Source organism: Sabethes cyaneus, chromosome 2, assembly GCF_943734655.1.
Source record: "Sabethes cyaneus chromosome 2, idSabCyanKW18_F2, whole genome shotgun sequence".
NCBI lineage: Eukaryota > Metazoa > Arthropoda > Insecta > Diptera > Culicidae > Sabethes > Sabethes cyaneus.
This window is the reverse complement of record NC_071354.1, coordinates 163,694,803-163,766,891: the sequence shown is the minus strand read 5'-3', so window position 1 is coordinate 163,766,891 and position 72,089 is coordinate 163,694,803. Positions and strand designations below refer to the sequence as shown.

Genomic DNA, 72,089 nt, shown 5'->3' with positions numbered 1-72,089 from the left:
GGCACCATATCAAACATCCATTAGCTACAGCACTACCAGCTTTAGCTTCAGTTACCGGTCTGCAATTGCCGGACTAGGTATATGGTTTGCCGCGTTTTCTGTCACATGTTTGCTTTTGCTGCCCCACAAGTCACACACCTCTTAACAAAAGTATGATCCGCTGCACGCAACTTCCCACTAAACGCCAGTTCTATTGTAATCAGTCGCTTGCTAGTAAAGCTCTAATCACTCCATTATATATGCCCAATTGTCCATGCCACTGCTGGTCGAAGGCTCCGTCCAGGCGGGAGCCACTCTCTGTCACTCCAAAAAATCGTGTTAACTCGCGTAATTGCCTGTGAAAATGGCTAGCTCCAAGTGTGAGAGAATCGTACAGCATTGAATGCATGGACAAATTTATGCCATGAAAATGGCTAAGTGCAACTGACAGCTTGCAGACAAAAGATGGCAACATTGTTGACGCTCATAATTGAAAAACAAACTTAAGCAAGCTTTATGATACACCAACGATGGCTTTTATTCCCAGTAATCATTTTGGTACTTTTGAATCGTTTAAGGATATCTTGGACTTATACTGTGCCTGCAGCAATATCCGGCCACTTGAGCTGGGCACAGTTTTAATATGCTGTGTGAGAAATGTGTTCGCAATTTAACGATAATTGCTTTGAACTGCAGTCAAATTTAAAGGTTAAACTTGCAGTAGTACATCAATTTTATTATAGAAACTAAAAAAAATTCTTAAAGTTTCTCATATTTTGTCCAATAAATTTATACTTAGAATGAAGTCCCCCAGTACCGGACACCTAAGGATTTTGACACTTCAGTTTTTATTCACTGGAAGAGTAATTTAGAAGACCTCGTTCCAATAAAAATAGGATACTCGTACTTGCGTTACTAATGAACCATTCTAGAAGCCGAATGTGAAATCGATAATAATCGTTACTTAAAAATTGTGTCTCCCAGTACCGGACACTGAACAGAAATCATAAAATAAACCAATTCAGGGCTTATATTTGTGTAAAATACTGGTCAAAATGTTTCAAATCGTTTATTACTTGCATGGTTGTTGATTGAAGATGTTTAAAAAATTGCCTTGAATAAAAATCAACAGCTTTATGTGCATTACATCAAAGCTCTTGTTTTCTTCGAAAAATTGATCATCAACTGGTTTCCTTGTATTTTTCATATTTAAGATAACCGGTTCGGTATAGATGATATTTTCTTTCTTCTATGGTGGAATTTTTTTCGATGGTGAATCAGGACCTTTGCCTTTTTTAAGAAGGGGAGATCCTTTACAAATGAAATACAAATTTCCTTATAACTCGAGAACTAATCAAACAAATGGCACCAAATTTGGCATGTGAGGGTTTTGGAGGCATAAATTTATTTAATGATGGTTTGAGACCCCACACACCTTGTGGTAAGAGGATAAGAACTCTCATACAAATAAAACAGAAATTTTTGCGTATGTGTCATATTTTCTGCTATGTAACAAGTGGTAAGCTGTAAAAGTAAACTAGTAAAACCTTCTCGGAGCAAGAGACAGTGAATGGACGCCGCTAATTTATGTGCCTGTTGACACTCATGTCAAAAGAGAAGGACATTAGAATGGCACGTTATATTTGCGATGAACGTGCATTGATTCTAATATTATTTGTAACCATTGGCCCTTTTAAAGGTCACAACCGAGTTAAAGTAAGATTATTGAAACAGGTCAAGCTACGCATAATCATATTTATTACAATAATGTGCTGAATCCAAAATATTCGAGATTGTCATGAAAGACACGTTATTAGCAGCCAGCCAGAATTATATAAGCACTCTACAACATGGATTCTTTCCCGGGTGATCTGTAGAAATGACTTTGGTGAACTTCACATCTTTCTGCTTAAAAAGTATGAGCGGCAAAGCGCAAGTGGATACAGTTTATACTGATTTGAAAGCCGCTTTTAATAGCGGTAATCATTCTATCCTTTTGAGAAAGTTGGAGAAACTTGGGTGTACCATAAGATTATGCAGATGGTTGGAAACTTACCTTACGGATAGGCAACTATTCGCTCGGTGACTGCCGGTCTGCCGCGTTTACAAATGGTTCTGGTGTGCCACAGGATAGCAATTTGGGACCACTGGTATTCTGTATCTACATAATTGATGCAGCTTTACTACTCAATGAAGGTGGAAGGGTTTTCTTTGCTGATGATCTGAAAACCTAGCTTGAAGCCAGAAGGATCGAGGACTGCAGAGTGTAGCAGAAGCTACTGGACTTGTTTAGTGACTGGTGCGTAACGAATCAAGTGTTACTGAGTGTGGAGAAATGTTCGCCATCAGTTTCCATCGCACTAAAAGCGCAATAGAGTTCGATTACGAAATTTCTGGAGCCAAACTGAATAGGGTAGAACAGGTGAAGGATCTTGAAGTATTACTTGACGAGGAGCTCACCATGAAGTCCCACATTTCTGCCCCATCATGAAGTCCCCATCATTGGCAAGTCCAATCGTAGTCTTGGGTGCCGGGGAATTCAATGACCCGCGTTGCTTCAAAACTCCCTATTGCTCTATTGTACGGTCAACACTGGAATCTGCGAGCATCGTTTGGAACCCTCACGAGTTCTGTGACTGTTGTTGGAATTCACGCCTCTCACACCGAGGACCCGGGTACAAATCCCAACCCCGCAGAAGTCACAAATAACATAAGCTGTTAAAGTGACTATAATCTAACATAAAAAATCATCGGTCCAGACTTTTTACATCATTCTCTACCTAGCATTAATACTACCTCCTTGCCGGATATCTGCACTTGCAATTACGTAATTCAACATGATTTTTCTCCTTATGAATTGAAAGCGCAGACTGAATGCCCTTTCGAGCGCCAGCATGTCTCAATTCCATCTTATCTTCTAGCGTAGTTTTTGGAATTTCAAATTTTTTAGCAGATACCCGAATCGAGGCTCTTTCTTGTACCGCAGCTTTTATGTGACTCAACGAGCTGAGAAAGTCTTTGAACATGTACCATACAACAGTTAAGCTTGTCCGGATTTCAAAACTTCTCAGTATTTTGGTAGGTCCAGATAGAGCAATTATTTATTAAAATACTGTTTATTGCACCAGTCCACAATTAAATAAAACAAAACAAACCTTTCTAAAAGCTTGCTAAGCTTAAGAAATTGATTTCCTAACGTTTGACTCGAACTCGGACTTGGACGTGGACTTCGACTTCGACTTCGACTTGGACTTGGACTTGGACGTGGACGTGGACTTGGACTTGGACTTGGACTTGGACTTGGACTTGGACTTGGACTTGGACTTGGACTTGGACTTGGACTTGGACTTGGACTTGGACTTGGACTTGGACTTGGACTTGGACTTGGACTTGGACTTGGACTTGGACTTGGACTTGGACTTGGACTTGGACTTGGACTTGGACTTGGACTTGGACTTGGACTTGGACTTGGACTTGGACTTGGACTTGGACTTGGACTTGGACTTGGACTTGGACTTGGACTTGGACTTGGACTTGGACTTGGACTTGGACTTGGACTTGGACTTGGACTTGGACTTGGACTTGGACTTGGACTTGGACTTGGACTTGGACTTGGACTTGGACTTGGACTTGGACTTGGACTTGGACTTGGACTTGGACTTGGACTTGGACTTGGACTTGGACTTGGACTTGGACTTGGACTTGGACTTGGACTTGGACTTGGACTTGGACTTGGACTTGGACTTGGACTTGGACTTGGACTTGGACTTGGACTGGGACTGGGACTTGGACTTGGACTTGGACTTGGACTTGGACTTGGTTGGACTTGGACTGGGACTTGGACTTGGACTTGGACTTGGACCTGGACGATTTTGATCAAGAAAATGTATCTGGTTTCAATTATTTAGGTGTCGAACGGGAGATTTTAACGCTCCGGTTATATCATAAGAATTTCATAGAAAAATTTCATAAGAATTCGTATTGTGCTTTACAGCTGAACCTGGATTAATCTAGATGTTTTTCCTTAACACCAATGTATTTGACTAAAGAAAACAGCAACATTGCCGTTGTCGCTCTTTCTCTTTCTTATTCTAGTGATTTCACCATATCGCACTTTTAAACTGCGATGTCCAGTAAGGTGCAAAATGCGGGATATAACTGGTCAAACATTATTTAATATAAACACGTTTGTCTGCAGCTGCACTGGTAATGATCAAACTGATGTCTGTGCTGGTAAAATACCACATTTCCTTGGCAAATGTGCTAATACGTGCTGCAGTACCTACATATCTGAATTCAGTCCATGGTCCAGTATCACGGGCGTAGCAACTTGGAGGTGTATGGGGGTTCAACCCCTCCCCTTTCCAGAAGAAAATTTATTCTGCACTTTTAATCTTGAAATTACACAGCCAGCTGTTTGAAGCACAGGAAAATTTACCGGGGGGTCGTCGTTGTCAGCAGCTTAGAGCCGGGGTGGTTCGTATTGGTTTAAGCTCCATTTAACTCGATCTTTAATTACTCGTTGCCCATTTCTCAGACTACTCTGAGGTCGCAGATTTTCCGCAGCTATCTCCACGTTGAGTTCCTTTGTTCTGGGTACTAACGGGGTTGTTGAATAGAACCGTTTGCCTTACGACGTATTCAGTTTGCCGTAGCTTACCGACCTCCGCCAAATTTACGATGGTAATCTCCTCAAGCTGTGTCTGTTACCCTTGATTCATACACCTCTGCCATACACCAGCGATCCCATAAACTCGTATTCATCTACCACCTCTATATCGTTACCGTCAACGATCACTGTCCGCGAAAGTCGCACGTTAGTCTCGGTTGAGTCTCTACCATTTATGTAATTGGTCTTCGACGCGTTTATTTCAGATCCAATTCTCAAAGCCTGCGCATTCAGTCTAGCGCAAATGGCCTTTACCGTAACAAATTCACCTGCGTAGTCAAGAAGTTTGCTACCTTGCCAAGAAGTTTCAATATCTGCTAGTCGGAAAACCCCCTCGAGAGAGATGTTGAAAAGCATGCAGGATAAGCTGTCAGCTTATCTCAATTGTCCGCCGCGAAGAGACTCGATACTATGGACTCTAATAGCCTCTCCCAGCCGAGACTCGAACATACAACCTACCTCAATGCCAACTGGGAGGCAATATTTTAACATTTACCATCTTTTATTTTAAGTCGATTTTTATGTCAAACGCTCAATTTCAATCAAAATAGCTTTTAGCTGAAAATAATTTCCCATTTTCTGAATAAATTCCTTAGGTTTAGGCTTAATATGATATTTTTGTAAACCATAATTGTATCAGCCTGCAGGCCGTATCTTAATTGCGTCCGTTTTTTGGCTCGTTTTTGTCCATAGTCCATGGAAGAACTTTGTCACTGGTAAGAGAAGCTTAAAAACACGTGCAAAAGTTATGGCCACAAGCCTCCCAAGTGGCCTCGAGGGACGATGCTGACCTACAAGCTAGTCATCGTATGCTCTAATCTCGACTGCAAGAGACAGTTAGAGTCAATAGAATCGCAGCACTAGCCCCGTCGCAAGTGTCCTGTACTTCGAAAACTGGTTGCGAAATCTGTCGAATAAGAGCAGAAGGTCTGGTTCCAAAAACGGAATGTTTTTGCTGCTGGGCTAAGTTTGATTTTTACATATATATTCTTGCGTTGGTTTAACAACACCCAATGCAATACACTAAAATTATTGACGGTAAGTAAAACAAGTATTCAAAGAAAGAGACAAACCAGTCGCAGGCTGGAAGCCTCTGCAATAAAGGAACAGATCAAAAAATTAAGTACACGTATAATAGAACAACCAATATGATACAATAATTGTTTACCTACTTCTTAGCTTAATGTTCTCTCAAAGTTTACTTTCAAAAGAAATAATCGCTGTAATTTTTTTTGTCATCAACGGCCTTATAGCCTTTTGATGCGCTGATGGCCGACCAATATAAATAAATAAATGAAAAATAATCGCTTGACAATATCCATTTATTTTATTACAAGCCCAGGCAGTTTTCATTTCGTGTTAATTTATAGTAGCTGAAATTTGTTATCTAATAGTACTTGTGGATATGGTTCTATTGTGTTGCGAAACAGAATGATGTACAAGTGGTAATAAAGTTAAATTAAATTGAACGGCGAGGTCTGTGCTATTATCGATTTAGTTTGTGTGTATTGTGACCGGAGGCTGTACCGTGTAATTTGTTTGGTTCAATCAAGTGCTATGAATCATATTCAGGTCATACAGATATATTACGCAATATATTCGGTAAGTAGCACATTACTTTTTCTATAGGATCAAGTATCTTATGCCGTGAGTAAGTTACCCTACAATATGACGCGTGTCGCTCGAGTTTTATTACTGATAGGTACATACCTTCGTGTTACATATCAGTGATCTTCAGCTGACTTAGCGACCAACATAACTATCACTGTCGAAGTGTCGAACGAATCGAATCCGAAAGAGAGCATGTTAGGAGGGGTTCAAAATTATTTTTAATAAGTCCAGTTTATAAACCATAATTAATCAAGCTTAGCAATAGCATTACTAGAGAGAAATGTGGTACTGAGAATTTGAAACCAGATTTGTTATACAATAATACAATTAAAATCGTATATTTTTTGCATCAAACTTTACGGTTTCATTTTCGCATTGAAAAGACAAAAAAATAAAAAGATTCCAATCGCTATAATTCAGCATTTTCAAGAGCTGAACTTCTTTCGGTATACAGGATTGTCGATTCCAAACAATGTCTGTCTTTATTGGAAGGTCAAGACAAAGAAACAACGAACAACCTTTGTAAAACAATAAGCAATGCAAACCGTATTAAATTAATTTATTCTTCGAACTGAACAGCTCCGCCTTTTACTGAATTTGTTTAGTGTTAGTAGCAGATCTATTGAGAACGAGCACAAATGGTATTCAGCGTTAAAAAATAATATGATATCTTCGAGGTTCGCCTTTGTTTCTTTGAGTCGATTATGAATAAATTTTACCCTCTTACGGGCAACATCGAAAAAACGATGCGATCAAGCTAATTACTGTTCATAACTATTCATAAAAGTATACTCAAAAGAAGTTAAAGTTTTGATTTTCATGCGAAAATACCTAGTAAGCTGTACGAGCGCCAGGTAAGAAATAATTAAAAAATATTTTGTTTTTAATGTTCAACGCTTAGAGGGGCTCTGTAGCCGCAAGGTTACCGAGTCTGCTTTGGCAAGCGAATGGTCGTGGGTTCGAATCTTAGTAGAATCAAGCCATTCGATGTTCAAAGTGACTTTTAGCATGGGTTTATTCTCAGGCCCCTCATTTACCCTTCCTTAATGCTGCATTCTATGTTATCCCGATAAGGCCTATTGACAGTGCAAAATGAGACCCTTATAGTTAAATGCACTGGTGTGCAGTGCCAGGGATGGCTATAATTGGGGACAGCGCTATCATGTGGAACAAGGTGGGTAAAGTAGAGAAAGCACTGAAAGAAGGGTAAAACCCAATTACACACAAGCACGCATGAAATTCAATAAGCATATCGCTCACTCAATAGCGATTATAGCAAATAAATGCAGTGCAGGTCATACAGCAAACACCCGGGCGATATCACAATAGATCTAACTATACTGGTCGCAGTGATGAGTCCATACAAAAAAAAAAAAAAAAAAAAAAATGTTCAACGCTTTACCCAATTAATTTTTCGAATCAAATTTATTACAAAATTCAAATAGAGCATGCTTTTATGAACAATTTGAAAGTCTATCATTTTGTCATTTTGTTCTAGATGTTTTTTTTTTCACAAAAATTTACAATGGCTGATAACTGCCTCTTGATTTATTTATCAATTAATTAACAATTTACAGTGGCTGATAACATTGTTAGTCAAGTATAAAATACAGACCCGCATTGTAACTAAAGGTGGAACTGTTACAGAAAACTGAAACAAATTTTTCGAAATGACTTAGATTAAACCGTTACAAATCTTTTAATATACTAGCGTACTACTGTTACCCATATAATTTTATGCACCATTAGCTCCTCCCCCCTTATAGTTTCCCAACTAAATTTTACATGTGTTTTGCCACCTTACTGTATTCTGCATTCTTTACTGCACTTGCATTCCAGTAGCTTCCCGCGCTTCAATTAAGATAAAAAGGATAAGTTATCCAGTTTACGACAATTTCAATTATGATATAGTCGACAGAGAACGAAATCTTCATTACCGGTGTTGATCGTGTTCAACATTGGCTACAAATGAGACTGGCATTTTTCCGACCGGCATGAAATTAGTGCTTTTCCCACATCGCTCACAGCACCCACCGCAACGCCGACCGGTGGTAAACACGAGCAATAAACCATTTCTTGCACTACGTGAACTCCGCACTTTGCACACGAAAAGGTCTTGGAGTTGTTCCATTGTTAATCGTCAGCATGAAGTTCAAAAAAGTTGAGAAATTAGTTCGCAGCTTATTTAAAACCAGATCCGACACAAATTGGCTGCACCGAGTGTCGCTTATGGCTAGCGGCGGCAAAGGAGCACAAATTATCAAGAGTTATGGAGGATCTTTCACAATCAGCGACTTACCCGATGCATAATTTGAACTGACCTTGCAAATGAATTATTGCCTGGGAAAAATGATATCCAAAATAAAGGTCTTGCCAGATGATGCACTAAAAGCAATCAAATGTACTACACAGCAGGGCATTGTTTCATTTTCAGCGCAGGTAGATTTACAAGAAATGACTTTTAAAGTTTTCTCTCAGCTAATTCAGTTGTTTACTTCGCCAGAAAAAATGTATTTTTGACCAGAAGTTCGACATTAGTGTCAATAATTACTCGGTACCTATGTGAAGCCTAGCAAGTGGTCATGATATGAGTAAAGGCCCTAACAAGGAAACAACACTATTGGTCGCTGGCTGCTGGAATTGAACCATTTATACCATAGAGTGTAAATCGTCTATCGACTGCTTTACTGCACTGCTAATATAAGTATACATTGATTAGTGTTTTGTGAGAAACGTTAACTTGAAGTTACGCATAAAACCTGGCTCAATGGAGGCGTATGGTACATAGCAGGGATGGTTCGATCACTTTGAGTCAATTTTGATTCATTTGACAGTACCGTCTCAGCCGAGCAAAATTTGACAAAATGATACATGGAATATTTGTAGAACTAGTTATTATCTACAATTTTGCAGAATTAAGTTTTGCTGTATCTTTTATATTTACGGTACTACAAAGCTGGTACCTCTTTAGTAACTATATGAACGTTCATTTAGTCACTAAAGAGTTACTAGCATTGTAGCGACGTAACTCCAATTTATGCATATCATGTTCGCCTAACAAAATGTAAACAAATTGGATTTCAAAAGGGGGAATTGCGTTCATTTGTGACGTCGCGTTGCAAAACCTTATCGGACTTGATTTGCTGCTGCCGCAAAGGCGTCAAAGTTTGACTTGTATGCAAACTGAAAAATCACCAAAAGGGGGAGAACGTCAAATCGATGTTTTCGAAAAAAAAATTTGATGCCGAATAGCTTAAAAATGCATGAAACTGGTACATTAAAAATGCATGAAACTGGATCTGGTCACCAGATTATTAGCTCCGTTATCTACGGTTACCGAGAATATCTGTGGAAGAGTTACGCCGTAGTTTGTGACCGTTTCCAAATTTTTTTCCTTCAAGAAACTGGCCGTCTGACTCTCTTTTACCTCGATTATGTCTATAAAATATATACAGTAATTCTTTGCCAAGTTAAATGATTATCAACGAATCTTACCCAAAGTTCTAATCACAACCACATCACGCAAGCTATACTGGGCAAAATATGCTTGTTGTGACGACTGGCAGAATCGAGTTTTAAGGAGATTAATTGATTTTGCATTTCTTCAGCAAGAGCACATCGAATTTTAGCTGCTGCAGCCTCCAAATGTTTCTTAGTTGATTTGGAATTTAACGTTACGCCTGGACCAATCGCTGCGCACAATCTGTCCAGCAGAAGCTTGGTCTCTTCCCAATCAACGAAGGAAACTGGCAGGTTCCGATTAGCTATTAGCTTTATTACAAATTCCCAAGCAATTGATGATCAACTGGAACTAAATGTTTTCCGATTACTCGCGGTTTTTTTACAGATTTATCTTGATCCTTCAGCAACCCAAGATTATTCGCCAATGCAGAATGTACCGTGCGGAAGTGCCTGATAAAATTTCCCATGTCGAACTTGGTTTGAACATAATGGCACCCACTATCAGGGTCAATACTGCAGGTTGCTGAATCGCCATCCCTGCATATATAATCCGAAGCAATTTCGGAAAATGTTCGCTTGATCCCTTTTTTACTTTTTTGAGCTGCCATCTCGCATACACCTTCTGATGAAAAAATCACTTGTTTGTAATGACACTGATATCGACCTTTCAATAGTTTCACGACAGTGCGTTGGAAAAAGAGTGATACCGCGTAATAGCTTACTATGTAAAATTACTATGTACTATGTTAAATTAGTCTGTAATACGTGTAGAATAACGTGAGCTTGACTAATATTAGACGAACGATGGCGCGTTGATAAGCAAAATAAACACATGATACTGATGAAAAGCAAACTTCAATTTTCATAACAGGTGTTCGAATTTTCCAAGCTCTGATCTGGTGTTGATTTTTCGTCAAAAATCGACTGACGCTTTTGGTGATTTTTCAACTTACATACAAATAAAACTTTGACGCCTTTGCGGCAGCAGTAAATCAAGTCCGATTGAGCAGAAATTTTGCACAGGCATTGGCGTAGCTAGAGGGGGTGCCTGGGGTACCAGGCCCCCTCCAGAAATTTTCCCCATTGTAATTTAAAAGCCGGAAAAAATGTTTTCCTTTTCTACTAGGTATCGCAGACGCGTAGTTGTTGTCATCGTCAGGAGCCGTAAGTAGCCTATTAGCCACCCCGGTTCATGCTGTTATAAACAGTCGTCTTCATTCAACTCGATCTTGGGCCACTCGTTACCAATTTCCCAGTCTTAAATCACTTTCGACTTGGTCGAGCCATCTTCGTACGTTAAGCCTCCCTGTTTCTGGTGCTGGTGTAGCTGTTGAAAAGAGCTGTTTTCGTTCCACTGCCGTCCGGTATCTTTACGACATGTCCGGCCCACGGTAGCCTACTGACTTTCACCAGATGACAAAAGCAGTTTCTGTAGTTCGTGAGTCATTCGTCTCTGCCACTCTCCGCTTTCAGTTTGTACTCCGCCAAATATTGTCCGCAGTGCCTTCCGCTTCCGCCATGCGTCGCTGTGAATAGTATGCAAAAAGGATTCGAAAGTGCCCCGAGTTACACACGAAATACATCCCTCGATCCAATGTAGCTCTGATCATTTGCCCCAGTTTATTCGGAAAACCGTGTTCGTGCATTATCTGTCATAGCTAGCCTGGATCGAGTGCATCGTATGCTGCTTTGAAATTAATAAAGATGTGGTGCATGGGCATGTTGTACTCCCGATATTTCTGCAAGATCTGTCGGATGGTAAACATCTGGTCCGTAATTGCGCGGGCTCTCATAAAGCCCGCCTGGTATTTCCCTACAAAACCCTGTGCTATCGGTGACACCCGGCGTAACTGGATCATAATCAAATTTTTTTGGAAGGCACCCCCTAGGCCCCCTCCAGGGAAATTACCTAGCTACGCCAATGTGCACAGGGTGTTTTTTCATGATAATGAACATTTTGCAAGTTGTTCCGTTAAAATCTAGTTTCATTGGCACCCTAATGTTGCTATGTAGTAAGCAGCTCAGCACATTTTGATACATAACTTATTCTGTTTGTGAAGTAAGAATAGGAATTAGTTCAACTATAGGTTCAACAACTATAGGTTTTTTCTTTTGTTTGCCAGAAGGGCATTGGGTTAAAAACTATAGGTTTGAGGCCGCACGGCTTGAATCGAAGACAAACCAGCCACACATGAACTGCATATACACAGGCGTGTCGCTCGTTGCTTGCCATTCAATGTGGATGGCTTAAAGTGCTCTGCAGAAGAAGAACAAGCAACAGCCGGCACGCTGTACATAGATAATAATTCCTGGTGCAGCATTTGATCCGATTGGTGAGTTGCTTAGTGACCTTCATATATCGCAGGCAGCGATTACTAAATATCTGCAACACTGACAACTGGGAGTAGTCTTGTCAGCTTCGAAAGTCTGTTCACGTATCACGGGTGGTGATACTCTTGATGACTTGACTATTCCTCAACCCAGTGTGCTGGGGTACTCCAAACAAGGAGCGACTCACGACAGCGTCTGATCCGGTGTGGGCGGCTGAATTAAGCAATGCGTTATCTCGGCACTATAAACCTAAGAGGGCAACCCCATCACAAGACTCGGTAGCGTGGCCCTAGTAAGGCAGGCAACCTGCCTAAATCTACCTTACTATGAAAAGTCAAGGAAATTTAACTCGGAACATTGGCCATGGACAAAGACCATATAATAAGGACTAGATTCTTGGTACCTGGAACTGCAGATCGCTTAATTTCGTGGGTGGCAACAGGATGTTGCTGAAACAACTAAAACCTGAAAACGTTCAGCATGATGGCATTGCAGGAGCTGAGAACAGGCGATCAACAAGAGGATAAAAACGGTTCGTTCAACTAATCCATCATAAACGTGCGCTGCCTACACGAAGGTACCCCCAACGACGAGAAAAACCCGTTCTTTGTGTATCTAGACATACGATAGCTGTTCTCCATACGATAGCTGTTCTCCACGGAACATCAGGATCATCATCGGAGATACGAACAACTAGACCAGCAAGGAAGTGATGTATAGACCGGTGATCGCGACCCATAGCCTACAACCGACAAGAACGGTAATTGCCAATGATGCATCAACTATCCAGCATCGCGCTGCCTGATAATCCGAAGCACTTTGTTACTCCGCAAAGATCCACAGAGATCACCTGACCAGCGAATATTGAACCAAATCGACAATATTATCATCGATGGCCGGTTGTTCTTAAATATCACTAATAGATGCTCCCTACAGGGTGCGGATATCGACTCGGATCATTACCTAGTAGCAGTACCTGTGCGCTCAAAACTATAGACGGCATATACCTTGCGAAAAAGCCGCGCTCTTCGGTTAAAAAACCCGCGAGTGGGCGGCAACTACCGCCCGTACTAGATGAAGTTCTACCTTCTTCTGTGAAGCTAGGTACTTCGACCCACGAAGACGGATGGAGTAGAATATATTTGGCCGTTAAGGAGGCTGCAACCGCGGTGATAGGTAAAGAAAGTTTACTGCACGAAATGACTGATTTGACGGGGAATGCCAACAAGTGATGGAGAGGAAAAAAGAGATTGGAAAAACTATCTAAGCATCACTACTTAGGCGGAAGAATTTGGCCAAGTATTGATGAGCGCGGAATTAGTTGATCACTATCCTTAGGACGAAAAAGCGCCAGAAGGACACCCTAGATCGTGAAGAGCTAGAACAATTATTCTGGACTAATGAGATACCCAAGTTCTATGAGATGGTGAACCAATATCGTAAAGGATACACACCGAAGCCTGATATGTGTAGAGACACTAACTAGGGTAACCAACCTATTTTGGACCCCATCAGCAGCTGTACATAACTTGAGCACTTCCATTTGATTTTGCTGTAAATGTCCAAATTATGTACAGCTGCTGATGAGGTCCAAAATACATTGGTTACCCTAGTGCGAGGTGGTCAACAGGTGGAATCAGTTCTCGAAAGGCATCATAATGCCGATATAACTGAAGGAGAAGGGAAGGAAGTTAACCTAGGAGGAGTGCTAACAAACGATAACGGCGCGTCGGCTATCGATCTTGAAGAGATGCGGCAAAAACTCGATCAGCTGTAGAATATTAGAGACGTCGCAACTATTCGCATCAGCGCGTACAGTCAACCAAAAAAGTATTCGGACAGCAGCGCATAAATTTTTCTTTTAGTAATTTTGCGCAGTATTTTTGCAAAGAATGGTAAAAAAAGCAAAGCCTGGGTGCTAATTCCGTTATCGAAATTTGACCTTCTGTTTTTTTTTTATATGACAGACTTCGCAACCAGCTGTTAGAATACAGGAGTGCGGGGTCAGTGCTACGATCCTATTGACTCTAACAGCCTCTCACAGCCGAGATTCGAACATACGACGACTGGCTTATTAGACCAGCGTCTTACCTCGAGGCCAACTGGGAGGTGCAAAGAACATTTTTGTTGTATAACAGCTTATCAAGCACTTGTACCACGGAAATCAACTGTACAATAGTTTAATAAGCTATCATACAACAAAAATGTTACTTGGGAATGGTAACACATATTTTTTAAAACAATGTTTAACTAAAGCATATTTAGATGCACAACAAAAATTGGAATTTTTGTTGTGCATCTAAATATGCTTTAGTTAAACATTGTTTTAAAAAATATGTGTTACCATTCTTTGTAAAAATACTGCGCAAAACTACTAAAAGAAAAATTTTAAGCTGCTGTCCGAATACTTTTTTGGTTGACTGTAGATGCGTCTTCAACTTTTCTTTCTCAATCATTTTTGCTGGATAGCTGAAACTGCTTTACTCAAATACAATTTATACTTAATTACAATTCCTTTGAACTTAGCTTAGCTTAGACTGATTGCACATATCAATGGTTGCACTCAGTGATTGACCAGAACCAGTGAAATTGCACAATGAATCAAATGAATGTGGTTGGGATTTACCGATCATTCTCATTGTGCAAAATTCAGTGATTCGACATAGTAATGATCAATAACTGCGCCGGCCACGTCCTTGCAATCAGGTGGGAACGGGGAAGGAATGTTAGTGTAATCTTTGCTGTTCTAGGGACCGTGTTAACCTCTGCATCCCTACAAAGATTACAGGAAGGAGTTTTGCTAGTAAGGTTGGGTTTGTTGGATCAGGATTCACCTTGATAAGTGATGCGATCGTTGCTTTTTTGTTTTTTTATAAAATGTAGAATTTTAGGTATGTTTTTCGTCTATTCATTATTCATTCGATCGTATTTAATTTTTTCATTTATTATAGTTTTGAGAATATATTTGTTCCAATGAAAAATTTGAATGAGTACTCACATTATTACTAAGTCTAAGCATAGAGTTATATATTAGGTAAAAGTATTTATAGCAATTTAAACTCCAGACAGCTGGCTGTAGGGAGTGTTGCTAAATCGTGCATAACCGCGACAATATCTCATCCCTGTAGATGGTGTATTTCATAGTATAGTACGAATAGTACGTTTAAACAGAAATACTACTAACCGAAAGATGGTGGTGGGGTAAAATAAGTCAATATTTCGCTTCATTCATAACTCTCGGTAACATGGATGAAACTGGCTACTTATTACAATTTTTTACAATTTTAAACTAGTATTTAATAAATCTTTATCACGCGATATAAGAAATATATTGTAGGAAATTATATGCTTCTAATAGTTGATGCGGTGTGGCGGCAAAAACCGCTTACGAAGTCTACAGATTAAAGTGAAAGCCTGATACCTAAGTGTACTCAGAACCGCACGACCACTCTGTACGTGTCGAAAAAGTTACCTATTGCGTCCCCAAACAGGCGACATTCCATATATCTAGAGCTCTGAACAACATAAAAAACGAAACAACAGACAATACATAGTTTTCAGTTGACTGAGAAAATGTCAAATTACATTTGCACTAAACCTATTCACAGCTGAGAATTCACAGGTGTTCCAAGTTCCAAACAACCATCAAAAGAATCTATTCAAAGGATTCAAAGCCAAGCTAATGTCCAAAGGCGAAAAAAACGCATCCTTACCGACCGCACCTTCAATTAATTGAAAGTCCAAACCAAGGGTTAAACACTTTTATGAAATCTGCATAATGCCGATTTACCGTCCCGCAATATAAGGCTCGACCTGGAAGCACAGTGAGCTCATGTAACCGCATTTATGAAACAAAAATCAGTCAATGGTGTTCAACGACATGCGCACGCGGATAGCAAACATGACGAATAAAATCAAAAATGACAATATCCTCCCACGCTTCACACCATATCTGCTTCGCCAAAAAAACGTGACACTATATCAGAGAAAGAGAGGTATTTTACAGTTGCAAGTGCAAATATGAGAAGAGAAGGAGAGAGAGGTAACTAGTTCTAATAAGAATCTGTCTGTAGGATAAACGGTAGTGGATCGGTGCGGTGCAGCACTTGCTTCGCGAGGGGGCTGCAGATGTATTGATATCGGAAAGCTTGTAATTAGTATGATTTCAATAACTGTTATCACTAAGCAAGTATTTAATGTTTGCATTTAAATTAGTATGTTTAAAATAATTATATGAAATAAGAAAATGGATACATGTTTGAATGTAACTTGATGCATTTAGTGCTGAATTAATTTGTAACCCTGTATGAAATAATACTAATACTTATCCCTCGTTGCTTTGCTTCTTTCGTTAACATGGCAACTCGTTGACTCGATGACCGGCAAACATAAACCAAAAACTATATTACAATTCAATAGGAGTATATGGCATTCTTCATTCTCTACGATGAAATTGATCACTATTCTTCATTTGGCACACTAGCAATCACTTCCACTCGCATTGCAACACACCGAAAAAGTATCTACAACATACGCGGTAACAAAACCTAACTGTTCGCCATGCAGTCCTCTATACTTAATTACAATTCCTTTGAAGGATATTTACTCTACGTTGCTTGACTCATGAGGTAAAAATATTTAAAATAAGCACAGGAAAATCTATTTTTTCGTTTATCGACAAATTTTTCGTAATTAAAAAAACTTTATCATTAAAAATCAATATTTTAAAATTTTTCATAGGGTGGAAAATCGTTTTAATAACTTTTCTTTTTATGGTCCTGGAAATTTTTGTGAATAAGTTTTCCGGATAATATTTTTGCTAAATTATCAAGGCAAAAAATGCGATATTCACAAAAAATATGTTTTAGGATGCGCGGTTTAAAACTTTTTTTTTTCTTCATGTCCTCGAAATTTGAAAAAAACATTTGGATAATTTCTGGGAAAATACAGAAGACATTTTAGCATAACCTATGCTCACGTACAAAATTTCACGAAATTCTGGGACAGTCACATGTTGTACAACAATTTTGAAAAATGCCCTAAACTTGGGCTGATGATTTCAGATTCGAATTCGAAACATTTACATTCGGAACCAGCCCATTGATAAAAATACGGCGCTCATTCATTTTTCATTCATTTTCGCCCAAAGGTTCGAAACTTTGCTATACTTCATTCACATTTAAACAAAAACAATACACATTCAGTTTGCAGGTTTGTGTATACTGTACACACCGTCAAACACAAAAAGCCATCAAACTCCAAAGTCTAGAAAACTGCAGTATCGTTTCAAGCGTAGTTTGCAAAGCTCTTAGTTTGTTCGGTTTTCTAGCAGTTAGTTCTGAAGTATTACTCAGTTTTTCGGTATACATGAAATATTCAGTACATGGCACTGTGAATAGTGTAGAAGAATACATTCACCACACTCCAAATAATGTAGTTTTCGTTCGAATTCGCTGTCGTGCTGGCAGAAAAACTTGGTTGAAGAACTCCAGTTTCTGACCTAAAAATAATTCAACACAACACTTTCGCTCGTGCTCTCACCTACACAAATCCGTTTAGTGAGAATGTAATCGCAAGAATTTCTCTTGCTGTCATATTCATAGCAGTCAGCCGCGGCTGGAGTGAAGCGTGTAACCCATACACTAAAGTGATTGAAAACAGCAGCGGAACACTACTGCTCGTGTGTGAAGTATACTGTGCAGAAGTAGTTGTGCTGTAAAAAAACAGCAAGAAACTACGAAAACCAAACTGTCGTACGTTGAAGTGAAATTTTCCAACAATAATTGAAATTATCTATTCTAATAAACTGAAAAAAGTCTGGCTGAATGTTTTATTCCAAGGAATAGTTTTGAACGGTAAATAAATCAAAACATAAATCAAACCGGACAAATTTAAAAAGTATATACGACACTTTTGCGACTCCCGAATCGGTGATGGAGTGCAGCTTTCTTGCTTCAACATTCAGTCGGAGATGGGAGCGTATCAGCATTGATTCTCACCTCTATGCTTAATTCGTTCGGTATGTGATTATGTGATAAGTTGTTAATCTTTTTGCGACGTAAAGCATGATTAACACTACGTATTCGAAGCATAACTAAATAGATGGAAGAAAATGTTAAGTTAAACTGAAGGAAAATTATTTTGTAACCATTGAATCTGACATAAGAAGTGCAAGAGAACGATTTTTTTGTTTACAATTTATGACACTAGTAGAAGCGTAAACGCGTGTGTGTGAGAACTCCCTAAATTGGTGTGCGTGGAATAACATATACTTCTGAAGTACAAGTGTAATGCAATAAAAAAATGTAATCTATCTAACGGGCAATTGTGTACAAACAATGTCTCACTAGTAACAAGTTTTGTTAGCATCAAACAAGTGCGAATAATCAATAGTGTGCAGACGTCATGCAAATCAAGTTCTGGCAGTGATGATTAAAATGTTGACAGATCCAAGATGCTGTAGATGAAAAATTGAAAAATCAAAGAGTAGGATCATGCGAATACACCAAACCTATACCTACAAAAAAGCCAAACTGATAAAGTAGAGTTTGAACCGTGTTTGTTCAGTGTGGATATGTGTTTTGTGCTCACAAACTGGTAGTTTCATTAAGCAGACCGTTTTTTGGACAACTAATACTTCGGTTCACTGCAACTAAATCAATGAAAGAAGTTTTTGCACCAATTACCTTCATAACTGTTCGATCATCGCAGTGGGCTCTATCATACGCAATATGATTTCTTGTGGAAAATGAAGATTACCCAGAAATAAAATTTGATAAGTGACAAGACATAGAGTTAATTTTCTTCGACCGTATGTGAAGCTCATAAACATGGAAACCTTGACCGAAAGTAGCATCGCTACGGAGCTTCGCTCGGAGCCGCTTATTGCCACATCTCCAGATCAAGTACGAGTCCTGCACGAGCAACACAACAACAATAATAATGATGAAGTCGCCTTAGAAGACGTGATTAATCCCAACAACTTGGAAGATCAATCACAATCATCCCAAGATAGTAATGGCGTGATGTCTCCAACACCAGGTGGCAGCGAGACTCCAGGAGATACGGTTGAACGTATTGCCAAGGAACCGAATAGTAGTGGTTCGGAAAAAACCTGCCATGAAGCTACTGATTCACGCCACGATTTAGAAGCAATGGAAAACAAATACTCCTGCAGTATACAGGACGCAGCCAGTGTGTCTCCATCGATCGAAGTGCCCCCGGATAGAGCGGCGGCTATCGCTGCCGCTCCTACACCCAAAATCACCATAGCGCCAATTTCGAATGGCAGTTTATTAGCTAAATCTAGTGGAAAACCAACTACCATGCGCGATCTGGACCGCAAAATGAATAAATCACGCGGACGACCAAAACGGCGAGCCATGGTGGCAATGTATCAGAGTGAGGTACGTTATTGACAATTTAAGTGCTGCCACACGGCACATGTATATTATGGTATAGTTCTCTATTACATAGCCATGGTAGATTTCTATGTCAAAGTTCCATGGGATTTTAGAAGTAATCTTACACACTAAATCGATTCATTTTCTGTCTGGATTTGTGTCTTTTTTCCGTTTGAATATTCAAATTTCAAATCAGAATAGTAAAAACCGCATTCCTAATCGATCGTTAGTACCTATAGTCTTCCTGTCCGTTGCAACAGTCGTTATACTGTCGGGATGGACTATCATGGACATTTCCGACAATGTATTCAATTTTTACGATACTAATGTAAATATATTAATAGAAGTACCAGCTTCAAGTTGATTTCGTGAAACCAAATCTGGCCTGACCAAGCGTTAACAAACCGCGTAAAAGTTATCGTTTTTCTGTCGAAAATACACAAACGTGATTGTGGAAAACCTTATGTAAATTGATTGAAATTGTTCAACTTTACATAAAAATTCCTCCGTTGAAACTCAGCCTAGCTATTGATTATTGACAACACCAGTCGTATGTCTGTCATTTGTCCAGTCAGTTTATCTGCGAAAAATTAACATCTTATCTGTTATCGAAAAGTTGAGCCCCAATCGCGAATCACTCCGGAAATGTTCTATATGTATATCAACAATAAAACAATCTTTTTCCATGCGAATCAAGTTTATAAGAAGTCAAGTTTAGAAGAATTTATAATCGTCTGATGTAAAAATCTTGTTAATTCGTTTAGAAATAAAAACAGTTATAAACAGATAAAAGCTTGGCTTCTTTTCCACCTTATAAACTGAGATAATACACCCTAATCTTCTAGTAAGGAGAAGCCCAAAACTATTTCAATATTTCGTATTAGCAAATTATATTTTGAAATAGAGAAGACTGCGCATGGTCCGTCGTTAAATCCGTGACTATAACATTTTTATGTCTAAAATCTTTTTTTCTTTTGTGACACATCGCATTTTATTCCACATTGAAGATAAGCGAAAACAAGATCGGTATCAAGCTGTGTATAAAAAAAGCATCTGATGCGATAGTACAACAACCAAAGAAAACGACCCGAAAACGCTCACGTAAACCCAAAAGCCTTACGGAAGACAGTGACGAGGAAACCGGAGGAGGAGCCTCGCCAGAGAAACGTACCCGAAAGCCACGGGAAAGCTCCAGTAGGAAAACCAATAACAATACAGAAAAAGTCTCCCAAGAAGAACACAAACCACCGGAAGATCAAAGCGCATGGGCTGATCAGCTGCCGGAGCATGTTTTGTGCATGGTCAGTATAGGTTATTAGGTTACCAATTTGCGTTTTTTGAAATGTGTCCTCTGTCCTAGATCTTCCAAAATGTCATCCAAGACGAAGGTTGCATTCCATCGTTGATCCGATTCGGCAGAGTCTGTTCCGCCTGGCATAGAGCATCCCTAGTGCCTTCTCTCTGGCGAACAGTGGACCTAGGTAACTGGACCAAGGAACGATTTAAGACCGAACTAAAGTTGAAGTGGCTTATCGATAACCGTCTACGTAACAGTACCGATGTTAGTCTCGGTAAGACAACTTCTCAATCGACGCAAAATTGGAAATATTTCATCATATTTTTTATCCTTTAGGTAACTGGAAAATTACCAACGTGCAATGTGTACTTGATAGGCTGCTGGCAGCTGCTCCCAACCTTGTTGGGATTACACTAAACGGCTGGAAACAACTAACCTCCGATCATCTAATGTTCCTGGTACAGGAATTCAAAAGTCTACGGAGGATCGATTTAAGTTCTATAAACGTAAGTTTTCATACATCCATTTAAAATGAAATCTCTAAATAAATTTGCATCTCGTTTAAGGCTGAAGTCAATGCCAACAAAACTGCAGTGGGACAGGTTTCGTTGTGCAGCGCCATTTCCGAAATGGGCGAACGATTAACCCATCTCTATTTGGCTCACAATCGTTTGAGTGGCATTCCCCAAATTGTCAAAGCCCTTTCGGTAAGTAACTCGGTTATCCAGTGGGTTCGACATAACAAAAACTTCAAAACATATATCTTCTACAGACCCAGTGCCCGAATTTGACGTTGCTTGATCTGTCCAATGTCACCACCATAGCCATCTCACATGGTATACTCAATATTGAGCAACTTCAGCATGGTTGTCGGCTGCTCAAAGTGCTAAGGATAACTAACTCCCATATTAATTTGAGCACAGCCACCCTCCAGGAACAGGTTTGTTGAACTAAACTGATTGATTGGTAATTCTTGTGTACAAATATATTTCTCTCAACTAGATGGAGTCACTGGGCTTTCCAGAGTTAGAAGAACTTTCGGTGGCATCCCTTGCCGATGAATCACGTCTTTTCAACGATGAATATCTGCAGAGGATTCTTAAAACAAGTACCCAGTTGAAACTGTTGGATGTGAGAGGCTGTTCCAGATTAACGCACGATAGTTTAATTCGATTGCCCACGTGGGATTTGAAGCATCTATTTCTCTCCGGTTGTTCCATCACCAGAGATATGGGGTAAGTTATTGAACATAATTTCTTGACAAAAACCCTATGCGATTGGGCTTCGCATTGAGTGGTGGGGTAGAGAAGGTTTGATTCAGAATGCTACAATACTGATATAGAATACAGATACTGAACAGAAAACTTGCCGTTTTGTTCGTTTTGGAATACAGTACAGTAACAAGTTTATTATAAGTTGATTACTCGTCGAATTAAAATTCAAATGTTAAATCAACTAATCATATATTCTTACATTCAGTGATAAACGATGTTTGTTTATGCGGAAGGCTACCACCGCTGGTTGTAGCATTTCCCACACAGTTGTTACCCGTGAACACTCGCTAAACTTGTGCTCAAAGGTTAAATTTTTGGCGGAACAGAATGCTTGAGCATTATATTGCTAGGAGCAAAGGAAACATACCTAATGCAACTTTTTGAGATCACAATGGAAAGTGACCTACGAAGCTTTATGATCAAGTGCTAAACAAACTCGACGGATGCATTCTCATGTGCAGTCAACTTTCGCTCGTTGGGCTATCTTCAAGTGGGCTGCGTTTAAATCGGGCCCCTGTTAATTGGGCTGTAACCCATCTCTAAACGGTTATAATCACCAAATACAACGTGTACATGGAAGTGGAAATACAACGTGTACAGGAAGTGTGCTTGTCGCAATGCACAATCAACGTGTGCCTCTATAGAAATTATTTTGCTGGCGAGGTCAGGGCTAACACCAAGCCAAACGGACTTGATGAGATCGATATTCCAAACCCCTAACTATTCCACACCGTCAAGGATGGTTCGATCACTTTGACTCAATTTTAATTCATTTAAGCCGAGCAAAATTTGTTGAAATGAGGTATTGGACATTTGTAGAACTAGTTATTATCTACAATTTTGCTGAACAAAGTTTTGCTGTATCTTTTGTAGTTACGGTTCTACAATGCTAGTACCTCTTTAGTAACTAAATGAACGTTCATTTAGTCACTAAAGAGTTACTAGCATTGTAGCGCTGTAACTACAAAAGATACAGCAAAACTTTATTCAGTAAAATTATAGATAATAACCGGTTTTACAAATGTCTCATACATCACTTTGTCAATTTTGGCTCTGCTGAGGCGGTACTCTCTAATGAATCAAAATTCAGTTAAAGTGATCGAACCATCCCTGCACACCGTCAGTCGGTTGAACTGGCGAGATTAGTGAATTTAATCGGGTAGCAAGAGCAATTAATATACCATCTCACTGTCTCCTTCTCGTGGTGTATGGGTTATTATATGTAAATATGGAGTTCTACGTAACTACCGCATCAGCAACAAAATACTGAAAAGAGTATATGCAACTAAAGACTTGGGAGTACTTCTTGATATGAACCTTTGTTTTCGGAATTGCTACATAAAACACAGAGAATTCAAAGATCCATATTGCTTACGCTATTGTGCGTTCTATCCTAGGGCATGCGACAGTAATTTGAAGCCCTTACATTGTAATTTGGTGCTCCAAGTTAGAATCAATTCGAACCAAATTATTATGGTATGCATTGAAATTGTTTCCTTGGCAAAATCCAATAGTGCTTCCGCCTTATCAAGACAGCTGCAATCTTCTCAATATTGAAACTCTCGGCAATAAAAGAAAATATGAAATCAATCTGTTTATCAGGCAAGTTTTAGTTGACGAATTGGACATCCTCGCTCAAATTAATTTTAAGCCACTTCACGTGCTCTTCAAAACGTAGAATTTCTTCGCCCAGACTTCCGATAAACTGAGTATGGCCAAAATGATCCAAATAGACCTATCCCAAGTAACATTTCAATAGCATATTAGTCTTAATCATTTTTGTAGTAATTTTATCAGAGTATTGCCGAGTCTGTCAGCTTTTATAATGGATTTCCTCTAGTGAATTTTGTCTTATTTGACTAACAATTCTGAAGTTTTAAAGAACATTTGAAGAAACACCCATAAAATTGTTTTTAAGGATTCTCGATTCCCTCGTAAAAACAACGTATTATTGCTGCATTGATAGTGTTGCTTGTGATAGTTCGAAATGCCGCTTATAAAAATTAAATACATTTTAGTTAGTGGTAATGTAATATTTTATTCATGCAGACGTTGATAGTCAAATGAATCGACGTAAATAAACAAATCAATAAATTAAATTAACAAATAAATTCAAGCGCAAATTGATGGTCTGAGAGGGCAGCTGAAGTTATGGTCAGTAAATTTAGTCGTTCATCACATACAAGATGATGAAATTGCATCTATACAAGGAGTATTTGCAGAAGCGAAATTTTCCATTCATCCATGTGATAGCATATAGAAAATGCCCGGGAATCGTTAGTACAAACAGGTGCATACTGAATATGCGCGAATATTATTTATCCCTTTGGGCCTCAACCTACATAATTGTGTAGGTGAAAGCATTTGCTAAAATTTTACCTAGAATCATTCATGCACCAATGTGTACAAGTTAGGCAATGTTAGCTAAATAGTAATACTTATTATAATAGTTCAATACGTTCTAGGAGTAGTAGTTGTTTCGTAATAACAATTTTCCGCAAAATTTCAAAAAACGTGCCGTCCGGAAAGGGTTATATAACAGAATTTCCCAAATAAAATCCGCAGATCGCATAATGCTCTGAAATATACACGGATTAAAGTATTTTTACAGCAGTGGTATGAAGTGAATAAGCGGGTTTCTTATATTATCTTTTGTTGATAGCAAAGAGACAACCCATAACTATTGATACTCATTAAAACTTTTAATTTAAAAGTTTGAGTGTAATTTGTGTCAACGTTTGCTCTTATCCATTTCTTTTGTCTCTGAGACGGGAAAGTACACGAAGACATCCAGCATCCGGTGTGAAATTATTTTTTTATACATTGGCATCCAAATTACGCGCAACTTTTTCAAGACCAATCTCATGTTTTTCGGTCTTAATCTTTACAATGAGATCTCAGCCATTAAATTTTTTTAACGGTAGTTTTTTTAATTGACGACGACAACAATAGAAGAAAGCAATGAAATCAAAGGTGTTCATAGTATCCAAACAGAGTAGGACAAATCTAATTAAAAATAGAGCATTGAAATAGTTGTAATTTTTTTGCTTACCCTTTACTTTTTAGGGGTTAATTGTGTTAGCGCTACTTGAATTTAGGGTAGCAGAGTACTTGAAGTTGAAACATTATTAACCGTTGCATTTGAGAGACAGGGGTCCTAAATCTATATTTGTAGTGTTACTTAATTTGTTACTTGACACCTGTACAAAAAATTGCAGATCTGGTCTGGAGCTGATTGCATCTAAATGGGCCCACAGTTTGATAGAGTTTGATTTGGCTTGGGCCAACGCCACAAAGCCACTGGATGATGCACTCAAAGCGCTGGCCGATAAAGGTTCCGAGTCACCGTTAAAGTAAGTTGTGAACTTTGAAACTTTACAGATTTTTTTAGTAACTTATTATTGAACATGCTTACAGCCATCTTAATCTGTGTGGATCATCCGTTTCCCTCGAAGCGGTCAAAGAGGTACTCACCAATTGCCCGCACATCAACTCTATCAATCTATCATCATGCCGCGGTCTTCCGCGGGGCGTCAAGCGACTCCTGCAAGGCCCAACGGAGATTGCCGAGTTGCGGGAAAACTTGGGAGTTACGCTAAAACAGCCCAAATCAGCTGTAGCATAAGTGAGTTTTTGTGCAACTCCTCGTTATCATGGCAAGTAATCGTGTTCTCAAAGCAGTAACATTCTCGATGAGATTACGGGCGCGTATGTTTGTGTTTTGGCAAAAATGTTATTTTGTGATATTATTACTCTGATGAAAGCGATAGCACACTTGCTATGAAAGAGGATTGTTCATCAGAATGTAGTTAAGGAAGAATAAGCTATCAGCCTCTGGGAAAACATAGTATTGTGTTGTCCCTGTTAAACAGTTTTAGATCTTAGAAGTGATTGTATATTTATTTACTACAACATGTTTTGTATCGTCTGGAAATTATTTTAAATCTATTTTTTGATAGATAGGCTGCGCAGCTACGATTTTTTTTATTTTCTTTTAAATGTCAACTTAAAGCTCTATAAGTGAGTGCACAGCATTCACATTACTACTCAGTATTGTATAGTCTATATTGGCTCTCTAAATTTATTTTTCCAACGTTTTCTACTAACTCAATCCAAACTCCAAATATTATTAAATCACTTGTGGATCACTTCTCGTAAGAATAATTAGCACTAAATGAATGTAATGGTTGTCCGAGTTTGTCCTGGTGAAATACAACGGGAGTACAACGGAAATACATACGTATAAAGGAACAATTCAAGTCAAGGAATAAAACAAGCTGGACGGTCATAATCACAAAAGGTGACTCGAAATATGTAAGTATGACACTTGCAGATTGTTATATGGTTCGCGAAACTCTAGTAACAGGTATCCTACAATAAAACATTACGAACCAGATTATCTGACACTGGCGGAATGACTCATTCTATCATAAATGCAATACCAAGTTTCAGATCATGGATGTTGTCGAGCCCGAAAAAATAGTTCTGCAGTGCGATATTCAATTTGTAGAAATTGCGTTCCAGGATATTTGAAAAATAATCCACGATTCGTATTTCTTCATCAATCAAAAACTTTTACTTCTTTTCATATTTTTACTTACATGATCCCCCAAGGCTTTTAATAATTCGTCACCTTTGTGGCAATTTTGGGTAAGGCCTGATATGAGTTAATACCAATTCTCCCCGTTTCGTGATACCAGTTTGAGAACAAGCGAATGATAGGCTGGATTTGAGATATTCGATTTTTATAAAATTAATTGGTAAAAGGTTTTTCTCGAAAGAAAGCTGTAATGTTGTTTTATAAGTCATTTGTAATCAGGCCTTTCTTTTGGACATAGCTCGGAAACCATGCTAATACTATAAAAAGTGAGTTTCAAACTTATAGAATAATCGCTAAATATTAGTGAAATGGATTTTCATTACTTTACTTTCTCAAGTAATCGTGAAAGAATGTTCTCTTTTCATTTTGCAACGTACGATCGCACAACTTTAGTTAGGAAATTCATAAGCAGTACCTTCATCAATTGTTCAGATCTACGTATTAACGAAAGGGTGAAAAATCGAAAAAAACATACTTCACATTAAACAATGTTCCACTCGAGCCATATTACTAATTCTATTGATAGGATAACCACGTACGACGAGTAGAACCGCTCGTCAGTTATCAGTTTGTGAAGAACATAAACTGGTGATCTCTTAAAATAATATTTGGGTTTGAACTGAGTGTCCAAATTACCATGCATAAGCATAACCAATAAATTTATAATCAAGTAACTTTACAATTGAGCAATGTTTAATATTTTGATAACTGACAACCGTATTTAAATATCAGTTCAGTAAAAGCATGATCTGATAACTTTTCCTAGGTTACAATTCGCATATCATGAGAAACGCGAAGGTTCGTTGATATCATTAAAATACCTGTATAATTTCGCAAATGTTGTTATAAACGGAAACCAGTCAATATATATATAAAATGCTAATTCCGTTATCAACAATATAATGTTTTATTAAAAGGATACTCAAATACTTTTTCCAATCACAGGTTTGACAGTTTTCTCCAGATGTTATTTACGTCTAATTTCTAATCAATCTACAGGTTTTTTTTCATGTCAAATGAATAATTGTCAAGATGCTTTTTAATTGGGCATTTTGTAATCCCTGATGCAGCGCCATTTTGTCATCTCAATCGCTAATTTATCTTATTGTATTGGAAAAAAACTTTTTATTCACATTTTTGTTACATGTGTTAAAGAGGATTTCCATACACATTTATCATTTAACATTACATATACAGTAGTAGACTAAGGTACGTTGATAAGTGTAACAGATCGCGATTTATTTAAAACAAGCAAAATCATACACCCGGAGAAGCAAACTTTTTTAAAAAGGAACACACGTTGCAATAATAATAGTTTCTTTGTATAGGTTAAGGCCGAACTTAGGCTGTAACACATAGTTAAGACACAAAATGCCTAGAATAATAAGAAACAAGATGTTTTGTGGCAGCTCCGACTGCGGCAGAAAACATGTTGATGCGAATCAAACAAATATTTCGGCGGAGATTAATTACGATACTGTTATTTTAACATACGAGATCATTTATCAGTATCAAACAAAAATCACAATGTGAAAGATTAAATGCACCAAGCAGAGGCAGTAGCAAGAGAAAATCGAATGCACTAGCAGTTAGACGACATACACATTACTACTATAGAAACAATTCAGTTTATCCAGAAAAAAACACACATAGAAATCAAGAGGAACACGTTTACACGCTAAAAGTGTACTATTGAGATAAGAAATACAGTGTTGGGACACTTCTAGATAAGGATCAATTCTCTAACATAGGCAAAAATTTATAAATTATTTTAAAAAGCAAAATGAATAACTTGTAATTATTATACTAACAAAAAAGTACGCGTTAAATGCCAGAGCACATTAAATATAGCATTATTACCTATTGAACAAAAAAAGTAAATAAAACTGGTACACATACTGTAGCAGTTTAACAGATCCCAACGGCGATGCCCGCCAGGAAACAGTTCGGCTTCAGAAACACGTGGGAAACATCAAACAGAATCATAGAAAGCATAAATAATGTACATTTTATTGACAAAGTGTCGTTTTGTTTAACAGTAATGAAATGCTATATTACTGAATAAATGTGTTTTTATAAAAAAAATGATATGCGTTGTAGCTCGAAGTAAGATGTCTCACAAATCCGATTTTGTATATTAAAGTCCAGACTGGTTGATCATGTTTTCATAGATGGTCGGTTCTTCTCTAATGCACCACACACGTCAAAGCCCTCCTTCTCGACTGAACATCAGGCAGCTAGATGCCGAGAGCTACGCGCGAATACAGGATAAAGTACTGCCACGTACTCCGCCACATGTGCTTCAAACCTCGAAGACGATTGGACCAGAATATGATCGGTCTTCGGAGAGTTGAAGAGTTTCGGAGTATACAAAATAATTGATTTAATGGGGAATACCAAAAAGCAGTGGAAAAAAATTGGTTGTAAAAAAATTCTGACCATTACCACTAGGCAGAACTTGGCCAAATACAGACGAGCAAGGAACCAGTTGACCACGATCCTGAGGAGTAAAAATTTGGCGTTTTGGAAGACAGAGATCAAGCAGAACTAGAATCATGAAGAACAGCTATTCTGAGCTAATGCCACGCGTAAGTTTACGAGAAGGTAAACCAAACTCGTAAGGCTACACGCCGAAACCTGACATGTGTAGGGACGAGGGAGGGAATCTAATCACAAATGATCGCGAGGTTGTGGAGAGGAGAGAGAGAGGTGGAGACCATATTTTTACCATTCGATAGATCTTGCAGAAATGTCGGGAGTAGAACGTGCCCACACATCATATATTTATAGATCTCAAAGCAGCATACGATAAAGTCGATCCAGAGCACATATGGCTGATAATGCACGAACACGGTGTTCCAGTAAAACTGACGCGGCTGATCAGAGCTGACTTGGATCGAGTGATGTGTTTCATGCGCATCTCGGAGATACTCTTGAGTTTCTTCGAGATACAGCGATGGTTGAGACAAGGTGACGGTTCATCCTCTATGCTGTTCCACATCGCTCTCGAGGGGTGATCCGAAAAAAAGAAGCTCAAAGTCAGAAGTCCCATGGACGATAATCATTGACGGCGACGAACTAGAAGTGGTAGATGAGTTCGTGTATTTGGGATCGCTGATGACCGTGGATAACATTAGTAAGGAGTTCCATAACAACATTAGTAAGAAAACATCGGGCCTACTTTGTCCATCGCAAAACGCTACGATCAAAAAACATACGACGCTTAGGATGTAAAAAACCCTGATTAGACCAGTAGATCTTTATTGACTTAAAGCCGTGACACTACTTTCGGAGGACATACGCGCCCTTGCCGTGTTCGAGCAAAAGGTACTGCGGACGAAAGTTTTCGGAATACAAACTGAAAGCGGAGAGTGGCCAACGTATGAATCACGAGCTACAGGTACAGCTTGGAGAGATTGCCATCGTACATCTGGCGAAAGTAAATGCGACGAAAAAAGTTCTCTTCAACAACACCACCGGCATCAGGAACAGGCGGACTTAACGTGTAAAATGCTCGACCAGGTCGAAAGTAATTTACGACTTCTGAGACGACTGGGAAATTGGCCACGGGCGGCCCACAATCGAGCCTCCCAGTTAGCTTCGAGGTACGATGCTGGTCTGATAAGCCAGTCGTCGTATGTTCGAATCTCTAGGCGGTGCTGCTCTAGATTGAGTTGAGTAGGATTTTTGCACTAGCCCCGTAACTGTCCTGTACTCTAATAACCGGCCGTGAAGTCTGTCGATAAAGAAGGGTCAAGTCTTAGAAAGACGTTTGAGCCCACAACTTTGTTTTTGCCCACGAACGAGTTGAATAGAGACGACTGCTTGAAACTGCACGAGCCACTCCGGCTCTAGGCTGCTAACGACTACGACGACTAGTAAAAGTATTTTTATAACAATCTTTACAATAGATCAAAAATGGTAGAAGAAAATATGAAATTAATTTTAACCTGTGGTTCGCTTAGCTTGGCCAAACACAACGAACCACAAACCTATTAAGCGTGCTTTAAATGATTAGGACAAAATTTGAACAAATAAGAAAACTTAAAACAACATTTTCTCCATTATTTGGCAGCTTTCAACTGTTTTTAGTGTAAATAGGCTATTTTTTCGTTTTTCCCACTGTTCTCCTATAGGGCAGCTGGCAAGAATCGTGGAATTCCCAAATGGCACAGGTGCTGAGGTGGTGTTAAATGGAGAAGAATTTGTTGGTTTGTTTTTGGTACGCTCTTGACAGCGATATGAGCCACAAAACGCAGGACAGAAATGTAACACTGTAACCGTATCTCTTTGGAATTTCGTTATGGAAGGCTTAATGAATAACAGTAATATAAGCAAAAGGCGCTCGTCTGATGGAAAAACATTTTTCATTTAGAAAAATTGCCTCCATTTTGGTGATTTTTCGAATTTCCAAAATTTCAAAATCATTGCGATCCGTTTTTCTATGGACCGTTGGTTCCCGCCGCGTACCGCCAGCAAACAACTGTTTTCTAGAAACCATCCACGCGCTCAGCTGCCAACAGCGTAATAGTCACTATTTTGGCACTTAAAAAATGCAAAATACATCTTCAAATATACCTTAACCAATAACAAAAATATCATAACACTTAACTTTAATCGCAACATCCGAAAAAAATTCACGAAAATCCATTAGTTTTCAACCTTCCAGAGTACGGTCCCCTTTAAGTCACTTCAAACTACTTTGGCAAAATATACGGCTGCTTTCTGCTAAACCATCTCCAAGTGCTGACAATGTTTATTTGCAGTTGATTACTGACAAGAGGAAGGTAATAGAATTTTGGATGTCATTTTAAAACAACTATGCGATCAATAAAGTGATATACAGCAACGTGCAGTTCAAATACCAATAAAAGGTTGATTTACTGCGAATGTTAAAATTTATCTTTAAGGCATTACCTAGGTAACCTAGCAAGGTTGTATAACATTTCACCGAAGGACGAAGGCCATGTCGTGAAGTACTTTTTCGCGTAAAGTCATTTGGCGGAAACTATTTTGCGGTAGCCCATAGGAGAACTGTGGTAAAACTGATACCCTAACAATTTTCACAGAAAGTCCATATTTGCATGTCAATTATCGACTAACAAAGCTCTTAGTTCCACTAGATCCGTTAAACGCATATTTTGAATGTTTTTTATTTAAAACGAAAAAGAAAAATCCGTTTCGTTAAGCGTAACCTTCAGCAGTGCAGGTAAAATCTACACCCAATAAAGTTAAAACAAATATCAAGTGAAAACTTTTCTTAAAAAAAATAATTCTGTTCTTTTTATCTCTCCACCTATTATTTCTACCTGATTCTTAAGAAGCATGGCCCTCCCTTTAGGAGGCGTGATACTTCCATTAGCTGGTCCCAAACTGTGTCTATTGATTACAAAAATGAAAAAAGCTTTTTTATGAAACAAAGAAGCTAATTAAACAAATTTATATACCCCTATTGGAAAGAGTTGTTAGAGTTAAAAATAAAACAAGTTACGAGCAAAATTTACTACATTTACCATTCATGTGCATCAAATATGCAAGATGCTGTAAATGTTTTATAGAATGACGCAGTGCGAAACGGCCGCAAACGATCCGTACTTGATACTTTCCGCGAAATGGTTTTAGGTAAATTCCGCATTTCAGTCAGCCGTAAATTGGGTTCCACGAAATGCTATTCGGCGAAATGTTAAACAACCATTGGGAAGTATACAAACATGCTGAGGAAGTATACAAACATGCTGAATGCTATAGGATGTAATAAGCTACAGTGGACTGAACTAATGATCGGAAGGTTTGATGAAAGAGTAGCCAAAGTTCTGTTCAGTAGGGAACCGAAAAGGGCTAGGTCCCGCTTCGGATGGCAGCGCGCTGTAGAGGAAGACACACGATCAACCTGTATTAGAGAACAGCAGACAGGACAACTACGGCCCGTGTGACGGTGGATCGGTAACGTTCCATTGCCACAAAGGTTGTTAAGGGGGGACCCCACTCTGCATGGTCGAAAAATAATGGAGTTTCATAAATTTTTTTCGGATGTTGGAATTAAAGTGAAGTGGTGGGTATTATGATTATTGGTTAAGGTATAATTGAAGATGTATTTTGTATTTTTTGGATGCCAAAATAGTGACTATTATGTTGGTGGCAGCTGGGCTCGTGGATGCTTTCTAGTAACTAGTTCCTTGCTGGCGGTACGTGCCGGGAACCAACGCAGTATCGGAGAACGGATTTCAAGGATGATTTTGAAGCTTTAGGTCAGTAGCTAAATTGTTACGAAGGGGGTTTTGGAAATTCGAAAAATTACCGAACTTCCGGCAATTTTTACAAAAGGAACCTGTTTTTCCATCAATAATCGCTAATTGAGAGCTTATAAAAAATTAAAACGCGATTTAATCCACCTAGTGGTGAAAAGAACCTTTGTTATACCATTTTATTTGTCATTTACGGGCATTTCCAGCAGATGTTACGCTTGTAAGGCTACTATACCAGAATTCAACAATATAGACAAAATGCAAACACTCAAAGTAAACGTAGGATATCTTAATTATGGGATATCTCCTTTACATGGTTGGATAAGCTGCTTCGAATGTATGGTCCATATTGCATATTGACTAGATTTTAGAGGTTGAAGAAAATCTGGAGGATACAGCGATAGTAATGACGGAAATACAGCTCAAAGATCTTATGTCAATCCCGTTATTAGTTCTGAAATCACGGGTATGAAATTGATTAAAAGGTTGAGAAATTTTCTTATAGCTAGCTCGGGAACACGTTATTTTAGAAAAATTGGAAACTTATTGTTTGCATACCAAAAAACTTTATGTCAGGGTATAGTCCTCATATAATATGTCCACTGCAATGCAAAGAATTTGAATTCGCGGTCATAAATGAATCTAGACAACTATATTGCTGATAGGACGAATGACAGAAGAAGCACAAAAATAAGTTTTTTTTTTGTTTAATTATAGTCACTTTAACAACTCGAATCATTCGTGACTTCTGCGGGGTTGGAAATTGAACCACGGTCCTCGGTGTGAGAGGCGTGAATGCTAGCCACTACACCGGTATTGACCCTTACGAAAATAAGGTTATTGCCTTATGCTAAAAATAGTGATAAAAATACAAAATAATATTTTACATGCAAAAATGAGTGTGAAAATACGAATCGTGATAGAATTATTCGTCTTCTTATTTCTCCGGATAAAGCTTATAGCTTCTTCGAAACGGAAAAATGTAATTAGAAAAATCTTTCTGAGAACGCTATATTACTATTGAAGATGAAACGTGAAACGAGTGATTCTGCAGAAGGAGAAGAAGAAGAACAAGAAGATGGAGATAAAGAAAACTAATAAGGCGAAAAGTTTTGAAAATCCATCTGCAATAGTTTTCCAAATGACCCTCATTTGTTAAACGTCATTATACTTAAAAAATACTTGAAAAATAGTTGAAAATTCTCCCTAACACAAAAAATATACGTTCTAATGCAAAATAAACATGAAATTCGGGCACAGCACCCCAAAATTACTTAGGAACCACATATTATCCTTGATTTAAAGAGATTTTTTTGCTTGGAGCATTTGTATGGAGTCGCCCCACTGTGCGCTGATTCATATCAATGTTTCCTTGAATAAATTTCATCAATCATTTTTAAATATCTTTTGACTGATAAAACCAATTCTTGTGAAATTTTGCAGATATATTCGCCGTGTCAAAACCTCTTGTTTGATACTAAAATAATTGAAACTAGATAAATTATCTTAGTTAAAATCACTTTTGGTTTTAGTGATGGCGTTTTGGTCATCGGGTTACTAGTAAACTAGTTTATTTGCTGTCTAGGCCAACGTTTCAAGGATTTATTTCCTCTTCATCAGGGCAAAAACATATTTAATTCTTGTCAAGTTTGTTTGGGTTAAAATCACTATAAATTGTTGTTAATTTTGATGTGTTTTACACGATTGCTCATAACTTTTAAATTAAACGTCCAATCAAAAAACAAATCAATAGTGATCTATCCGGCTATACATATTACCTTTCAAATGAGACTTACTTACTTACTTTACTTTTTCGGCGACAATCCGCTTATCGAATCAATGCCGAATTCAGGAGCCGTCTCCACATTACTCGGTCTTGGGCTGCCACTCTCCAGTCGCCCCTAACACCCGCTGTTCTAGCATCCTCGTCAACAGCGCTCATCCAACGGGTACGGGGTCTGCCTCGAAGTCGTCGACCTCTGTCGGGTTCTCTGCTAAATATTGTTTTCGATGGTCTCTCATCCGTCATCCTTGCTACGTGACCAGCCCACTGTAGCCTGCCGTATTTTAGTCGCTTCACAATATCCGCATCTTTGTACACTTGGTATATTTCATGATTCATGCGCCTGCGCCACACTCCTTCGTCTAATATGCCGCCAAGAATTGATCGCAGGATCTTACGCTCGAAAACGCCAAGAGCTCGTCGGTCGCTCTCTTTCAACGTCCACGCTTCGTGGCCGTAGAGTACCACCGGGAGATTTAGCGTCTTATAGAGCGCGAGTTTTGTACGGAGTTTTAGGCTACGGGACCTCAGCTGGCTACGTAATCCGTAGAAGGCCCTGTTGGTAGCCGCTATCCGCCTTTTTACTTCACGGCTCACATCGTTGTCACATGTCACTAACGTACCAAGGTAAACAAATTCGTCGACCACTTCAAAAGTATCTCCATCTATCACCACTGCAGTTCCAACACCCGAATGGCTACCACGCTCTCTACCAGCCACCATATACTTTGTTTTGGTAGAATTTATGATAAGCCCTATCCTCGCAGCTTCCTCTTTAAGATGCGTGTACGCTTCTTCCACAGTTCTACGATTAACACCGATGATATCGATGTCGTCCGCGAACCCTAGGAGCATATGAGATTTCGTGATGATGGTGCCGCTTCTCTTCACGCCGGCCCTTCTAATAGCACCTTCCAATGCAATGTTGAACAGCAAGTTCGATAGTCCGTCACCTTGCTTCAAACCATCTAACGTCACAAACGAGTCCGAAGTCTCACCCGCTATCCTGACGCTTGATTTTGAACCATCAACAGTAGCACGTATCAGCCTGATCAGTTTTGTTGGAAAACCATGTTCAAGCATAATCTGCCACAGTTCGTTTCGTTTAACTGAATCGTACGCCGCCTTGAAGTCTATAAACAGATGATGGGTCTGCAAGTTGAATTCCCGGAATTTATCGAGGATCTGTCGCAAGGTAAACATTTGGTCCGTCGTGGAGCGTCCCTCTCGAAAACCGCACTGGTATTCGCCAACAAAGGTTTCCTGTAACGGCCTCAGTCTGAGAAACAGGATGCGGGAGAGAATTTTGTATGCAGATTTGAGGAGAGTAATTCCTCGATAATTGCTGCATTCGAGTCGATGGCCCTTTTCGTAAATTGTGCGTATGAGACCTTCCAGCCAGTCCGTAGGTAATTCCTCCTCAGTCCATACCTTTAGTATAACCTGATGGATTGCACAATACAGCCGTTCGCTCCCGACTTTCAAAAGCTCTCTCGCTGCTTTCCTAACCTCTTCCAAGGTTGGTGGATCCACAGCGTGTCCATCATCCTCAATCGTTATCCTATTTCTGTTGACCGTTCCATCTTGTTCACCATTCAACAATGCATCGAAATATTGTTTCCAACGCCTAGCCACCTCCGATCTTTCGGTAATCAGGTTCCCCTCCTTGTCGTTGCACATAACAGGAGTTGGCACGGTCCGGTTCCTGATTCCGTTGATCGTATTAAAGAAGCTTCTTGTATCGTGCCTCTCGAAGCAATTCTCCGCCTCCGCAAGAACGCGATCCCAGTGCTGACGTTTCCTACCACGGTGAAGTCTCTTTTCGGCAGCTCTAGCATCTCGGTATCTCTCCCTGCTCTGGCTTGTCACAGTTGCAGCCAAAATGTGACTTCTGGCTCGATTCTTCTCATCAGTCACTCGCTGGCACTCTGCGTCAAACCACTCACTGGAAGTGGCTGCAGCAGTAGTACCCAACACTTCCCGCGCTGTAGTACTGATCGCGTCGTGGATGTGTCTCCACTGTTCGTTCAGGTTCTCTCCGAGATGTTCACCGATCCGCTCTTCAGTCTTCTGAGAGTACTCTGCAGCAACTCCCTCCGCTGATAACCGCCGAATGTTCAGTCGTATCTTCCTCGTTGGTTTCGATTTGAATACGTTGGACAACCGTGCGCGGATCTTGCTTACTACGAGATAGTGATCCGAGTCAACGTTTGGTCCCCGGAAGGATCGCACGTCTGCGACATCAGAAAAGTGCCGGCCATCAACCAGAACGTGGTCGATCTGAGAGCAGGCCTCTCCATTAGGGTGTTTCCAGGTGTGCTTCCGAATGTTCCATCGTGCAAAATGGGCATTACAGATAACTATTCCTTTGGCTGCAGCGATGTTGATTAGCCTCAGGCCATTGTCGTTTGTGGTAGAATGGAGGCTTTCTCGACCAATAACAGGACGAAAGAACTCTTCACGTCCGACCTGTGCATTTGTATCCCCGATGACTATCTTTATGTCATGTCTTGGGCACTCTCCATATGTTCTGTCGAGAAGATCATAGAACGCCTCTTTTACGTCATCGGGCTTGTCGTTCGTCGGTGCGTGCACATTTATCAGACTGTTGTTGAAGAATTTGCCCTTAATTCTCAACACGCATAGACGGTCATTGATGGGCCTCCACCTAATGACACGCTTCATTTGTTTTCCATGTAATACGAATCCGACTCCATGCTCTGCTTTATCGCCGCCACTGTAGTAGATGTGATACTTGAATGTCGTGCCCGCAATACGATCTACTGGGCGGAATTCACGTTCTCCCGTCTTCGGCCACCGCACTTCCTGGATGGCTGCAACCTCGACCTTCATCTTCTGCAGCTCTCTTGCCAGGATACCCGCGCGTGCCGGTTCAAGTAGAGTCCTGACATTTCAAGTACCAAGTTTCCAATAATCGTTGTCCTTTTTCTTTTGCCTGGGTCCTTGCCGATTATCCGGTTGTAGTTCCTTTCCTGAATTTCTCCTAACGAAAATTGTTTAAGCATACTGCCTTACTGGGGCTGCGATGCCTAGTCTCGCGGACAGGGTTGCTGTCTTGGGTATAGCTGGCGAGACACAGCGTTTCATAAGTCAGCCGTCCGCTCCGGATCAGTCGCTGTTGTATACCGCCCCTAACCTGGGATACAGCCGCATACCTGGTACGGAAACGGCGATTCACCGTGCAGTGGAATCACCGTCGCGAGCCGCCCCTAACCTGGAGTCAGACGGTCACGCCTGGCAAGGCTGTTCCTATTGCCCCACACTCAGCAGATGCATGAGTGCCTCCTTCCCTGTCGGTATACGACCTTAGCTTCCACCGGGGTTGGTTACCCGATCTCCACCAAGGTTGCTCGTATTCCGGCTGGTACCACGAGGAGGTAGGGAGAGGAGTTGCTGGATAAGAGGCTAATGACCACTACGGGGTTTTCAAATGAGACTAATAGCGCATAAATCGGTTTGGCCATCTCTGCGAAACAGACGTTCATTTGTACCTTGTCAAAACAGGTTTTTTAAGGCTAACTTTTAAACAACTTGTCCGCTTTCGATAAGACTTAGCCAAATGTTTAGTAATAGTAAGAGCTTTCGTTTGGTACTAAGTTCGTTAAAATTGGTTGCGTGGTTCCGGAGAAAACCGTGTCACGCAGTTTTCACATTTTTGCTTATAACTTTTAAACAAAAAGTCAGACCACGAAACAATTTAATAGTGATATATTAGGCCAGTGATGGCCAAACTGCGGCCCGCGGGCCGCATGTGGCCCTTGACGATGGTTCGTGCGGCCCGCGGACCGATTTGAAAGATGGTGGACTTATGAGAATTTTTTTACTGACATAGTAGTCACTCAGTTTAGTTGTAGTGACTCGTGCATGTTATGAATCGGAATGCTTTCCGGTTTAAATCTTGTGGTGATTCCTAGAAAATGGTTTTTGTTGTCGCATATTTTACATTTTGTTATGCACAGGAATGACCAGAGATTATTGCGGCCCGCGGCATTCATGGGCGATCAGATTTGGCCCGCACCATGCCTCTGCCTGGGCATCACTGTACTAGGCAATAATACCTTTCAAACAAATGTAATAGCGATCGAATCGGTTCAGCCATCTCCGAGTAACAGGCGATAGAAAATTCAGAGCGCACACACATACACACACACACATTGCTCAATTCGTCGAACCCTATCTATTGGTATATGTGACTCGGCCCTCCGGGCCTTAGATCAATTTCGTGTTTTTCGACCAATTTCTAAACCTTTGTTATATAGTATAACAAAGGTAAAAATTGAGATATCATTAAACGGCTACGTAACAATTTAGATTATCTCGACCTCCTCGTGGTACCATCCGGGATACGTTCCTTAGTGGAAATCGGACAACCGGTGGAAACTAGGGTCGTATACGGACGGAGAAGGGGGCACTCATGCGAAGGCTGAAGTGTAAACTCTCCGCCTGCAGGACGATTCTCTTGACTCCCAGGAACCAAAGCAGAGGGTCCAAAGCCCCTAAAGGAGATGGTTGTAATAGCTGTTATCCATGGCTATTATGTAAAAATTTGAATGGATAAACCCCTAATCCAAGGTGTGACGCGACCCGTGCCGAGGAAAGAATGGTGGAGGGGGTTCTATAAATTCTCTCGCCGCAACGGAGCCAGTGGAATACCAGGGCGCCCTCCACAGCAATTTGCCCTTGCTGCATCAAGGCGGTCACTGATGCAGTGGACAATTTCTTACCGTGCAAGCTCTCTCTCTGCCGAAAAACAAAGAAACGAATGAGGTGGAGAGGAGACTAGGGGAGGAGCAGGACTTGAACGATGCGCTAGCAGAGGTTTAGTCTATCCTCAACACGCCAACTCGTTGTGAATCGACAAACGAAGATGTGGCTCCAACTCTCTACTCACGGGTCGAGATTCACTCTGCCTGATCTCTGACTGTGTGCTGGAGGGTGGGCTGAAACAAAAGGAGAGTCGAACAGTTATGGCCAGTAGAATGGCTGTACAATCGCTCAAACAATCTATAAAAAGAATATATAACGTCGAGTATCCACCCCTAGGTTACTCAAAAATTGCCGAGTCTCAATAAGAGAGATCTCAGCAAGCTTACCGGTCTTGCGACAGCACATCATCCGAGTAAATATCATCTTCGGAATCTCAGTTTCGTACAATATGATATTTAACCTCGGAACACTTGCTCTGCTATCGTGGAGCACAAATAGTACGCAGACTGCAGTATCTCAAAAAGGAGAGATCTGGTCGGCGTCGCCGATCAGGATACTAGGTTCATAAACCTAGTCATCCCTGATTGGCACATGTCTCGCTCCAGCTTCCAGCCTGTCACTTCCTCAATAAGTGATAAGAAATGGAAATTCAAACAATGGAATTTCCGAAAATCGTCCAAAAAAATTTTCCTTCGTTTTTGTCTTTTTTCGTAGATTTTTGCACAGAAAATCAGAGCGTATATATTATAAGCAAGAATAGATTCGGTTTTTACGTTTAGACTTTAAATAAAAATGCTTAAAACGCATGTTGTTTTTGATCGATTAAAAATTTACTTTGTTTTTTTTTCGCCCCCCCCCCCCCCCCCTTCAGTGGCCGAACACCGGAAGGACAAAAACTTTATAAAATATTTGTAATGGCCTAAATAAAATAAACAAATGTCATAACTATTTTCTCAAAACTGTAAGTAAACTACTATGTTTCATTAAAAGAACGTCAAAACCACCTGTTCTTCCACTAGAACTAGCCGATAGGCCGAAAAAATAGATGCCATCGCTTAATGGGCTGAAAATACCCTCCCGTGCCCTATATGAGTATTAAACTTTAAGGTTTAATCGGTTTAATAAGCCACTAACACTATAATATGTTCCTGATTCGCCGCTTTTCATGGTACCTCAGCTGCCTGTAGCAGATTCTTGGCACCTCAGCGGTTTCCGTTCTCATTTCACCAATTGATTGTAGTTTTTAGAAAAAATATTAACGTGACAAAATTTTTACCATTTTTGTGAAGTCGTCGTGAGGAAATCGTTTCTCAAAATGCCAGTGCCTACACCACAAAGATTTTCATGTCTTTATCAGATCGGGGATCCATCTTAATTTTTCCATCAATCACCTGCATTCCCTTGCCCGCATCACGATACCAAAATATCGAAATTCCTGTCACGCATAGTCACGCATATTGCTTTTTCTGTTGTTTGCGGCTGTGGCCGTTACATAAATGTTTCGATTTAGGGGACGACTTTGGGCGATACGTTTTTACCAGAAACCGGTTGTAGGCAAATTCAAGTTTTAATGATAATACAACTCAATTAAGGGCACCATTTGGACTAGTCCCATAATATTGTGATAGAATAGAACTAGATATAAGATATCAGTATAGTATATCAAAACAACAAACTGGCTCAGAATCCACAAATTTTCTGGATACAGACTAATGTATGCGTGACACTGGCCGACCGACTAATGAACATGAACCAGCCTAAAACGATACTTGTTACCGAAAGCGTATGCAAAAATTTCATATCATCATATGGTCAACTGTGCCATTGGAAATGTAAATTCCAAAGCGGATGCCTGTGATAACGTAACAGCCTCTAATGTATTGCCAGGCAGCGTAAATAAATGACACCAGCGCTTCTTTGTGTGGCTTTTCAACATTGAATCAGTCATCGAACAGACCACCTCAACTTTGGTTTGTCCTCCCGTTTTTGCTCGAGCGGAAGGTTACATGAGTGGTCGCATTTAATTTCTCACGTGCGTTTCGGAAGTAAGTATTTAAAGTCTTACCTGACCCGATTGGTATTCCGATGAGAGGAAGAGTTCTAGGTTACGCCCGCGTACAGACGTAGACGCAGTTATATTAATCAAATGTCCTTTTCAGTCGCACAGCCACAGACTTTATGACGAGATAACTATCTGATTGATATGGTAAACAGTTGAGTCTATTGTTTTTGTGCAAACTTGTGTATTTACACCTTTATCAATACAACGATTGTAATTGCAAAGCCAAGACAGTACAGCTTAACCTGCTTGCATGCATGATCATGACCTTAATTTCAATTCAGTTAGTATGACGATCGTAATCATATCTCTTTCTTACTGCAGTGCACTTGTAACAGGCAACCAACATCCGGTTTCTGATTACATTCAGACATGAACAGGGCAAAAGAATCTGTCTTGGAGCGTCACGAACTGAATCGAGTTGAAACATCCATCAATTCTGAAAGCTTCAAATTGTTTTGTCAACCATTTGATTGTAGGTACACCTTTCTATCTTATCTATTGCTTATGATCTTGTTCATCACGGGCGGCCATCGACAAGATCATGCTCTTCACGCTAAAGTTAGTTATAAAGCACATTGATGAACGTCTGGGCATGGAGCGAATTAACATTAAACTATTTATAACATTAAATATTTTGTTGTATACAAGCATATTCTTTATCCCAATATAACAAAATATATCAATAAACTGGGCTTAAGTTCAATTATTATAGTTTAGACAGGTTTTGATGCTTTTTAGCCATTTTTAACCTACTATGAAAATAGATCAGATAAACCAGACAGCTCTAACGAATCATCATCCATTGTGAGCTATCACTGGATGCAGCATAACATTCTTTTCATTGTCATTCTTTCATATCGATGTCATCTCCAACTTCAATCGATTAATTCAGCTCAGCGGTGCTTCCTCTCACATCTATAACTTGAATCCTAATCGGATCTTACCGTATCTTTTAGGCATCTGCTACACAGCCAGTCTAGGTCAGTTTCTTCGGATTCACGTTCGTCCCATATCCCATATAGAAAGCTTTACGTTTTATAAATAAACAAGTTGAAGTCGCCCCGAATTGGGCGCTAGTGTTACACAACAAGGGTGTGTAGCTCGACGAGGAACAATATATTGATGCCGGTAATGTGATAATCGTCTCGATTATTCGGTCTATCTGTTCGTGTCCGTCCACAAAATGACTGTTTTGGCATATTTATACACTTTTAAGGTAGTGAAATTTGGCAATAAGTGTCCTTCGTTACGAAATTCGTTTATGAAATAACTTTGGAAGCCTCTAAAGAAAATGAAAATTTTGAAAATCCGGAAGGCGGAATAATATTCGCCAGCACCTAAAAAGTCCGTTTCTCTATTACACCCTAAATTGTGGGTGTGACAGATGCGCCAATAATGATTATTTCTGTGTTATTCGCGTTTTTGCTTCCCACCGAATAGGAAACCGGCATTCGGAGGCCAGGTTTGAATGGAGAAAGCCTATTTTGTATTTAAAAACCGTGCAGAAATGGCATAATTTAGCACTTAGGGGTAGTATTTATAGTTGGTAAACATGTTTTATGCACAATGAATTATGTTACTTTTGTAAACCCTAATTGATTTTGGCAGAAATAAACGAGTACGTGTACTGCATAAACTTGTAGTCCGAGATGTGTAGGTACCGACAGTAGTTTTATAAATAGATATTTTTAATTGTGTATTAAAAACTAATGTTTTATTATTAATTTATTCATAATGTGTTATATAATTTTAGTCATATAAACAACTCACGAATTTCGAACACGAATACGAACACTCGAATTTTACAAAATCTCATCTATAGCAATAAAACAATAAATCTATGTGAATGTCATAGCCGCAAGCAAATACTGAAATTCTGTTTCTCCTATGTTTTCAAGTTGATCCACTATTTTAAAAGAAATGTTTTGATTCTTGTTTATTTTGCACCAGCATCTTTCCGTTGCTCGTTGTGGCAATCTTCGACGTACGGGAAAGTGACTCTATCTGCAGCTCTAGGCTATCGTTCTTATCAACGGATTGGCGCCACCGGTTTTAATTCTTCGTGCGACGAAGAATATAGCTCAGAGATTTTGTATCTCCGAATATCCTATTGTCTACCACAATAGATCTCTAATAATGGTCGCAGTGGTTAAACCTCCTCCTACATAAAAATATCCTACGACATGAATGTTCATTTAAAAATAAAGAAAGAAATGAAAATGACATTTTAAACTTAAAAGCCATGTTTCTCAAAAGTAGAAATTAACTCTAAACTGCTGATGAACTGATGTCTTTGACACCACCTGTAAGGTTTTCGGCAGTGGTTGGATAGATTACTTTTGATACTTTTACCCACTGTTTCAAAACCAGCTTGTTCTTAGGTGTTTTATGAAGTTTGACTATCGAGATATGAAAAATGTTTCAATCGAGCGAAATTTCCTATTGCCCCTGCAATGATATTCTACGTGTTTGCTATCCTGCCCGACAGACCCGCACTCCGTTTGTGCAGGAAACTGCCAGCTAAGCTCTCGTCACTTTCTTTTTTCTAGTCAGGCTTATGCCGTGCTATAAAAATAATCTCAATTCTCCAGCAACTCCCATCCGTACCTCCTCGTGATACCAGCCGGAATACGAGCAACCATAGCGGAGATCGAGCAACTAACCTCAGTGGAAATTTGCTCGACAGGGAAGGAGGCACTCATGCGAACGCCGAGTGTAACGACGAGGAATAGCATTGTCAGCGTCTGTTCCCTGATCAGGGGCGGCTCTTGGTGGCTTGACGATTCCCCAACCAAGTGCGTGATTGTACTCCAGGTTAGGAGCGACTCACGACAGCGTTTGATCTGGAGCGGGGGGCTGAATTAACAAATGTGTTGTCGCGGCACTACTCCTAAGATGGCAGCCCACCTAAACGCACCCTACTACGAAAATCAAGAAAATTCGTCTCGGCATGGACAAAGGCGATGAAAAAGAACATGGAATGGATGCTTGGTACCTAGAACTGCAAATCGCTAAATTTCGTTGGAACAAAGACGAGAATCCATGACGACAAGGCCCTATTTTACCAAAGTTGTGAAGCGACCAATGCAGGATCGCGTAATGGACTGGAAGGCGATGAGAATAAAAGCCCGTTTCTTCAATTACATCATCATAAACCTGCACTGTCCATACGAAGGTAGAACCGACAACGAGAATGAAGCGTTCTATGCGCAGTTGAAGGCAACGTACTATGCTAGGTTCTAGGTGAGTGCACGAAATGATCCGTTTGACAGGAAATGCCAACAAGCAATGGACACGAAAAAGAGGTTGGAAAAATTACTTAAACATCGTCTCGAGGAAAAATGTGGCCAGGTATCGACGAGCGCGAAATGAGTTGACCATGGTCCTGAAAAGGCAAAAGCACCAGAAGGATGACAGATAACGTGAAGAGCTAAAACAACTGTTCCGGGCCAATGAGACGCGGCAAGTTGTATGAGAAACTGAAGGATCCACACCGAAGCCTGATGTGTGAAGGACGAGGCAGGAAATATGTGTAAAATCAAGCGCGAGGTCGACAAGTGGAAGCAGTTCTTCGATGGGCATCTCAATGGCGATAGAACACAAGGAGACAAAACAGAAGGTAACCTACGAGTGTCTACTAACGATAACAGCGTGCCGGCTCCCGATCTTGAAGAAATCCGGCGAGAAATCGGTCAGCTGAACAATATAAGAGCCACTGGAAAGCAGTTAATCTCAGCAGAACTCTACAAAGATTGCAAAGAGCCAATAGCAACGGCAGTTCAGTGGATAATTTCGAGGATTTGGAAGAAGGAGAAACTACCGGAGGAGAGGATGGAAGGTGTGATTTGTCTCATCTACATAAAGTGCAATCGGCTCAATTGCTGTAAATACCGCGCCATTACGCTAATCAACACCACTTATAAGGTGCTCTCCCAGATTTTGTAATGTCGTCTTCCTCCGGTAGCAAGGGAATTCGTAGGGCAGTGTCAGGCGGACTTTTTGGGGGACCGTGCCATGATGTCCTCGTCCTGCGGTTCATCGTCTAACTGGCTACTGTTCACGCGCGAGGATGTCAACTGACCCTCTACACTTTCTGTCAATGCCAATTACATGTTACCTACCGGCAACTATCCACATAATGTGTCATTTACACACATTGCACATTCAAGGCAAATCTTCTAATATGTTATCCATCCAGAATGCCACTTTCTCCCCTTGCCTAAAATGAACAATTCAATGTATTCCAGGTCCATTGTAGATTACTTACATTGTTGGTACAGTCTTCAAATTATTCTTATTTGTTATATTGAAATTCATTAACTCTTATGCATAGTATGTAGAGAAATCGCTAACTTCTGTAATGTGACGACCTAAAATAGAAAATACTTGTCATAAAATCTTCGATAGGACATGCTTACCAGCATCTACCGTAACTTGTCATTGATATTGTACATCTATGAACCCTTACTTCAGGAAAATCGATTACCACATTCTACCTATCCAACGGTTTAGTACTTTCACGACATTGACCTTAGATTCATCTCGACCCTATCTTCGTAGGTGTTGGCCTTGTGTTATTCCCGACTCAACCCTAACGAATGTATGCAGTGAGCTTTTCCCAGCTCAATCACAATACACCGTGCAATGCAAGAAGGGAATCAAGTTGACGCCATATATACGGGTCTTTCTGCAGCTTTCGACCGTATAAACTATGACATAGCCATCTCTAATTACCAAGAATTGGGCATTCACGACAATTTGCTGACTTGGCTTCGCTCCTATCTCATCGGTAGAACTATACCAGTAAAAATCGGCGAATACGTATCGTCACCCTTCGTAGTAACTTTCGGTGTTCCCCAAGGCAGTAATTTGGGACAACTTTTCTTTCTGCTGTACATGAATGACGTGAACATGATCCTCAAATGTTCGAGATTATCTGATGCTGACGATTTGAAAATGTACTGTATAGTAAAAAGCCCTAATGACGCCCACCAACAGGATCTGGAGACCTTTGACGAATGGTGCCGAATTAACAAGATGTCGGTGCTAAATGTGCTCGGTCATCTCCTTCGGTCGCAAACGTAACGTTCAAGACCCACATTTCTTTCGTTGTATCCAGGGCTTCCTCGCAACTAGGATTTCTTTTCCGCTTTGTTAAAAGCTTCAAGGATGTATATTACTTAAAATCTCTATATTGCTCGCTGGTTCGTCCTATGCTGGAATACTCCGCCATTGTTTGGTAACCTTTTTACCAAGATGCAACTCATCGGATTGAAGCAGTTCAGCGGAAATTTATTAGGTTTGCTCTGCGACACCTACGCTGGCGTGACCCACTGGCTGCCGAGTTACGAAAGCCCTTGCAAGCTGATTAATTTAGAACCGCTGGAATGAAGGCGTAATGTGGCTAAGGCTAACTGTGTTTCGTCGGCGATTTCCTTTAAGGAAATATCGATTGTCCTGAATTGCTTAGTCGCCTAGATATCAATACTAGAAACGTAATCTTCGTTTGCACGCCTTGCTCGTCAATCAGCACTCACGAACTAACTATGAGTTACACGAACCAGTGCACAATGGGCAAAAACGAGCTCGTAATCCCAAGAATTAGAAGCCGCTGGTTTGGAATCTTACAAGATACTTATTCTTATGTAAAAAAATGCAGGAAATCGACAACGCCTGTGAACCGTTTCATCCGGCGCAGACTTCGGGAAGTGGTCCATTTTGCCCTATTTTACCCAAAAATCATGTTAAAAGCTAATTAAACAGTCTAAAAACTTATTTGTCGCCCGTGAAACGAACTCAAATAGCTTCCAAATTTTGTCAAAACATCAGAAGAATCAAATCTCATCCATTCCATGCTGTGCGAAATGCAGATATAGTCCATTTTGCCCAACTTTCCCTCTGTGCCAGTTGAACGCTACCGGCTACTATCCAAATAATGTTTCATAAACATACATTATACATTCAAGGCAAATCCTCTAATATGCTATAAATACCACGATGCTACTACTGCTTAAATTTCCGCACTACGACAAACCCTCCAGAGATATCGGGAGTACAACGTGTCCAAGTATCATATTTTCGTGGATTTCAAGGTAGTATATGATATAGTCGAGCGCGAAGAGCTATGCTAGATACACGAGGACGGTTTTGGGGACGGGTGATGTGATACGTGCGTGTTTCGGAAATACTCTCAAGATCCTTCGAATCGCGCAGAGGGTTACGGCAAGGAAATTGACTGCATTGTACGTTATTTAATATCAATACTGAAAATGCAATCCGGTGAGCAGACATCGAGAGGAACGATCCCCAACTCCCACGTTACTAGAAACCTTGGAAAGGCAGAGAACGGTGATACGGTGGTATCGGTGATGAATGGATGATAGATTGAGGTAGTTGATAAGTTCATATATTTGGGATTTCTGCTCACCATCGACAACAATACGAGTAAAGAGATTCAACGATTCATTCAAGCAGGTAGTAGAGCCTACTTTTCCTCAAGACGGTTCTATCGACGAGTATACGCCGCTGTATAAAGCTGACGATGTACAAAACGCTAATCAGACCGGTAGTCCTCTACAGACTTCAGACTGTAACTTTGCTTATCGAAGACACATGTACACTCTACGTATTTAAACGAAAGGTGCCGCGGACTATTCTAAGCGGAGTACAAACGGAAACCGGAGAGTGGCACAGATGTATGAACCACGTAGGTACCATTTGGAGAGATTCTTATCGTACACCTGGCGAAAGTCGAGAGGCAACGTCGCAGGGATGCCGGAACCCCCAATTGCACCAGAAATAGAGGGGCTAAACGTGCTAGTTGACTCGACCAGGTTGAAGCCGACTTGTGTGTATCGAGACGCTCAACGAATTGACGACGAATAGCCCAAAAACGAATACGGTGGAGAGAAGTTCATAATACGTCACGAGCCACCGCTGCTCTATAAGCTGCTAGAAGAAGAAAACATTCAAAATTGAATAAAACAGGAATTGGAGCAAGATAAATTAAGCAATAAGTAAGAAAATCATGTCGAGTAGTGTCACCTTCATTCATATGTCAAGGCCAAAAAGCACATAATAGAGACAATGAACTAGATGATTTTTTTTATTGTATAACAATACGGCTCCAACTCAAAAGGGCCTTACTGCAAAATGTAAACCAAATGAGGGGTTATTTTTGCTGGACCAGCAAAAAGAAGAAACCCTCACTCGGTTGGTTTACATTTTGCAGTTAGTTTCAGTTTTCCTGCGTTGCTTCACAAGTTTGTTTTATTTTCACGAAATAAATTTTATTCTGCAATAATTTTGAAAGACATGCCAACATTTCATTTTTCGTGTTCATTTTTCAACGGCTCCCTCTTCATCCAATATCTCGTTCAAATTTTTATTCCACAAAAAGTGGGAAAAATCTTTATCCTCCATTCTCTGTTAATTTGAGCAAAATCTGTTCATAGACTGCCTAGCTTGAATATTTGTGTTATTAAGCAATCCTTTCTATTAAAATTTACTTTTTTTTTTGTTGTAGCACCATCGACTGCATCATGTCCCTAAAGTCGTAAACCTTAACACTTTGTGAAACAGTTGGTGAGACGGATTCCGGCAAAGAATTTAAGATGCTTTCTGATACGAGTCATGTTTTTCTAATCCGGGACGGATAGACTTTCGTAGGAAATGCTCAACATCTTGTCCTAAAATTTCCATCCTTAATATGAAATGCAGCAATCCACAATACACGGCGTCCCAACAAAAAACAGCGAGGTCGCAACATCTGCGGGAAGCCCCAACGACGACTGAGCGACGCAACATCACTACAGCAGCATAGCAGCGCGATCGCGTCTCGTCCCATGGCCGGGAATGCGATCGCGTCTCTATAAATAAAGGTGTATCACCAGGTTTTTTGTCCAGTCTCGAAAAACTAGCTAGCGGTGTGTGATCCACCACGCGTAGAAAGGTAGCCTCGTGCCCGTATCCGAAGCGGGCTTTGTTTTTGTTTTTCTTTTCATTGCTGTCAGTGCTTCTCGATTGAAGATTGTTTCTAAAACGGCCCATCCAAATTTTCGCATAGATTCAGTTGAGCCAGTGGAAATTTTTAATTCGAAATTATAGGGATTTTTAGCAGCTCAGAGGTCTATTGTGCGGTTGTTCGGCTGGGAACGCGAGTGTTAACGACTTGTTTTAATTATTTTTTTTTGCATTTCTTTTTCGTCTAAACCAAATTGTAGTGAGAAAATAAGTGCTGATAGAGGCAAAAGTCGCGAATACCATCCAGAAGCATTACGTAGAGAGGCAGACAGAAAAAAATGCAACGCTTTGTAGTGTTCGCCGCTTTGGTTGGCCTTTCCACGGCTCAATTCCCGAACGGAAGGATACTGGAAGCGCCGAATCCGCAACTATGTGCCAACCGCATTGTCCACGAAAGGGCTCCCGATGGAAAGGGGTGAGTTATGCGTTTTTCTCTATTTTATGTTCCCTCGCGGGCAGTTACGTGTGAATCGGTGTGGCTGCGGTGACTTCAATCGTGGAAACTCTGTGAAATTGTTGCTAATGTGCTCTTTGTCGAGAATTTATATTTTGCTCATTGTGCGAATAAAATGTGTTAAACGATCGTAAATATAAAACTAAATTACTTGAGAGTGCTAGGAACTATTTCTAAATCAGTGTCTTTTTCAAGTTTGTTATATTTTTGCCTTTTTGTAAATGGTGCATTGATGCCAATGCCATAAAATGGCATTATGTTAAATGTGATGTATTTTATAAATTATTTTTCAACTCGGTACCCAAATTTAATTTAAACTTGCGAATATTTTGGTTGATTTCTTTTGTAATCGGTTACCCGGATCTGATGATAATTATAAAAAACATTATTTGTTTCTACAAAAAAGAGACTTCCTAAAGCTGCCCATGACCGCCTTTAGCAGATCTTTGTTTTTAGACCAAAGAAGGAAGGTTTTTAGACAATTATTCAACAAATGAAGGAAAAATTTATGCAGACTCGAAAGAGTAATTTTTTCTGCTAATTCAGGATTTGATTAAAGTCGCATTGCCGATAGAAATTCGCGCGCATCAGAAACTTATAAGATTAGTAACGGGAACAGGTTAAAGTGTTGCTAAGTCATAGTAAAAAGCAAACGAGAAGCAGGTATCGTCGTAAAACGATATCGAATATTTACCGAATTGCGCCAAAAGGCGGCGGTGGGCACTAGAGGATTAAGCCATTTATCGAAAGGTTTTTTGATCTATCCATTCTTTTTCGATTTGTTTAAAATTTAAACAAAAACCGGTCACCTTCAATAAAAATTATTGCGTATAGTAATTAGTATATAGCTTTAGTTTAATTCTAAGCGCAAATTTACCAGGAACGAGTGACGCGTTATATTAAAATGACGTAGATAAAAACGAAAAAATGCAACTGGCTACCCGTAGCTTATTCTACTAACCGACGACTAAGCATATTTAAGCATCGAAGATTTAAAAAATTGACATATCAAAAATAAATTAGATGATCTAATGATAAAAAAAAACAAAACACGTTTCTTGGAAGTAGCAATCGACAGATGCATTCTCGAAGTCTTCCGGGATTTGTTTGCATAAATAGTTTGATTCTAACTAAGAGGGAATCCCACGTGCTTGCACAAGTTGCTTGGCAGTGTGATAAATCTTTTTTTGGAACCAAAAGATATTATAAATAAATTGATTTTGATGTGCAATACCAACAATGTGGTATAGAACTTTATATTGAAGACACTCATTGTTCTAGTTTCACCGTTCATCGAGGCTTGAAAAATGTAGATGACCTATAACAATGAACTAACATGTTCTTTACTTACGTCATTCTGTGAAAATACTTTTATTGTCTATGCGGTGCAGTTCAAAACTCCTAAATCCAGTTATTGTATTTCCAAACCACCGAAAGTGAAACATTGGAACCAAACGGAAAACCACCACCAATTGTTTTGTTTTGTTTTTTAATTGAGTGTGGGATCTTATCATCACCGTTTTCGTTTTCTTCTCTCTTACCATTAATCAGCTATTTCTTCTCGTGGCGTGATCCCACCCTGCAAGGCGCAGAGAAAGACTGGCTAGACGCAAGAAACTACTGCCGGCAACGATGCATGGACAGCGTTTCCGTTGAGACCAGCCCCGAAAACGAATGGATCAAGCAGAAAATCGTCGATGGAAAGGTGAGTGGAATGAAATGACGGGGCCTTGGCGGGTGTTGAAGGAATTTCGTCTGAACAACTGGTTCTGGGAAATATTTTTTCAATAACAAGCTAGTCTCACGGTGTTATCGGGGATGTTCCCCTAAGACTATGTGATTCTGTTTTTAGCTGTTTTCATTCCATTAGCTGAAATTACGATACACCGGTTCTCACTATCATCTGACTGTATTAAAAGCAAAATTGTATCAAGAATGCTTTTTATTACTTCTAGACATCATTTTATTTTTAATGTATTGTTTTCGAAGCGGTTTGCCTTGATTTCATTTCTTATTGAGGGAAGAAGCAGTTCTAAAACTTGTGAATTCTAGAAATCCAAGATTATGAAGAAAACTGAAAAAAACTTTTTTGAAAAATTGGCTAAATCGGTTAGTACTAACCTAACAAAGTATTGGTTTTTGCAACAATGTTCAACAATTTGTAAGAGTTGTTACGAAGAAAAGTAACGAACATGTATTCCTTGATAAAATTGTTACTTTTCTGAAAAATAAATGTAAATATTTTACAACTGCAAGTGGTAGCTATCACAGTGAAAATTTAAAAAAAAAACAGAATGCACGGTATAACTACATTTTGAAGTTAAAAAATTATTGTTAATGGGTTATTTAAATTCAGGTTTTTTATTGCTGTAATGAGCAATTAACTAAATATAATAAAACTGTAGATAGAGTCAGCAAGTTGCTGCTAACTGCTAACAGAATCAATATCATTATATAATACATAACATATTGCCCCTTTTATGACTATTTAGACTACTGTGATAATCATTTAATAAAGCATACCGCATTTTGCACTGTTAATCTGACACTAGAGTGGCTTTTAGTTTAATCAACTTTTATGAGTTTGACTTCTTTTTCTTTGTTGCCCGTCTTTTTCACTTCATTTTTCTTGAGCGAAATCGTGTGCGAGATTCGACAGTGATAATCGTGTAAATCGGGGTAGTCTAAATAGGGGCAAATGCTAGACTTATTCATCTGATTTGTGGTGTTAGTGGTAGTCAGCTCAGCCACAGAAGGTTAGGGTTAGGGAAGGTTAGGGCAACTAAGTAGGAAGATTTTTCATCTGAAAGCACTCAACTAATACTTAAGCACTTAAAATATAATGCAATCTGTGTCACAAATTTGACTAATTGTTGAGATTTGTGCTAAATTTTTATTTTTTCACCGTCTCTTATTTTTTAATTTTTTGCAATTTTTTTTTCTACAAAGATTAGAGTAGTTTGCCAATTATTGCACATTTGTAGTATTTTGCACCTTTTCTCGATGGTTTATTGTGTTAAATGAAATTTCAGCTATACAATTTCATTATCCATCTGTTATGATTTTTTTCCTGTAAATCAACGTGATTTTTAAGCGTAATAATAAATTTTCTTACCTGTGTCCCAATTTCGCCTTCACCAAACGATTTTCTTATCAAAATTATTAAGAAAGTTGATATACAAACTAAGCTTTCACCGGACGTTAGATGCAAATAAACATGTTCTATGGGTCCCGTAGCATTGATAGAAACTTACTATACCGTGCCGTATCGAAATCCGTACACCTAAGAGCTAGACAATTTTAAATGGTCAATATAAAATTATGATATTGTAATAAGTAATTCGTCATATTTTCTTTTGACAGTATAATACTTATTTTAACATTATTTGGAATAACAGGAAGCTAAAATTAATCCTAGTTATAAAAAATCGAGATCAAAATGTGCAGCTCTTGATTCAAAATCCGTACACTTTTTTATGCCCGATTCAAAATCCGTACACCTGTGACTCAAAATCCGTACACCATGTGAAAGATCAATTAAAGTGCGCATAATTTTGAATCTTAATCCGTGTAAGCTTGATTGAAATGAGTTTAAAGCTTATGGTTAAGTTATTTTTGTATATTTGACCAATTGCTTTATAAAATATGCTTTTCTCGATAATTGACGCATTGTATTTTAGTCCTGCTCATCTGAGAGTCGTAGGAACGTACGCACAGTAGGAACACTACATGGAATCAATCTTTTTGTTTTTAAGCCAAATTATGGGTAATTGTTCATTTTCGGTCGGAAAGTTAAAATATCAGGTTTGGTACTGATTAAATATTATCTTTATCCATGGGGCCACTCACTTGTAACAAAACCTTGTTTGTGTTAAATGTTCTTACATTCTTTTCCTTATGCCTCAGGAAATATTAGGCTTAGAAACAAACTTTTTTAACATTTTAAAGTAAATTAACTTGACTTATAAACAATATATAACATTTTTTCTTGATTTTTGTTGCAAATTATACGGAGAGCTGAAAAATTGCAGAAGAGACTCCGGTATTTCGAGAGTATCAATTCAATATACTAGCTCTTATCGTAGTGACCGGAACTTAAACTATCTCGATGCTTTATTAAAGGATTATTCACCATTTATTATCGTATTGTCATCTTCCAGTTTGTCGACATATATTTAGCTCTAGTTATTTCCATTTTGTTTGGCAAAACATAGAATAGAGTTGAATCGCTAAGGATACTGCACAGGTGTACGGATTTAGATTCAACTAGTAAAACTGAATCAAAATCCGTACAGTACTAATTATGATGAATAAATATTATTTCAATGCCATAATGAATGAAATTAAGCTGTAGAACGATAAACACCTATAGTTCAAGTTGATTTTCGGGATTTTAAATAGGAAAATCACTTTAAGTACGCTTTACACTTCATTTTATTGGAAGTATTTTTCTTAGCAAATTGCTAACAACACAGCCAATGTAGAAGGAAATCTGATAGGCATTAACGTTTTAATTTTTATTAGTTATATTTCGTGGCCTACTACCTGTATTTTGACATTGACGTAATACTAATAAACCACGGGTCTAGGCCTATTATTAATATTTTGCATTTAGAATGTTTAATACATATAATCAAGCAAATTGTATTAGGTGTACGGATTTCGAAGCTGTACGGATTTCGATACCGCATGGTACTACATAAGTGAATAAATTTAGGTCTTTATAACACAAATTGCCACTTAATTCGTAAGTTCAATAATTGGAACAACGTAGACCCTCCTTCCAATTTTATTGCACACCCGTTTTTCTTGTCCTAAGTTAGAACTCCTAACCCTTGTTTTTCGCTAACGCGCAATTGACAGTTCATTTTTCTGCGGTGTTGCTTTTTGTTTATCAACGCAAGCGATGGGAGGCATAGTTTTCCGTATCGCGATTTTTCCCGCTTTTCATCGTTTATTGCAAGGTTTTCAGGTCCATAATGGATGCTAAGGTAATCCTAAGGTATGTATGTATATTAGAGTGTCCAGAGGTTGGAAAACTCACAAAATGAATAGATACGCCGAGCATCGGCAAACGGTTTTTATCATGATAAAACAGCTACGCGAGTGGTTCAATTCGCCTATAACAATGAGCAACATACACTCACGCTTCGTAGCATCGCTGAATATACGAATATCGTGAGCAACGCAAAAGTGCCAATTGACGCTTTCTGCTGCTTGTAAAGCCACTAACACTACTTTAAACTATTCCCTTTTCGTGGTAATATTATTTTGAATAATTTCCGACGTCCCCGGGCATTCTACATCCGAAAAATCGAACACACTCAATGTTCAATATTCAATTTTTGAACGAATTCTGATGTTCACGTTGAGGTTCTGTTCGTGATAAAATTCAAAGCTGATGCGTGCATTATCGGCGAGGCAGGCGAATAGTGTATGTTCATGAGGGATGTTAATCGATTCAAATGATCACTTTTTCGCGAATTCTCCAACCACTGAGAGAGTCCCAAAATAGCACTATGTCAGAAAACCCGGGGGCTCACCCCTCAAATGATAGCTTAGGGTGTCACAACAAAACTTTTATATGACGTCAACATTGGTTGACGTGATTTAGGGGTCGCACATTTGAGTTTTATGAAAAAATGGCATTTTTCAGGAGTAAATTCAAAAAAATATTTCTAGAAATGTTAAAATAGGTGAAACAAGGTACTTAACTATTTTTTCACAATCATTGAGATCCGATACATTCATAAAAAAGTTATGGTGGCATGTCTGGAGTCATGTTACAAAAATTTATTGAATTCGGCAAAAATTTCAAATTTTCGAAATTTCATTCAAATAAACGTCAAAACAGGGTATCGAACAGTGTCTCAGAGTAACGTAGCTATACTGTATAGATAGGAAATTTTATGACGAAAAACTTTGCCGAAGAAAGTATGGACGCATGTTCAAATCTCGCTGAGGTATTCACGTTTTTTCTGAAGGAGGAACAAAACATATTTTCGCAATATTTAAATTTTAGCAGTTCCACGTGAAAAAGGTAAATGATAAAACTTGAACTTTTTATTCTAAACGTCACTTACCTTTTTGATGAGAGGAAATATGCACCTTTCAAAGAATTTGGCACCATTTAGGCTCAAGAATCACTTTTGAAAAGGGCGTATTTATTTTATTAGATACTTTGTTTGAGAAATTGTATCCCCTGAAACTAGGTTTGCTTCAAAATGATGCCTAAGTGTGAGTTGTTCAAAAATTGAGTTTTAAACAAGAAAAAATAAACACTGAAAAGAAATTCCTCTATGTTCTAAAGTCAGGAAAAAGTGTAAAATTAAGATATACAGGAAATGGAAACTTCTATATCATTTACCTTTTTTCACTCTGAGACACTGTTCGATACCCTGTTTTGACGTTTAATTGAATGAAATTTCGAAAATTTTAAATTTTTGTCGAATTCAATAAATTTTTGTAACCAAATATGACTCCAGATATGCCACCATAACTTTTTTATGAATGTATCGAATCTCAATGATTGTGGAAAAAATAGTTAAGTACCTTGTTTCACCTACTTTAACATTTCTAAAAATATTTTTTTGAATTTACTCCTGAAAAATGCCATTTTTTCATAAAACTCAAATGTGCGACCCCTAAATCGCGTCAACCAATGTTGACGTCATATAAAAGTTTTGTTGTGACACCCTAAGCTATCATTTGAGGCGTGATCCTCCGGGTTTTCTGACATAGTGTTATTTTGGGACACTCTAATGTATATGTTAGTAGCTGTGTCCACAAGTAAAACAACTTGACAATAATGCCAATGTAAATGAGAAAAAATCCAAACAAAAGCTGTGAAACAATTGAGCGAGAAGTGCGCAATAATAAGATTTGAAGGTTATTTTGGTGTGCAATAAGTGGGCGCAGAGTTGCTATGCAAAAAAACGTATTTTACACGGATTTTGTAAGGAATTTCACACAGATGGCTAGGCTATAGGAACCTATTTTATATTAGTCTATCGGCATAGTAAGCGGTTTTGCCACAAAAAAGTCTGCCTTGATTTGTTCAAAATCTTCAAATTTATCTTCTATTTATATAAGAGGCTTGTCTGTACCGAAAACCGGGTCTCTGACATAACGTCATAAGAGGCTTATCGGTAACTAGCAATGGGTTGTATTCTCAGTCACCTCAGTGGTCGACTGCTGGACTGCTCGATTGCTCAACTGGTAGACTAGACTACTCAACTGGACTGGTCAATTAGACTGCTCGACTCAACTGCTTGATTGGACAGATCGAATTGACTGCTCGACTGAACAGCTCAATTTAACTGCTCGAGTGGACTACTCGACTTAACTACTCGATTCGACTGCTTGACACATTTGCTTGACTACTCGACTCAACTGCTGAATTGAACTGTTCGACTGGACTGCTCGACTGGACTACTCGACTGAACTGCTCGATTTAACTGTTCGACTGGACTGCACGACTTAACTGCACGATTGAACCGCTCGAATGGACTGTTCGATTCGACTGCTCGACTGGACTGCTTGACTGGACTGCTCGACTCAGCTACTCGATTGTATTGGTCGACTGGACTACTCGACTCAACTGATCGAATCGGCTATTAGATTCAACTGCTTGACTCAACTGCTCGACCCGACTGCTCGACTGGACTGTTCGGTTCGACAGCTCTATTTGACAGCTCGACTCAACTGCTCGATTTCACTGCTTGACTCGACTGTTCGACTAAACTGTTCGATTCGACTGCTCGACTCGACTGCTCGATACAACTGTTCAATTAGACTACTCGATTCAACTATTCGACTCAACTGCTCGACTTGAATACTCGACTCGACTGTTCGACTCAACTGCTCGATTTGATTGCTGCCGCTCATTTGAATTAGTTCGCGGTAATGGCCGGTTCAGAGCCACTCACACAAAAGAGCCATTTTGTACAACTATAAAATTAGCACAGGCTTAGATTATTAAAGAACTAGATACGCCACTCTTCGCAGATTCAATCGTCAGTAAAATGGCTCCTGACGGCAACAGGGTGTACTAGCCTGTCATAGTGTTCGTAAAGCATTCTCATAGGTACACTATATCATCTGTCGCTAACATTTGTGTAAAATGAGAAGGCGATACAAAGACTATGATAGTCGTTCACCCTACCGCCAGCAGTTAGTGCTGATGGCATACTTTTTACTCATGTATGAGGAACTCAAAGACTGGCGTATCTACTTCCTTTAATAATCTAACGTACATGGGAGATGTTGTTCAGTTAAATAAAATCCAATGCGAGCATAAACCCTATTCATTTTAGTTTCAGGCTCTTTTATGTACAACATCTTAGAGCTATATTATTGTAATCGTAAGATCTTGCAAATGAAAGAGCTCAAAGAACTAATACAAAGACTCAACATCTTCGCAAACACTGGTAAATGTAATGTATCCGCAGTTTTCTTGGCAGACATTTATATTTTCCGGATCGTAAGATTCGGGCTCAACTAGATGCTATAGACGAGTACTTAACTGTGCAACAATTGGCAATTTACCCTATTTGACAAAAATAATAATCAAAATTAACGCACGAATGATTAGTTTACAAAGCGGAATCTTATATTCACTTTAAATGACGGCAAAATTTAAATTCATTTTAGTCGCAAGCCTACTTGTTTGCACTTTGCACGTTGCTTTTTTTAGTATCCAGAATTACATTTAAATTTATCTCTTCAGTAATCGGCTATAAGAGAGTTAGTAAAAATTAGCCGTATATTTCGCCAAAGTACCGTTTAAGGTGACTTTAATGCTTATTAGCTTTCACATGAATTGCGTTGGCAATGCCTATGATTACCTAGGTGTAGTGCGGCAGGTAATCAAGGATTTGAAGTGAGTTACAAAGTTAAATATAGTCAGCGTTAAATTGGCTGGATATTTATACACATACTATTATCACAGAGAACAGACAATCAGGCAATAACAAATTTGTCTGGTCTTAATTTTCAAGCATCAGCGCCGCTTAACCTAAAATTGATAAACCGGCAACCGTGTACGGAAAGGCAAATGGTGCCGTAAGCGAGCTTTTATTTCTAAATGTTGGTCACAGTAATTTATACAATGGGTGCTCTCTGGCCTGAATGTATTTTCTCTGTGTGTACTATTATGATCTCTGGTGGACCATAAAAGAAAAATTCAGACTACTAACAAACTAGCTCTCTCCGAATAAATATCATAGCATGAACAAAACGAAGGGTAAATGACTGTAGTTTTAAAAAACTGTAATCTGTAAAAAAATGTCACTGCGATTGAACGTTAAAAAGTACATTCATAAACACACACTGCGGCCATATATCCAAACATTTGTTTTTCTGATTGACATTGTCTGTTGGGCTGTGGTATATTCAACACTTAAAGAATCCAAAAGCTATATCATGATGTGCATTTCACTCAGATCTGTGCTAAGAGGCGAACCTAAAGAATCAAATCAATATTAGATCTGTGCTATAAAACAAACTAATTCAAACCCAAGGGAAATACCCTTGCAAATGAATCAGTAATCAGTATATTTCATTATGAATCTATAAGCAAGACACTCGATTACCGCTCGTCAATACAGGTCGGACTCGATTATCCGGCTGAAAAAAAATTTAAATAGGTTTTTGAAATGTATTTACGTTCAAAACGTGTTTAACATTTTTTTTGAAACGATGGTTCTACAATTAATGAAGGCATGGTAGGGGAAAGAAATGAAAAATTTTTTGGTGAAGGAGGGGAAGAGCAGAAAGGTAAGGAGGGGGGGATATTGGTAGCTACGCTTGACAAGTAGTCATTTTGACTCCTACCTTTTGTCCAACTACTTGTCAAGCGTAGCTACCAATATCCTCCCCCCCTCCTTCCCTTTCCGCTATTCCCCTCCTTCACCAAAAAATTTTTCATTTCTTTCCCCTACCCTCCCTTCATCAATTGTAGAACCATCGTTTCAAAAAAAAATAATATATATGTATGACCGCATTTCAAGGTCAAGACTAAAAACTTGAGATTAGTGTTTAACATTATAAAAAAATTTTATTTAACCGGAAAAACGAGTCCGACCTGTAATCACAATCGTCGTCATCGTCAGCATAGAGCCGGGGTGGCTCGAGCTTTTTCTTGCAGTCGTCTCGGTTTAACTCGATCTTGGGCCATTCGTTCACATTTCAAAGAGACGCCTTTTTCGAAGAGAACAGAAGAAGAACCACCGCACTAGTCGTCCAGTATTGCTGTCCACCGTAGCCTACCAACTTTTGCCAGTTGTATGATGGGAATCTCTTCAAGCAGTGCCTGTAGTTCACGGTTCATACTCCTCCGCGAAATATCGTCCGTAACACCTTCTTCCCGACCACGTCTAGCACGCGTGTGTATCCTCCGTGACATACTACAGTGTCACAGCTTTAGGTTCATAATGAATAAGGTCTAATAAGGGTTGTGTACATTATCAGTGTTGTTCGACGGCATATACTTCTTGATTGTAGCGTTTTGCGAAAGGCAAAGTAGCAATCCTAGCTAACTGAACTCATCTATCACTTCTAATGTGTCGCCGTCAACGGCTACTATCCGTGTAAGGCGCGCGTTGGTATCCTTATTCCTGTGTATTTGATCTTCGACGTCTGGTGTAGATTGCCTCCTCCGTGACCAAACTCCTGGTTACGATACCAATATTTTTTGAGAAGCCTAGGAGTTAGTTGCCTTTGATGACAATCGTGCCTCTCGTCGGATTACCCCTTCAAGAGCGATGTTGATTAGCATGCAGCATAAGCGGTCAACTTACCTCAACCCCAGCCGCATCTCGAAGGGACTTCCAGCAAGTCCCCGAGATGCGCACGAAATACATCACTCGATATACTATGTAGCTCTGATCGGTCGCGTTAATTTTTGTGGAAACCTGTATTCCTGCATAATCTGCAATTGCTGGTCTCGATCGACTCTATCATATGCTGCTTTGAAATCAATAAAGATGTAATGCGCGGACAATTTGTGCTTCCGACATTTGTGCAAGATTTGTCGTACGGTCAATTTACGGTAAAAATTTGGCTTCGCAGTGCCGAATGCTCCCATAAAGCTTGCCTGATAATTTCTACGAAACCTTATACTATCGGTGACAGTCGGCGGAACAGAATCTGGGAGAGCCTGTAGGCAGCGTTAACCAGCACATCGTACTGCCGCGGTAGTTGTCGAACCGGTCACTCTTTTTGTAGATGGCCCAAACAACACCTTGCATCCATTCCTCCGGTAGCTTCTCCTGCTTCCAAATCTTGGAAATAACACAGTGTAGAGCCGTTGTCAGCGTGTCTCAGCCACGTTTATAAAGTTCTGCTGGCTCGCGGTCCCTACCAGCAGGATTGTTGTCCTTCAGCAACCCGATTTCTGGTTTGACTTTTTGGAGATCAGGTGTTAGAACATTACTGTCTTCCAGGGACATTTCCAGGTTAACTGACGGTACGCCTCATTTTGCAACTTCGCCAATGCAATGAGGTATTCACTGAAGAACTGCTAAACAGCATTGAACTAGGTCATAAATGCCAAGAAAGATTATCTAGACGAACCTTTAAACAGAGTGGAAGAATAAATGAGACTTTAAATGACGCTTCACTTCACGCAAATTTCTAATAATCTTGGATTCTTATTAAATAATAATGACATTATAATAGAATAGAGGTCTCTTACTGCATAAGTCCGTTAGTATATATTCGAACATTAACTATAACAGCAAAGCTTTCCGGAAACGCTGCCAATATTTTTAACGCAAAACACATTTTTCAAACCATCAAATTATGGTGTTTTAACACAGCAATGTTCCAATCAAGAAAATTGTCTGCTTGCGACAAGTCAGTAATTTTCTGAAATTATCGATTTATTATACCATGCTGCTTCAAAATCCGGACGGTACCAATATCCGGACACTCTCACTAATTTATCCTTATTAAGTAATAATAAATGCAATTTATGAGGTGTAACTAAGTGGATTATTTTAAACATAATCGTTTAAGATCGTTTAAACATAATCGGTGGTTAAGTAGGCTGCGCGAAATAACTTAAATAAATTCAAACGTAGCGTTGGCATCAAACAGTGTCTTTTTTCTGCGAGTTTTTTCAGATTACTAATAAGTAGTGCTGTCGCAATTTTATGTTTTTAGAACTTATTATAATAAAGAAACCAACTTTTTAGGCTTAGTATCAACAAAGAAGGTTACTCTTAATTAATTGAGACGGTGTCATTCATTAATGTGTTGAAATAAAGTGTATTTCTATAAATAATTGCGCTGTCCGGATTTAAAACATCCGGATATGTTTGACTATAGTCAATAGCTACTATACCATCAATAGCTATTGATGGTAACTATCAAATGTTTTTCTTAGAAAATGCGAAAAAACACGTTGAACCAGGCAGAATGTGTGGTAAGAGAAGGAGTCTTGATCCATGGAACCGTCAAAATATTTGGAAATCCAAAAAACTTTAAGGCATTTAATGTAGAAGTACTTATAATCACTTTCGTTCTCTGGTTAGGTAAGTGGATCAGTGTAGCACTTAACTAAAATCGTACCGTTAATGACGACAAAGTGGCATTAAAAGTAAAAAATATACAGAGAGATGATTATTTTATACTACATTTTACAAGTGATAAGTTGTTTACTTATAAGCATACATTTCTTAGACAAAATACGAGAAAGTTTTGCCTGTCCAGAAAACGATTCAAAAGTGTCCGGATATTGATTCACTGAGATGTGAGGTGTCCGGATTTATGAACCAAACATGCCTGTTTATTGCTCTTATTTTAATGTATTTTATTGAGTTTTCATTGTATAATTGACGTGTTATTGCAAATTGAAGCTTTATATTTGATTACAGTACAAAGCAATTACTAGAATGTAGCGAAATTATTATTTACGGAGCATATTAAACATATGACCTACTTAAGTGTCCGGATATCGATGCAGCATGGTAATACGATGAAAGTTAGAAAAAGATGCCTAATAAAGAGAATAACACTAAGCATGCAAATGCTTTATTGTAATACACCTGCCAAGCAGACATAAAATAAACATAAAAATAATATTGCTGAGCTGCTATTACCAGTTTTTTTACACAATGCATAGGAAATGATTTAGAAAAAAAAGTTGGAATAGACTCTAAAACACGTATTCGGCATAATACTCGGCAATCTTCATAAATGTTACAAAACAGACAGACACTTCAAAGCAAGCAGACATTTTTTCGCAAAAGTAGATATACCTCGTTACAAAGAAACCAGTTTGCGGCGAAGTTTTACAGCCGCCCCATGTCCTACTTAAATCCTTCCGAAAACGACTGCTTACATAATTGTCTGGGGTCACCGCTACCGGAATGCAACATATCCATCATAAAGAAAATCTTGGAGGAATTGTCATTATTCACTTACAACAACGGATCGTTCGAAAGGGAAAGTTTTCTTTCATTCCTCTTGACTCTCGTTGCTCGAGTGCGTCACGTTCCAGTGTCAACGAATCCTGCGGCTCGGAATTCATTGAATGAGAGCCGGCTAGTGATGCGGTGCGTGCTACTCAAGTGCCAAGCGAGTCCCACTTTCTCCTTCTGGGTTGGGACCAGACCAACCGCAATGTGCGAGGATTGCTGCATAAATTATCAATGTAAATTTTTAAATGAATTTAGTGCCAACTTTTTTTTGGCGAGTGAAAACATAATCATTCAATCTGCGGTGCGTGTGTAAGCGGTATGCTATGGGTGCCTACAGATTCGGATGGCCCAAGCTGATCATTAGTGAATTTCATAATCGTATTCGCCCTTTTTCCAGCCTTATTACATAAAGCATACATTGATTGATGGTTATGTGACGCCGATTTCTAGTGTGGAAGCGTAGCTGAATTCAGAAATGCTTCCAATTTGGACTATGACAGCTATCTAATCAAGCATTACTTCGTATGATTAGAATTGCTTTTAAAAAGGTGTAAACACAAACAATAATCATAATTGGCGTGATACCGAACTGGTGGAAAACATTGTGTTATAACGACTTTTCATGCAGCCATTCATGAAGCGAAGTCCGACAACACCGTGGGAACATTTCACTCTTTCACAAATCATCAGCATATCAGCACTGAGGCTTTCCCCAATAAAAAACGTGATAATAGAATAGTACCGGAATGATTAAACAGGCAAAGCTCATTTCTTCACAATTTTTGCTTTGAACCGACAATTTCGGATGCAGTCAAAGTAGTGAGCAAGTGTTGCACATGAACTACATCAATGTCATACATTTTCCGCTTACATAATCCAACCCAAGACTATTCAATTATAAATTTCATACCTATTGGAATAGACATCGATAAACAAGCGACCAACCTGACGAAAGCGGGCAATATTTGTGCATGCGTAATTTGGGAACCTCCTCATTTTCTTAAGAGTGTTTTATTCTTTCACACCATCTTTTCTATGTATTGTCAGCAGATTGTGAATACACCACACTTTGATAATACTTTAAAAATCGCAAGAGCTGGAATGATCTATTCCTCATAATAATACCATTCTTTACTATGATTTTTTCTTATCGCCGTTGATGTATCATTTATCAACAGATCTAACTTGCATACCAATAAGGAAACATTCCGTACTAATGGCGCATTGTAAAGCATGCAGCATCAACTTCACGTACCAACTATTGGCGTTACAAAACCCATCTCCTATGAAACTAAGTAAGCTACTTATACATAAGTGATGTACAAAATGAAAAGAAAATCCGGATAACAGCAATCCGCTCAAACTTGCAGTAACATATTTAACTCAGCACCATACCAACCAGCTGGAATTTATGAATCAACTGTAAACAAGACAGTGAGAGTAAATATCGAATGTTTGTTTCTATGAGACTTCGTATTTTTGCAGAGCACATCTGGCGAAGTTGACAAAAGAAAACTTAGCAATTGCGGTTTTTAAAGCATGCATAAAATTATTTAGAATGCCAACCAAGAGTTTAGATAAATCCCGCACCCGTGCTTAATGCCACCAACCGCAAAGCTTACTCGTCTGCTGCAAGGGTGATGCTTGATCTTGCACCAACTATTGTCTCTCATCCGATGACCCACTTTGTGAGATAATAATTATCACATATTACGTAAAATACTAGGCTGTACTGGGTCTTTGCAAACCCCGACGAATATTATGATATGTGCGTGTCGCTTGTGTGGCCTCTGGCTCTAATCCAGCGCCAATAAGTGGCATAATTGATACAGAATCGTGCTCGAGACTCGTCTTGTGGAGGAGATTACCTATTATTCTGTGTGATGTTAAAAACTTGTCCGGAAAAAATTAACAGCTACATATACGTAAGTATTTTCCAAAATAATGTTCTGAAGAATTTTATAAAATTCTAATTGTTGATGCCAGATCAGCTTAAAAATGGCACTCTACAAATTAAAAAAATAATTTCCACATTTTACAAATACACCAATTATCTGACCCCAATTTTAAGCTCTTTTTAAAGCAAAGCTTTTGGGAATTCTGTATCGTAAACAGATACAAAGTTACAACTGTTAACACCATACCCATCTAAATTTCCTCATTTTTATTTTCATGTAGGTACATAATTTTGTTGCCTTGCCATGATAACTTAATCCTTGTGATTATACAAAATTTTAGCCAAGTTTTATCATTGAACAGTTTAATCCTCTATCACATGACCAGTTATTACTGTCAGAAATTTAAACATTAGTTAATATTTTTTAAGATCAACCGACGCTTTGGTTTTTTTCATTATTTTAAAATCACTTTTAAGCGTAGTTTCTTGAAAAATAAATTTTAACTAATTTTAACTTTAAAGAAAATATGTTAAACTCCCAACCCCTCGCTGATGCGCACGACCATGTTGTACCTACTTACAATGTCCAAGATCTGTCAGTATACAGCATCTTCGCTTATGCATATGTATACACCTAAGTATATGGTTTTTGTTTGTGCCGACCGTTTTTCCGATGTTTTATCAACGCTTCCACGGTAGATCGAGAGCAAACCTGCCGTACTCAGTTCCGCGTGGCTGACCTAGCTGACGCGGTTGATTTATGCGTCCGCACGTGATTACTGAAGAGAGAGAAATTTCCCACTTGACTGAAGAGACAAGCTTGCCGTAAGCCAAGCTGCCGTTTTATGTTTACGATCAGTTTTGTTTACACTCATAAGCATAATCATCTGCTTCTTTTTTCTGCACCTATTTACTTTGCACTGTCCAGCATGTGGCAGCGTAATTTAAAAGAGGCAAGTATCGAGTATTGTAGTTATGTTGTGTAATGCTAGCCATTGTTTTGAGGGCAATTAATCGCTCTGTACTTAAACTTTTTACATAATAAATACTACGGATCATCACACGCTGACCCGAGATGAATTGTAGAGTGAAATGCTATTAAATACAACATCAATTACACTAACAAGAGCATTGTATTTTTATATTTTTAAAAAAGAGAACAAAAATTATTGCTACCCTTTAATTCTACTACCTTGTTATTGTTGTTATATATAATTAGATATGTATACGCATTTCGATCTCGCCGTGAGATCTTCCTCAGTATCACTAACTTATACAGCTTAGACAGGATACAACGGATTTTGAAAACGTATAGAATAATGTAGCAACTGAACAAGTGCCCGCAACAGATACTAAATTGGCTTAGGATTAATCGTCGTACGTAAAAAATCTTCGACCTGTTCGGACGAGTGCGGCTTTGTCACTCTTTCTGGCGTACTTCCCAAGCAGATTGATGTCACTGGTAGGTTTAATCGTCGTAAAGAATATTCGACCTGTTACACTTCGAGCATCAGAAAAATTATTATCCGCATGCATCAGACTGCAAATAAGAATAAAGAACAGACTCAAAATATCATAATACACGAAATTTACTAGAAACATCTCATAATGCACACAAACATACCACATTTGGCATTGCGGTTTTTGTTCGTTTTGTTGCTGGATTCGAGTCATTATTTCACTTGCTTTTTTGTTGTCGGTCAAGCTTAAACCTAAGGTCCATTTTGCCGGCTATTTTGTTTACACTTGACTTTGACACAGGTTTAAACAGAATGTCTCAATACTAAAATTGAAAAACGAACTGATTTGCTGTGAGGGAGTTTTCAGCCCGATTTGCTCTTTGAACACCCACTGATAATTCTATTTAACTTCTGTACCGCTGAGCTAGTTCAAGCACTTAAGCCGTGCTGTTAAAAAAGACGTTGTTTCATTCACAAAGATTGCTTCTTTTGATGACAAGGTTGTTTGTTTGTTTATTTTTATTTACGACCTTTAACCTTTTGGTCATTCAGGTCGATGATAAAAGGGTAGCTAATAAAAAACACTTTAATTTACACACTTTTGCAGCAGGTACAATGGGAATCTCTCGACTGTATCGTATGCTGCTTTGAATTCACTAGAGATGTGATGCGTGGGCACGTTGTATTCCGACATTTTAGCAAGATCTGTCGGATGGTAAAAATTTGGTCCGCAGTTGGGCGAGCCTCCATGAAGCGCACCTGATAATGCCTTATGAAACCTTGTGCTATCATCGCTAACAGCCGGCATAACAGGATCTTGGAGCGTACTTTGGCGTTTAGTGGCGCAATGCCGCGATACATCTGTCTCATTAGCATTAGCAAGTGCGAAAGCTTGGTTGGTTTTCAGAACAGCGTTGGCCACCTATTTGTTGAACCCCTAGACTCTTGCCACTGATGTGATGTAGCCGGGTTTACGGAAAGTTATCTTCGGATTTCGGTCTAACCAATCCCACAATTCAATCTTCTTCTGTTCTTATCTGTCATGATAATCCTATAAAACCAGTTCTCAAGTTCAACGCTTAACTCCACTCATAAGGTTCTGTACAAAATCTGGCTGCAGCATCTTCTACACGGAAGCCCACTTTTTCTTCATCTATTCCTCAAATTTGAGGCTTCCGAAGTGCCTGCTTCATGACAGGCCAGTATTTTTCGATGGGACTTAGTTCCGGCGCATTGGGGAGTTCATGTCCTTAGGTACGAAAGTAACTTCGTTGGCTTCGTACCACTCCAGTACATCCTTTGAATAGTGGCACGAAGCTATATCCGGCCAGAAAGTCGTAGGGTCCTCGTGTTACTTCAACAAAGGAAGCAGACACTTCTGTAGACATTCCTTGAAGTAGATCTCCCCGTTTACAGTCCCGGTAGTTACGAACGGCGCATTCCGTCTGCCACATGAGCAGATCACTTGCCAAATCATGTATTTCTAAGCAAACTTGGAAAGTTTCTGCTTCCTTATTTCCTCCGAAATATCAAGCTTGTACTGGGCGGTGAAGAACAGTAGCCTCGGAAGCTGCCGGAAGACCGTCTTGAGGTAAGTCTCATCATCCATGATGAGACAATGAGGGATCGTCAGCATCTGGGTGTACAGTTTCCGGGCCCGAGAGTTTCCCATCGTATTTTGCCGTTCGTCACGATTTAGAGCCTTCTGCACTTTGTACGTATGCTGTCTTTCCTTACCGAAGCATTGCGATTCTCCTTAAACGCTTCCACGACACGCTTGTGATCCAGATCTCTTACAAAACATCCATTCTAACTGCATTTCTTCTTCCGTTCGATGTTCAAAGTTTCGTAGTAACGTTTATCCACACGACTCACAGTTAAGTACACGATTCCGAGTTGTTTTTCGATGTCCCGATAAGATAGTTAAGAATTTTTCATCAATTAGCGACGTTCCTTTTTTCCAATTTTCGAAAAACTGACAGCGATAAAAATACAGTATAAACAATGCACTCTAAACTACTTCTCCCCAAATTTTCAAGAGAAAATACCCAATGGGTATTTTTCTACAGCGTTTCTTCCGTGGTGCAATATGATGTGGAACACCTTTTAGCTTTACCGCTTCGTTTTACGAACATAGGGTCCTATTATGTAAGTCGGAATCAGATCAGCATCCTGCTCCCTGAAAATTTCTGCTTCATGTCACATGCTCGAATATTCCGTCTACTACGCTTTGATAAAAGACTTCGGTTTCTAATAAATTCTTAAATTTCATCATTGTAACTTGTACGGAAACAGATGGTTGAGCTTTTTTCTCTATCAGTTTACTTTTAGGAAGGGTAGTTTTACACTTGTACAAATTGATCTACTCTCAGGACATCAACTTGGTCGACGTTTTATCGAAACAAATGATTCTTAACCATTTCGGAAGGGAAGATTCGGTCACTTTGTTCTAGAATCGAAGTAAACAATATTACAGGTGTATAAGATTTGTCGTACCGGGCCTGGGAAGCAAAAGCGTGCTTACATGTGGTTGGCTGAATTATTTATTTTTGATGTTTTTGGTTATTTACCTGATATATTTGGTTTTACCCCCAAGTGAGCGACTTTCAATTCACTTTTTTTGGCAAGAAAACTTCATGAACATTATTTTAATATCGTCGGTAAGACGATCAGAGATGCAATATTTACTAAAAATTTTAGCGTTTTAAATAAAACAAACCTCTAGTTCTGTGCAAGCAAAGTTATAGCATGTCGAGCGATTATAATGAACAATCTGTATTTATTTATTACAAAAAAATTTAAAATTTATTGAAAAAAAAATTCTGTCGTAATTCACATGCAAGAAATAATATCTCTGGTGATGTCATTACACTTTGTAGTGAAACCCAATCTTTTTAACCAGAGCTATATGTGATTGTTTCCACTTCAACCTTTTGAAACAGAATTTTGTCGCTGTGGTTTTGATTTTAAAAATAACTATTTTCAATATTAATTAATTTCCTCTTACAATATCACGCTCCGCAGACTCTTCGTTAAATGCTGCACTTTAATTAACACCTTATCAGCATTCGTACATACATATATCATCCACAATGTCGCTGGCGCAAATTTGTATGCCTTAACATCGGCATTCGGAACAATCAATGCTTTAAACGTGTTTTCCGCATTTATTGTCTCGCCTGAATGACGGTTCGAACTTTCCGAGATTAAAATCAAAGCATGTGTCCGATGTTTCAGACCAATTCCATTGCATAATCTATGAATCTTCGCTTCAAAGTGGACAGACCGGTGCGGTTGGGCCACTGGCAGTATGGTACGGTGTGTGCGGGCAATTATTCCAGTGGCACGTTGCTGACGTGCCTGTTGAATATTCTTCTGATCAATCACTGGACACCGACGACACCTGACTACTGGTCAATATGCACAGAAGCTACCGATTGAATAACAATCTATAAGCTCAGCTGGCAGCATGCACTTTGCTGGTAACGAAATTCGTTGAATCTGTTGCTCCGTATCTTCATACTATTGCCAATTCAAACGACCCGAAGGGATATCTGACCATTCACGTTATTATTAGGGACGGTCATGAAGAAGGTATATGACTCGTTTATTATTGATAGCCAACGAATGACCTAAATCTTCATACAATGAATATTAAATAACTATACGAACGGATCAGACACACCTGCTTACGGGACACCGTTTGTGACAATGACAAGTGTTATGGACGCACGCCGTTATACCTTTTTATTTGTTTTATTTATTAAGCACGATTCGAAACTCTCCTTGGCGATGATATCATCGTAGTTTGACACAGTTTGGATCATTTTGCACGGTGACATAATTGACAAGGGATCACTGCAATCCGTCCTCAGTTCAATATCTGCCGGAGAATGTGACCATTGTTATGAAAGGCAACCTCCAAAATGTGATACATTGTGTTTTCACTTTCTCTAGGTTTGTTTGATTTTTAAATTGGCAGTGAGCTCAAAAAACCCAAAATTCGAAAACAAAGTTTCATAGACATTCTGAAACAAGCAAAACCACAGCCAAAAGCCAAGAATAACGATCTATATTCTATTTTGCAGCAAAAATACATCTGGACCAGCGGACGACAGTGCGACTTCAAGGGCTGCGATCGCCCGGACTTGCAACCGGTTGCCGTGAACGGCTGGTTCTGGACTGCTGAGCTGCAGAAGCTAGCGCCCGCCAACGTGCGAAACCAAAACGACTGGTCCGAAAACGGAGGAATCGGAAAACCCCAACCGGACAACCGTGAACTACTGCAAGGCGGTGCACCCGAGAACTGTCTAGCAATCCTGAATAATTTCTACAACGATGGAGTGCACTGGCATGACGTTGCCTGCCACCACGTAAAACCATGGGTTTGCGAAGAAAACGATGCTTTACTGAAATACGTCAAGTATACAAATCCTAATTTACGCATTTAAGGTGCATCATGGAAGTGCAAAATGTCCCCATGTTCTCAAAATGTTCAACTGTTCTTCGTTAGGTTTCACCAATTGTGTATCAAATATCTGTTTTTTTTTTCTTTTTCCTCATAGTGCTGAACTACAGTAGGTTTTCTGCATAAATTATATATTTAGTAGTGCGCATAGAACATAAGACTTAATTTTTCTAAGAAAGCGTTTTCGACTGCTAGGTTTGAATGGAACTTTTGATGTTTGATAGTGACTTGATCATAGGTTCTAAGATCCATTTTATTTATTAAATAAAGCCTAAAACCAACACAGTTTACATTGTTTAAATCTAAACTACCGTGAAAGCACCTAATTCCGATAACCTGAGGCATAATTAAGTCCTTAAGTCCTCACTGAAAAATAAATCGTCGACATTTTTTTTACAAAGTATGTGTCTTTACCGTGTACTAGCTGACCCGACAAACTTCGTATTGCCACAAATTAAACTACGTTGTACATAAATCGTGAATCTCGGATGACCTTTGTCACAATCTCGAATTTTGCAAGTTTCTGAGGAGTTCGTGGGTGTTTTAATATACAAATTTTCCTCACAGTAAAGAAGAAAACAACTCCCCCCTCGCTCAGCCTGATAATATAAAGCGGATAGCGTTTAAATATTCGCCATCATTACGAACCATTTCGCTGAAAACCATTTTGCGGAACACCAATTCTCGGTTGACCATAACGCGGAATATAGAGTTTCGCAGAATACCATTTCACGAAAAACCTTACGCGGGATGTACCATTTCACGGAAAATCTTTTCGTAGAAAGTACCATTTCGCAGGGGTTGCTCAACTGAAGGAAAGTAATGGAGGTCAGTAGATCTAGGAAATTAAATAAACCTAGATAGAGGTGATCTCTACGGGGGGTTGCCCGCAGTGGCCGGCGCTTCCGACGGCAGGTCGC

The 72,089-nt window shown here is 39.2% G+C and overlaps 2 protein-coding genes across 2 annotated transcripts; both read left to right on the top strand.

Annotated features, from left to right (window-relative positions):
• Positions 1-17,360: 17,360 nt before the first annotated feature.
• On the top strand, positions 17,361-27,715 carry LOC128738676 (F-box/LRR-repeat protein 6). The gene is made up of 9 exons (XM_053833994.1): positions 17,361-19,458; positions 20,463-20,756; positions 20,816-21,026; positions 21,089-21,258; positions 21,319-21,459; positions 21,525-21,692; positions 21,755-21,987; positions 25,245-25,379; positions 25,444-27,715. Exons 1-9 carry the CDS (start codon positions 18,883-18,885, stop codon positions 25,649-25,651), a joined length of 2,136 nt encoding a protein of 711 aa, XP_053689969.1. The 5' UTR covers positions 17,361-18,882; the 3' UTR covers positions 25,652-27,715.
• A 21,629-nt stretch (positions 27,716-49,344) lies between these two features.
• LOC128734001 (uncharacterized) lies at positions 49,345-71,450 on the top strand. The gene is made up of 4 exons (XM_053827951.1): positions 49,345-49,395; positions 49,667-49,881; positions 51,472-51,625; positions 70,790-71,450. The coding sequence occupies exons 2-4, from the start codon at positions 49,745-49,747 to the stop codon at positions 71,150-71,152; spliced, it is 654 nt and encodes a 217-aa protein (XP_053683926.1). The 5' UTR covers positions 49,345-49,395; positions 49,667-49,744; the 3' UTR covers positions 71,153-71,450.
• The last annotated feature ends 639 nt before the right edge of the window (positions 71,451-72,089 follow it).

Excerpts from the sequence above, each read along its gene's own strand:
- LOC128738676 (XM_053833994.1), top strand. The coding sequence starts at position 18,883 with ATGGAAACCTTGACCGAAAGTAGCATCGCTACGGAGCTTCGCTCGGAG. Across the intron at positions 21,259-21,318 it reads TCGATTTAAGTTCTATAAAC|GCTGAAGTCAATGCCAACAA; the intron begins GTAAGTTTTCAT and ends ATCTCGTTTAAG. Across the intron at positions 21,460-21,524 it reads AAATTGTCAAAGCCCTTTCG|ACCCAGTGCCCGAATTTGAC; the intron begins GTAAGTAACTCG and ends TATCTTCTACAG.
- LOC128734001 (XM_053827951.1), top strand. The coding sequence starts at position 49,745 with ATGCAACGCTTTGTAGTGTTCGCCGCTTTGGTTGGCCTTTCCACGGCT. Across the intron at positions 49,882-51,471 it reads AGGGCTCCCGATGGAAAGGG|CTATTTCTTCTCGTGGCGTG; the intron begins GTGAGTTATGCG and ends ACCATTAATCAG. Across the intron at positions 51,626-70,789 it reads AGAAAATCGTCGATGGAAAG|CAAAAATACATCTGGACCAG; the intron begins GTGAGTGGAATG and ends TCTATTTTGCAG.